Here is a 71874-nt window from a genome sequence, read left to right as displayed (position 1 = left end):
TGTCTCCTCTCTATTCCCTGCTCTCTCGCCCAATACCTCACACCCCTCGCCACCAACAAAAGCTAATTAAGCATATTTTAAATACGGCCAAATGCCAAATCGCGGCCACCTGGAAATCTCTGTCACCCCCCACGACCCCTGCTACCATTAATGCTATATGGCAAACCTATAGATTGGAACGTATTACAGCGGTTCTCCGAGACACCCCTGATAATTTTAGCAATACGTGGTCACCCTGGACGTCACACTTCGGTGCTGAACCTCCACTAACTACCATATAAGATAATGGGAACCATCACAATACCCTATCCAACTGAGAATAATCTGACGCACTGCCCATGCGACTGGGACCGCCCGACCATTCCTCCCTTCCCAATCCTCCCTCCCTTCTTTTCTCTTCCCCCTCCTTGCCTCTTTTCTCTTCTACTTCTAATCTTAAACTTACTCTTTGTTTTTCTTTTATAAGCTATAATGCTTCATTAAGAGATATTCCTTCGCCCTTAGCTACGGTACACACCAAATGTATTACACTATCTATTGACAGCTTTCTATACATTGGCATGCGTGCCTGTTTGATTCTTTACTCACTCGATATTGTACATAGATAGATACTCTGCCACTGCTATTTGACAGTTGAATGCGATATGTACCAATATGTGATACCTGTAATGTATATCTTATGAATATCTTGTTAAAAGTTCAAAATTCAATAAAAACTTTTTCTCAAAAAAAAAAAAAAAAAAAAAGACAACAAATATATATATAATGTAATCAATTCACTTTCTGGAATTGTATAAAAACAATTTTCTTTTTTTAAACCATTATGCTATAACATGTAATTTAGTGACATGATGAGACTGAACCCACAATTACCCTGTACTGTACATTACCCGGCGTCTCTCTATGACAGTGTACCACGTGTGACTGATTCCTATGTTGTACATTACCCAGCTTCTGTGTATGACAGTGTACCACGTGTGACTGATTCATATGTTGTACATTACCCGGCTTCTGTCTATGACAGTGTACCACGTGTGACTGATTCATATGTTGTACATTACCCGGCTTCTGTGTATGACAGTGTACCACGTGTGACTGATTCCTATGTTGTACATTACCCGGCGTCTCTCTATGACAGTGTACCACGTGTGACTGATTCATATGTTGTACATTACCCGGCTTCTGTGTATGACAGTGTACCACGTGTGACTGATTCCTATGTTGTACATTACCCGGCGTCTCTCTATGACAGTGTACCACGTGTGACTGATTCATATGTTGTACATTACCCGGCGTCTCTCTATGACAGTGTACCACGTGTGACTGATTCCTATGTTGTACATTACCCGGCTTCTGTGTATGACAGTGTACCACGTGTGACTGATTCATATGTTGTACATTACCCAGCTTCTGTGTATGACAGTGTACCACGTGTGACTGATTCATATGTTGTACATTACCCGGCGTCTCTCTATGACAGTGTACCACGTGTGACTGATTCCTATGTTGTACATTACCCAGCTTCTGTGTATGACAGTGTACCACGTGTGACTGATTCCTATGTTGTACATTACCCGGCTTCTGTGTATGACAGTGTACCACGTGTGACTGATTCCTATGTTGTACATTACCCGGCTTCTGTGTATGACAGTGTACCACGTGTGACTGATTCATATGTTGTACATTACCCGGCTTCTGTGTATGACAGTGTACCACGTGTGACTGATTCATATGTTGTACATTACCCAGCTTCTGTGTATGACAGTGTACCACGTGTGACTGATTCATATGTTGTACATTACCCGGCTTCTGTGTATGACAGTGTACCACGTGTGACTGATTCCTATGTTGTACATTACCCGGCTTCTGTGTATGACAGTGTACCACGTGTGACTGATTCATATGTTGTACATTACCCAGCTTCTGTGTATGACAGTGTACCACGTGTGACTGATTCATATGTTGTACATTACCCGGCTTCTGTGTATGACAGTGTACCACGTGTGACTGATTCATATGTTGTACATTACCCGGCGTCTCTCTATGACAGTGTACCACGTGTGACTGATTCATATGTTGTACATTATAAATAACTTTTACCTCGCTAATGTAACTCACTAAGAACAATATTGTGGCCCAGATTTATCAAGAATTGGAGAGAGAGAGAGTGCACGGAGATATAGGCCCTCATTCCGAGTTAATCGTTCGCTAGCTGGCCCTCATTCCGAGTTGTTCGCTCGCAAGTGGATTTTAGCAGAGTTACACACGCTAAGCCGCCGCCTACTGGGAGTGAATCTTAGCATCTTAAAATTGCGAACGATGTATTCGCAATATTGCGATTACACACCTCGTAGCAGTTTCTGAGTAGCTCCAGACTTACTCGGCATCTGCGATCAGTTCAGTGCTTGTCGTTCCTGGTTTGACGTCACAAGCACACCCAGCGTTCGGCCAGCCACTCCTCCGTTTCTCCGGCCACTCCTGCGTTTTTTCCGGAAACGGTAGCGTTTTCATCCACACGCCCATAAAACGCCGTGTTTCCGCCCAGTAACACCCATTTCCTGTCAATCACATTACGATCGCCAGAACTATGAAAAAGCCGTGAGTAAAAATCCTAACTGCATAGCAAATTTACTTGGCGCAGTCGCAGTGCGGACATTGCGCATTAAGCGGAAAATCGCTGCGATGCGAAGATTTTTACCGAGCGAACAACTCGGAATGAGGGCCGCTGTTTTTAGCAGCCGTGCAAACGCATAGTCGCCGCGCACGGGGGAGTGTATTTTCACTTTGCAAGTGTGCGAACGCCTGTGCAGCCGAGCTCTGCAAAAACAGTTTGTGCAGTTTCTGCGTAGCTCTGGACTTACTCAGCCGCTGCGATCACTTCAGCCTTTTTGGTCCCGGAATTGACGTCACACACCCGCCCTCCAAACACCCGGACATGCCTGCATTTTCCCTACCACTCCCAGAAAACGGTCAGTTGCCACCCATAGACACCCTCTTCCTATCAATCTTCTTGCAATCAGCTGTGCGTATGGATTCTTCATTAAATCCATCGCTCAGCAACGATCCGCATTGTGCCCGTACAACGCGCCTACGCATTGCGGTGCATACGCATGCGCAGTAGAGACCTGATCGCAGCACAGCGAAGATCGGCAGCGAGCGATCAACTCGGAATGACCCCCACAGTACCAACCAATCAGCTCCTGTCATTTTTCAAATCCAGCCTGTAACATGGCAGTTAGGAGCTGATTGGCTGGTATTTTATCACTGTGCCATTTATCTCTGTCCACGGCTTGATAAATCTGGGCCTGTATACTGTTTGCTAACATATAGCTGCTGAAGATGAAGTCAGGAGTGCTGCGATCAGACCGGAGATGGCGCAGCTGCAGTGACATGTGGGGGCCGTGGCTTTCTGCCTCAATAATTTAGTTCATTTACTTATTATAATTTTTTTTTATCTTTAAAATGTTATGTTGTTAATTTATGTTTTCAGTAAACTGCTTAGATAAATAGGTGTTGGTGTATATCTATCTGTTGTATGTAGTAAAACATTAACGTGAATGGAACAATAAAACCATCAAAATAAGAATTTACTTACCGATAATTCTATTTCTCGTAGTCCGTAGTGGATGCTGGGGACTCCGTAAGGACCATGGGGAATAGCGGCTCCGCAGGAGACTGGGCACAAAAGTAAAGCTTTAGAACTACCTGGTGTGCACTGGCTCCTCCCCCTATGACCCTCCTCCAAGCCTCAGTTAGGATACTGTGCCCGGACGAGCGTACACAATAAGGAAGGATTTTGAATCCCGGGTAAGACTCATACCAGCCACACCAATCACACCGTACAACTTGTGATATGAAACCCAGTTAACAGTATGATAACAACTGAGCCTCTGAAAAGATGGCTCAACAATAACCCGATTTTTGTAACAATAACTATGTACCAGTATTGCAGACAATCCGCACTTGGGATGGGCGCCCAGCATCCACTACGGACTACGAGAAATAGAATTATCGGTAAGTAAATTCTTATTTTCTCTAACGTCCTAAGTGGATGCTGGGGACTCCGTAAGGACCATGGGGATTATACCAAAGCTCCCAAACGGGCGGGAGAGTGCGGATGACTCTGCAGCACCAAATGAGAGAACTCCAGGTCCTCCTCAGCCAGGGTATCAAATTTGTAGAATTTTACAAACGTATTTGCTCCTGACCAAGTAGCTGCTCGGCAAAGTTGTAAAGCCGAGACCCCTCGGGCAGCCGCCCAAGATGAGCCCACCTTCCTTGTGGAGTGGGCATTTACAGATTTTTGGCTGTGGCAGGCCTGCCACAGAATGTGCAAGCTGAATTGTACTACAAATCCAACGAGCAATAGTCTGCTTAGAAGCAGGAGCACCCAGCTTGTTGGGTGCATACAGGATAAACAGCGAGTCAGATTTTCTGACTCCAGCCGTCCTGGAAACATATATTTTCAGGGCCCTGACAACGTCTAGCAACTTGGAGTCCTCCAAATCCCTAGTAGCCGCAGGCACCACAATAGGTTGGTTCAGGTGAAACGCTGAAACCACCTTAGGGAGAAACTGAGGACGAGTCCTCAATTCCGCCCTGTCCGAATGGAAAATCAGATAAGGGCTTTTACAGGATAAAGCCGCCAATTCTGACACGCGCCTGGCCCAGGCCAGGGCCAACAGCATGACCACTTTCCATGTGAGATATTTTAACTCCACAGATTTAAGTGGTTCAAACCAATGTGACTTTTGGAACCCAAAAACTACATTGAGATCCCAAAGTGCCACTGGAGGCACAAAAGGAGGCTGTATATGCAGTACCCCTTTTACAAACGTCTGAACTTCAGGGACTGAAGCTAGTTCTTTTTGGGAGAAAATTGACAGGGCCGAAATTTGAACCTTAATGGACCCCAATTTCAGGCCCATAGACACTCCTGTTTGCAGGAAATGTAGGAATCGACCCAGTTGAATTTCCTCCGTCGGGCCTTACTGGCCTCGCACCACGCAACATATTTTCGCCAAATGCGGTGATAATGTTTTGCGGTTACATCCTTCCTGGCTTTGATCAGGATAGGGATGACTTCATCCGGAATGCCTTTTTTCCTTCAGGATCCGGCGTTCAACCGCCATGCCGTCAAACGCAGCCGCGGTAAGTCTTGGAACAGACAGGGTCCTTGCTGGAGCAGGTCCCTTCTTAGAGGTAGAGGCCACGGATCCTCCGTGAGCATCTCTTGAAGTTCCGGTTACCAAGTCCTTCTTGGCCAATCCGGAGCCACGAATATAGTGCTTACTCCTCTCCATCTTATCAATCTCAGTACCTTGGGTATGAGAGGCAGAGGAGGGAACACATACACTGACTGGTACACCCACGGTGTTACCAGAGCGTCTACAGCTATTGCCTGAGGGTCCCTTGACCTGGCGCAATACCTGTCGAGTTTTTCCCAACGGTTTATAATCATGTGGAAGACTTCTGGGTGAAGTCTCCACTCTCCCGGGTGGAGGTCGTGTCTGCTGAGGAAGTCTGCTTCCCAGTTGTCCACTCCCGGAATGAATACTGCTGACAGTGCTATCACATGATTTTCCGCCCAGCGAAGAATCCTTGCAGCTTCTGCCATTGCCCTCCTGCTTCTTGTGCCACCCTGTCTGTTTACGTGGGTGACTGCCGTGATGGTGTCCGACTGGATCAACACCGGCTGACCTTGAAGCAGAGGTCTTGCTAAGCTTAGAGCATTGTAAATGGCCCTTAGCTTCAGGATATTTATGTGAAGTGATGTCTCCAGGCTTGACCATAAGCCCTGGAAATTCCTTCCCTGTGTGACTGCTCCCCAGCCTCGCAGGCTGGCATCCGTGGTCACCAGGACCCAGTCCTGAATGCCGAATCTGCGGCCCTCTAGAAGATGAGCACTCTGCAACCACCACAGGAGGGACACCCTTGTCCTTGGTGACAGGGTTATCCGCTGATGCATCTGAAGATGCGACCCGGACCATTTGTCCAGCAGGTCCCACTGGAAAGTTCTTGCGTGGAATCTGCCGAATGGGATTGCTTCGTAGGAAGCCACCATTTTACCCAGAACCCTTGTGCATTGATGCACTGAGAGTTGGCTCGGTTTTAGGAGGTTCCTGACTAGCTCGGATAACTCCCTGGCTTTCTCCTCCGGGAGAAACACCTTTTTCTGGACTGTGTCCAGGATCATCCCTAGGAACAGAAGACGAGTCGTCGGAACCAGCTGCGATTTTGGAATATTGAGAATCCAATCGTGCTGCCGCAACACTACCTGAGATAGTGCTACACCGACCTCCAACTGTTCCCTGGATCTTACCCTTATCAGGGAATCGTCCAAGTAAGGGATAACTAAAATTCCCTTCCTTCGAAGGAATATCATCATTTCGGCCATTACCTTGGTAAAGACCCGGGGTGCCGTGGACCATCCATACGGCAGCGTCTGAACTGATAGTGACAGTTCTGTACCATAAACCTGAGGTACCCTTGGTGAGAAGGGTAAATTGGGACATGAAGGTAAGCATCCTTGATGTCCCGAGACATCATGTAGTCCCCTTCTTCCAGGTTCGCAATCACTGCTCTGAGTGACTCAATCTTGAATTTGAACCTCTGTATGTAAGTGTTCAAAGATTTTAGATTTAGAATCGGTCTCACCGAGCCGTCCGGCTTCGGTACCACAACAGTGTGGAATAATACCCCGTTCCCTGTTGCAGGAGGGGTACCTTGATTATCACCTGCTGGGAATACAGCTTGTGAATGGCTTCCAAAACTGTCTCCCTGTCAGAAGGAGACATCGGTAAAGCCGACTTTAGGAAACGGCGAGGGGAAGACGTCTCGAATTCCAATTTGTACCCCTGAGATATCACCTGAAGGATCCAGGGGTCTACTTGCGAGTGAGCCCACTGCGCGCTGAAATTCATTGAGACGGGCCCCCCACCGTGCCTGATTCTGCTTGTAAAGCCCCAGCGTCATACTGAGGGCTTGGCAGAGGCGGGAGAGGGTTTCTGTTCCTGGGAACTGGCTGATTTCTGCAGCCTTTTTCCTCTCCCTCTGTCACGGGGCAGAAATGAGGAACCTTTTGCCCGCTTGTCCACGAAAAGACTGCGCCTGATAATACGGCGTCTTCTCATGTTGAGAGGCGACCTGGGGTACAAACGTGGCCACCAGGTCTGAAAGACCGACCCCAAATAACTCCTCCCCTTAATAAGGCAATACTTCCAAATGCCGTTTGGAATCCGCATCACCTGACCACTGTCGTGTCCATAACCCTCTACTGGTAGAAATGGACAACGCACTTAGACTTGATGCCAGTCGGCAAATATTCCGCTGTGCATCACGCATATATAGAAATGCATCTTTCAAATGCTCTATAGGCAATAATATACTGTCCCTATCTAGGGTATCAATATTTTCAGTCAGGGAATCCGACCACGCCAACCCAGCACTGCACATCCAGGCTGAGGCGATTGCTGGTCGCAGTATAACACCAGTATGTGTGTAAATACATTTTAGGATACCCTCCTGCTTTCTATCAGCAGGATCCTTAAGGGCGGCCATCTCAGGAGAGGGTAGAGCCCTTGTTCTTACAAGCGTGTGAGCGCTTTATCCACCCTAGGGGGTGTTTCCCAACGCACCCTAACCTCTGGCGGGAAAGGATATAATGCCAATAACATTTTAGAAATTATCAGTTGTTATCGGGGGAAACCCACGCATCATCACACACCTCATTTAATTTCTCAGATTCAGGAAAACTACAGGTAGTTTTTCCTCACCGAACATAAAACCCCTTTTTGGTGGTACTCGTATTATCAGAAATGTGTAAAACATTTTTCATTGCCTCAATCATGTAACGTGTGGCCCTACTGGAAGTCACATTTGTCTCTTCACCGTCGACACTGGAGTCAGTATCCGTGTCGGCGTCTATATCTGCCATCTGAGGTAACGGGCGCTTTAGAGCCCCTGACGGCCTATGAGACGTCTGGACAGGCACAAGCTGAGTAGCCGGCTGTCTCATGTCAACCACTGTCTTTTATACAGAGCTGACACTGTCACGTAATTCCTTCCAACAGTTCATCCACTCAGGTGTCGACCCCCTAGGGGGTGACATCACTATTACAGGCAATCTGCTCCGTCTCCACATCATTTTTCTCCTCATACATGTCGACACAAACGTACCGACACACAGCACACACACAGGGAATGCTCTGATAGAGGACAGGACCCCACTAGCCCTTTGGGGAGACAGAGGGAGAGTTTGCCAGCACACACCAGAGCGCTATATATATACAGGGATAACCTTATATAAGTGTTTTCCCCCTTATAGCTGCTGTATTGTTAATACTGCGCCTAATTAGTGCCCCCCTCTCTTTTTTAACCCTTTCTGTAGTGTAGTGACTGCAGGGGAGAGCCAGGGAGCTTCCCTCCAACGGAGCTGTGAGGGAAAATGGCGCCAGTGTGCTGAGGAGATAGGCTCCGCCCCTTTTTCACGGACTTTTCTCCCGTTTTTTTATGGATTCTGGCAGGGGTTAAAATTCATCCATATAGCCCTGGGGGCTATATGTGATGTATTTTCGCCAGCCAAGGTGTTTTTATTGCTGCTCAGGGCGCCCCCCCCCCTAGCGCCCTGCACCCTCAGTGACCGAAGTGTGAAGTGTGCTGAGGAGCAAAGGCGCACAGCTGCAGTGCTGTGCGCTACCTTGGTGAAGACTGATGTCTTCTGCCGCCGATTTTCCGGACCTCTTCTGTCTTCTGGCTCTGTAAGGGGGCCGGCGGCGCGGCTCTGGGACCCATCCATGGCTGGGCCTGTGATCGTCCCTCTGGAGCTAATGTCCAGTAGCCAAGAAGCCCAATCCACTCTGCACGCAGGTGAGTTCGCTTCTTCTCCCCTTAGTCCCTCGATGCAGTGAGCCTGTTGCCAGCAGGTCTCACTGAAAATAAAAAACCTAAAACTAAACTTTTCACTAAGCAGCTCAGGAGAGCCACCTAGTGTGCACCCTTCTCGTTCGGGCACAAAAATCTAACTGAGGCTTGGAGGAGGGTCATAGGGGGAGGAGCCAGTGCACACCAGGTAGTTCTAAAGCTTTACTTTTGTGCCCAGTCTCCTGCGGAGCCGCTATTCCCCATGGTCCTTACGGAGTCCCCAGCATCCACTTAGGACGTTAGAGAAACTAATCTGTGGTGTGTGACGGCTTCAGCATTAGGTTATAATGACGTAGTGACAGTGGGATAAGCAGGTAGTCACTGGGTTAGTAATAGAGGGAAATACACATGTAAATGGTACCCAGCCTGGGAGTACTCCTCGGTTTTGTAGGTTGGACGGCTGTTTTATGAGCATTTGCTTTTCCCAAACGCAATTTTGTAATGAATCCCAAATGTTGGATATGCGTTCTGCAATAGTGATCCAAGCTAAATGAAGCCTAATGATCCATTGTGCTGTCATATTCAGCACATCATTCTCTATTCACTGATGTTTTATATACCTCTGTACATAATGATGGTGTTAATTGCTGCGCACTTTATTTTCTCTTACGTCCTAGAGTATGCTGGGGACTCCGTAAGGACCATGGGGATAGTCGGGCTCCGCAGGAGACATGGGCACTACAAAGAACTTTAGAATGGGTGTGCACTGGCTCCTCCCTCTATGCCCCTCCTCCAGACCTCAGTTAGATCCTGTGCCCAGAGGAGACTGGGTGCATTAGGGAGCTCTACTGAGTTTCTCTGAAAATAATTTTGTTAGGTTTTTTATTTTCAGGGATCACTGCTGGCAACAGGCTCCCTGCATCGTGGGACTGAGGAGAGAGAAGCAGACCTACTTAACTGATAGGCTCTGCTTCTTAGGCTACTGGACACCATTAGCTCCAGAGGGTCGGAACACAGGTGTCGTCCTCGCTGTTTGTCCCGGAGCCGCGCCGCCGTCCTCCTCACAGAGCCGGAAGATAGAAGCCGGGTGAGTATAAGAAGAAAGAAGACTTCACAGGCGGCAGAAGACTTCAGATCTTCACTGAGGTACCGTGCAGCGGTAATGCTGCGCGCCACTGCTCACACACACACACACACACACACACGGCACAGCAAGGGTGCAGGGCGCAGGGGGGGCGCCCTGTGTAGCAATAATTACCTCAAAAATAACACTGGCACAGGTATCAGATACTGCAGGGGCAGTATATTAAAAAAAACCCGCCAGTATAAAAAAAATTGAGCGGGACCGAAGCCCGCCGTCGAGGGGGCGGGGCTTGATCCTCCAGCACTAACCAGCGCCATTTTCTCCACAGCATGCTGCAGAGAAGCTGCTCCCGGACTCTCCCCTGCTGAACCAAGTAGCAGAGGGCAAAAACGAGGGGGGGGGGGGCACATTTATTTGGCGCAAAAGAGTGTATAATATATCTATATAAAGAGCGCTGTACAGACTGGGACTTTGTTTCCAGTGTCCAGTGGCGCTGGGTGTGTGCTGGCATACTCTCTCTCTGTCTCTCCAAAGGGCCTTATTGGGGGGCTGTCCCCATATTCGTATATCCCAGTGTGTGTGGGGGTGTCGGTACGTGTGTGTCAGCATGTCTGAAGCGGAAGGCTCGTCTAGGGAGGAGGTAGAGCAGATGATTGTGGTGTCTCCGTCGGCACCGCTGACACCTGATTGGTTGGATATGTGGAATGTTTTAAATGCAAATGTGACCTTATTACATAAGAGATTGGACAAGGCAGAGTCCAGAGAAAAAGCAGGGAGTCAATCCATGGCTTTAACTGTGTCACAGGGCCCTTAGGGTCCCATAAACGTCCCTTTTCCCAGATAGCAGACACTGATTCCGACACGGATTCCGACTCCAGTGTCGACTATGATGATGCAAGGTTACACCCAAGGGTGGCCAAAAGTATTCATTATATGATTATTGCAATAAAAGATGTTTTGCATATCACAGATGACCCCTCTGTCCCTGACACGAGGGTGCACATGTTTAAGGAAAAGAGACCTGAGGTGACCTTTCCCCCATCTCATGAGCTGAACGCTTTATTTGAAAAAGCTTGGGAAACTCCAGACAAGAAACTGCAGATTCCCAAGAGAATTATTATGGCGTATCCTTTCCCGGCACAGGACAGGTTACGGTGGGAATCCTCACCCACGGTGGACAAGGCTTTGACGCGCTTGTCCAAAAAGGTGCCCCTACCGTCTCCAGACACGGCAGCCGTCAAGGATCCTGCTGATCGCAGACAGGAAACTACCTTAAAATCAATTTACACACATACGGGTGCCCTGCTCAGACCGGCAGTAGCGTCGGCATGAGTGGGTAGCGCAATTGCAGCGTGGGCAGATAACTTGTCATCTGACATTGACACCCTAGATAAGGATAGCATTTTGTTGACCTTGGGTCACATTAAAGACGCAGCGTTATATATAAGAGGCTGCGAGAGATATTGGGCTGTTGGGTTCAAGAGCAAATGCCATGGCAATTTCGGCTAGAAGGTCCCTGTGGACCCGCCAATGGACAGGTGATTCCGATTTATAGAGGCATATGGAGACTTTACCTTACAAGGGTGAGGTTTATTTGGGGAGGGCCTCGCGGACCTGGTTTCCACAGCTACCGTGGGTAAGTCTTCTTTTTTGCCTTACGTTCCCCCAAAGCAAAAGAAAACACCTCAATATCAGATGCAGTCCTTTCGGTCGCATAAGTTCAGAAAGGGTCGGGGCTCTTCCTTCCTCGCTAGAGGTAGAGGGAAAAAAACGCCTGCTACGGCTAGTTCCCAGGAACAAAAGTCCTCCCCGGCCTCTACAAAATCCACCGCATGACGCTGGGGCTCCACTGAGGGAGTCCGCACCGGTGGGGGCACGTCTTCGACTCTTCAGCCAGGTCTGGGTTCAGTCGGATTTGGATCCTTGGGCAGTCTAAATTGTATCCCAAGGCTACAAACTGGAGTTCGAAGAGGTGCCTCCTCGACGATTTTTCAGATCGGCCTTGCCATCTTCTCCCCCAGAGAGGGAAATAGTTTCAGCTGCCATACAAAAGCTGTGTCAACAGCAAGTGATTATCAAGGTTCCCCTAATGCAGAGGTTCTCAATCTCGGTCCTCGGGGGCACACACAGTGCATGTTTTGCAGGTCTCCTCACAGAATCGCAAGTGAAATAATTAGCTCCACCTGTGGACCTTTTAAAATGTGTCAGTGAGTAATTAATACACCTGTGCACCTGCTGGGTTACCTGCAAAACATGCACTGTGTGTGCCCCCGAGGACCGAGTTTGAGAACCTCTGCCCTAATGCATATGGTGTCGCTAGACATAAAGGATGCATACCTTCACGTCCCCATTTATCCGCCTCATCAGGCGTACCTGAGATTCGCTGTACAGGATTGTCATTACTAGTTTCAGACGTTGCCGTTTGGGCTTTCCACGGCCCCGAGAATTTTCACGAAGGTAATGGCGGAAATGTTGGAGCTCCTGCGCAAGCAAGGAGTCACAATTATCCCATACTTGGACGATCTCCTGATAAAGGCAAGATCAAGAGATCAGTTACTGAAAAGCGTGTCTCTCTCCCTGAGAGTGCTACAGCAACACGGCTGGATTCTAAATCTTCCAAAGTCGCAGTTGGTTCCGACAACTCGGCTGTCAATTTTGGGCATGGTTCTGGACACGGAAAAAAAGAGGGTTTTTCTCCCAACGGAAAAAGCCCAGGAACTCCAGAACATGGTCAAGGACCTGCTAAAACCAAAAAGAGTGTCAATTCATCAATGCACTCGAGTATTGGGAAAGATGGTGGCGGCCTACGAGGCCATTCCGTTCGGCACGTTCCATGCGAGAACTTTTCAGTGGGACCTTCTGGACAAGTGGTCAGGGTCCCATCTACACATGCATCAGAGAATAAGCCTGTCCCCCAGGGCCAGGGTATCTCTCCTGTGGTGGCTTCAGAGTGCTCACCTTCTAGAGGGTCGCAGGTTCGGCATTCAAGATTGGGTTCTGGTGACCACGGACGCGAGCCTCCGAGGATGGGGAGCAGTTACTTAAGGAAGAAATTTTCAGGGAATATGGTCAAGCCAGGAGGCTTGTCTACACATCAACGTGCTGGAATTAAGGGCCATATACAACGGCCTACAACAAGCGGAGAATCTTCTTCGCAACCTACCCGTTCTGATTCAGTCAGACAATGTCACAGCCGTGGCGCATGTAAATCGCTAAGGCGGAATAAGGAGCAGAGCAGCAATGGCAGAAGCCACCAGGATTCTTCGCTGGGCGGAAAATCATGTAAGCGCTCTGTCAGCAGTCTTCATTCCGGGAGTGGACAACTGGGAAGCAGACTTCCTCAGCAGACACGATCTCCATCCAGGAGAGTGGGGACTTCATCAAGAAGTCTTTGCAGAGGTAACAAGTCGTTGGGGACTTCCTCAAATAGACATGATGGTGTCACGCCTCAACAAAAAGCTTCGGACGTATTGTTCCAGGTCGAGGGACCCTCAGGCGGTGGCGGTAGACGCCCTAGTGACAACGTGGGTGTTTCAGTCGGTCTATGTGTTCCCTCCACTTCCGCTCATCTCAAAGATATTGAGAATCATAAGAAGAACAAGAGTGCAGACAATACTCATTGTTCCAGATTGGCCTCGAAGGGCCTGGTATTCAGATCTTCAGGAAATAATCACAGAAGATCCGTGGCCTCTTCCTCTCAGGGAGGACCTGTTACAACAGTGGCCCTGTGTGTTCCAAGACTTACCGCGGTTAGGTTTGACGGCATGGCGGTTGAACACCAAATCCTAGCTAGGAAAGGTATTCCGGGGGAAGTCATCCCTACTCTAATCAAAGCTAGGAAGGAGGTAACGGCGAAACATTATCACCGTATCTGGAGGAAATATGTATCTTGGTGTGAAGCCAAGAATGCTCCTACGGAAGATTTTCAGCTGGGTCGTTTTCTCCATTTTCTACAGACAGGAGTGGATATGGGCCTAAAGTTAGGCTCCATTAAGGTTCAGATTTCGGCCTTATCAATATTCTTTCAGAAGGAATTGGCTTCTCTCCCAGAAGGGAGTGCTGCACATCCAGCCTCCTTTTGTGCCCCCAGTGGCACCATGGGACCTTAACGTGGTGTTAAGGTTCCTTAAGTCACACTGGTTTGAACCTCTTCAAACGGTTGAATTAAAATTTCTCACTTGGAAAGTGGTCATGTTATTGGCCTTGGCATCTGCGAGGCGGGTGTCCGAATTGGCGGCTTTGTCTCACAAGAGCCCTTATCTGATTTTCCATGTGGATCGGGCAGAGTTGAGAACTCGTCCTCAATTTCTACCTAAGGTGGTTTCGTCGTTTCATATGAACCAACCTATTGTGGTGCCTGTGGCTACGGGTGACTTGGAGGATTCCAAGTCCCTTGATGTAGTCAGGGCCTTAAAAATTTATATAGCCAGAACGGCTCAGGTTAGGAAAACAGAGGCACTGTTTGTCCTGTATGCAGCCAACAAGGTTGGCGCTCCTGCTTCTAAGCAGACTATTGCTCGCTGGATCTGTAACACGATTCAGCAGGCTCATTCTACGGCTGGATTGCCGTTACCAAATTTGGTAAAGGCCCATTCCACTAGGAAGGTGGGCTCTTCTTGGGCGGCTGCCCGAGGCGTCTCGGCATTACAGCTTTGCCGAGCAGCTACTTGGTCGGGTTCAAACACTTTTGCAAAATTCTACAAGTTTGATACCCTGGCTGAGGAGGACCTCATGTTTGCTCAATCGGTGCTGCAGAGTCATCCGCACTCTCCCGCCCGGTCTGGAACTTTGGTATAAACCCCATGGTCCTTACGGAGTCCCCAGCATCCTCTAGGACGTAAGAGAAAATAAGAATTTACTTACCGGTAATTCTATTTCTCGTAGTCCGTAGTGGATGCTGGGAACTCCGTAAGGACCATGGGGAATAGCGGGCTCCGAAGGAGGCTGGGCACTCTAGAAAGATTTATGACTACCTGGTGTGCACTGGCTCCTCCCACTATGACCCTCCTCCAAGCCTCAGTTAGGACACTGTGCCCGGACGAGCAGACATAATAAGGAAGGATTTAGAATCCCGGGTAAGACTCTTACCAGCCACACCAATCACACCGTACAACTCGTGATACTATATCCAGTTTGACAGTATGAAAACAACTGAGCCTCTCAACAGATGGCTCAACAATAACCCTTTAGTTAACAATAACTATTTACAAGTATTGCAGACAATCCGCACTTGGGATGGGCGCCCAGCATCCACTACGGACTACGAGAAATAGAATTACCGGTGAGTAAATTCTTATTTTCTCTAACGTCCTAGTGGATGCTGGGAACTCCGTAAGGACCATGGGGATTATACCAAAGCTCCCAAACGACGGGAGAGTGCGGATGACTCTGTAGCACCGAATGAGAGAACTCCAGGTCCTCCTCAGCCAGGGTATCAAATTTGTAGAATTTTGCAAACGTGTTTGCCCCTGACCAAGTAGCTGCTCGGCAAAGTTGTAAAGCCGAGACCCCTCGGGCAGCCGCCCAAGATGAGCCCACCTTCCTTGTGGAATGGGCATTTACAGATTTTGGCTGTGGTATGCCTGCCACAGAATGTGCAAGCTGAATTGTACTACAAATCCAGCGAGCAATAGACTGCTTAGAAGCAGGAGCACCCAGCTTGTTGGGTGCATACAGGATAAACAGCGAGTCAGATTTTCTGACTCCAGCCGTCCTGGAAACATATATTTTCAGGGCCCTGACAACGTCTAGCAACTTGGAGTCCTCCAATTCACTAGTAGCCGCCGGCACCACAATAGGCTGGTTCAGGTGAAACGCTGACACCACCTTAGGGAGAAATTGGGGACGAGTCCTCAACTCTGCCCTATCCATATGGAAAATCAGATAAGGGCTTTTACATGATAAAGCCGCCAATTCTGACACTCGCCTGGCTGAAGCCAAGGCTAATAACATGACCACTTTCCACGTGAGATATTTCAGATCCACGGTTTTTAGTGGCTCAAACCAATGTGATTTTAAGAAACTCAACATCACGTTGAGATCCCAAGGTGCCACTGGAGGCACAAACGGGGGCTGAATATGCAGCACTCCTTTTACAAAAGTCTGAACTTCAGGTACTGAAGCTAGTTCTTTTTGAAAGAAAATCGACAGAGCCGAGATCTGTACTTTAATGGAGCCTAGTTTTAGGCCCATATCCACTCCTGCTTGCAGGAAATGCAGAAATCGACCTAGTTGAAATTCCTCTGTTGGGGCCTTATTGGCCTCGCACCATGCAACATATTTTCGCCATATGCGGTGATAATGCGTTGCCGTAACATCTTTCCTGGCCTTAATAAGCGTAGGAATGACTTCTTCCGGAATACCCTTTTCCTTTAGGATCCGGTGTTCAACCGCCATGCCGTCAAACGCAGCCGCGGTAAGTCTTGGAACAGACAGGGCCCCTGCTGTATCAGGTCCTGTCTGAGCGGTAGAGGCCACAGGTCCTCTGAGAGCATCTCTTGAAGTTCCGGGTACCACGCTCGTCTTGGCCAATCTGGAACCACGAGAATTGTGTTTACTCCTCGCTTTCTTATTATTCTCAATACCTTTGGAATGAGAGGCAGAGGAGGGAACACATAAACCGACTGGTACACCCACGGTGTCACTAGAGCGTCCACAGCTATCGCCTGAGGGTCCCTTGACCTGGCGCAATATCTTTTTAACTTTTTGTTGAGACGGGACGCCATCATGTCCACCTGTGGTTTTTCCCAACGGTTTACCAGCATCTGGAAGACTTCTGGGTGAAGTCCCCACTCCCCCGGGTGGATGTCGTGTCTGCTGAGGAAGTCTGCTTCCCAGTTGTCCACTCCCGGAATGAACACTGCTGACAGTGCTAGTACATGATTCTCCGCCCATCGGAGAATTTTTGTGGCTTCTGCCATCGCCATCCTGCTTCTTGTGCCGCCCTGTCGATTTACATGGGCGACTGCCGTGATGTTGTCTGACTGGATCAGCACCGGCTGGTGTAGGAGCAGGGCTTTTGCTCGACTTAGGGCATTGTAGATGGCCCTTAGTTCCAGAATATTTATGTGAAGGGAAGTCTCCTGACTCGACCATAGTCCTTGGAAGTTTCTTCCCTGTATGACTGCCCCCCAGCCTCGAAGGCTGGCATCCGTGGTCACCAGGACCGAGTCCTGTATTCCGAACCTGCGGCCCTCTAGAAGATGGGCACTCTGCAGCCACCACAGTAGAGACACCCTGGTTCTTGGAGACAGGGTTATTAAGCGATGCATCTGAAGATGCGATCCGGACCACTGGTCCAACAGGTCCCACTGAAAGATTCTGGCATGGAACCTGCCGAAGGGAATTGCTTCGTAAGAAGCTACCATCTTTCCCAGGACCCGTGTGCAGCGATGCACTGATACCTGTTTTGGTTTCAGGAGGTCTCTGACTAGAGATGACAACTCCCTGGCTTTCTCCTCCGGGAGAAACACTTTCTTCTGGACTGTATCCAGAATCATACCCAGGAACAGTAGCCGTGTCGTCGGAACCAGCTGTGACTTTGGGATATTCAGAATCCAGCCGTGCTGGTGCAGCACCTCCTGAGATAGTGCTACTCCCACCAACAACTGTTCCTTGGACCTCGCTTTTATTAGGAGATCGTCCAAGTACGGGATAATTAAAACTCCCTTTCTTCGAAGGAGTATCATCATTTCCGCCATAACCTTGGTAAATACCCTCGGTGCCGTGGACAGTCCAAACGGCAGCGTCTGGAATTGGTAATGGCAATCCTGTACCACAAATCTGAGGTACTCCTGGTGAGGATGGTAAATGGGGACATGCAAGTAAGCATCCTTGATGTCCAGGGATACCATGTAATCCCCCTCGTCCAGGCTTGCAATAACCGCCCTGAGCGATTCCATCTTGAACTTGAATTTCTTTATGTACGTGTTCAAGGATTTCAAATTTAGAATGGGTCTCACCGAACCGTCCGGTTTCGGTACCACAAATAGTGTGGAATAATAACCCCGGCCTTGTTGAAGTAGGGGTACCTTGATTATCACCTGCTGGGAATACAGCTTGTGAATTGCCGCTAGCACCGCCTCCCTGTCTGAGGGAGCAATCGGCAAGGCAGATTTTAGGAACCGGTGGGGTGGGGACGCCTCGAATTCCAGCTTGTACCCCTGAGATACTATTTGCAGGATCCAGGGATCCACCTGTGAGCGAACCCACTGATCGCTGAAATTTTTGAGGCGACCCCCCACCGTACCTGGCTCCGCCTGTGGAGCCCCACCGTCATGCGGCGGACTTGGAAGAAGAAGCGGGGGAGGACTTTTGCTCCTGGAAACCTGCTGTTTGTTGCAGCCTTTTTCCCCTACCTCTGCCTCTGGACAGAAAGGACCCGCCTTTTCCACGCCTGTTTTTCTGGGTCCGAAAGGACTGAACCTGATAAAACGGCGCCTTCTTAGGCTGTGAGGGGACATGGGGTAAACATGCTGACTTCCCAGACGTTGCTGTGGAAACTAGGTCCGAGAGACCATCCCCAAATAATTCCTCACCCTTATATGGTAACACTTCCATGTGCTTTTTTGAATCTGCATCTCCTGTCCACTGGCGAGTCCATAAGCCTCTCCTAGCAGAAATGGACAATGCACTTACTTTAGATGCCAGTCGGCAGATTTCCCTTTGTGCATCTCTCATATATAAGACTGAGTCTTTTATATGGTCTATGGTTAACAGGATCGTGTCTCTGTCTAATGTGTCAATATTTTCTGACTTTATCTGACCACGCAGCGGCAGCACTGCACATCCAAGCTGACGCAATAGCTGGCCTAAGTATAATGCCTGTGTGTGTATATACAGACTTCAGGATCGCCTCCTGCTTTCTATCAGCAGGTTCCTTGAGGGCGGCCGTATCCGGAGACGGTAGTGCCACCTTTTTAGACAAACGTGTGAGCGCTTTATCCACCCTAGGAGGTGTTTCCCAACGTGACCTATCCTCTGGCGGGAAAGGGAACGCCATTAGTACCTTCTTAGGAATTACCAATTTTTCATCAGGGAAAGCCCACGCTTCTTCACACACTTCATTTAATTCATCTGATGGGGGAAAAACTACGGGTAGTTTTTTCTCCCCAAACATAATACCCTTTTTAGTGGTACCTGTATTTATATCAGAAATGTGTAACACCTCTTTCATTGCCTCAATCATGCAGTGAATGGCCTTAGTGGGCATCAGGTTAGACTCATCATCGTCGACACTGGTGTCAGTATCAGTGTCGACATCTGGGTCTGCTTGAGGTAGCGGGCGTTTTAGAGCCCCTGACGACCCATGCGACGCCTGGGCAGGCACGAGCTGAGAAGTCGGCTGTCCCACATTTGGCATGTCGTCGATTTTCTTATATAAGGAGTCTATACGTGCACTCATTACTTTCCATAAGCCCATCCACTCAGGTGTCTGCCCCGCAGGGGGTGACATCCCTTCTAAAGGCATCTGCTCCGCCTCCACATCATTATCCTCATCAAACATGTCGACACAGCCGTACCGACACACCGCACACACTCAAGGAATGCTCCGAATGAGGACAGGACCCACAAAAGCCCTTTGGGGGGACAGAGTGAGAGTATGCCAGCACACACCAGAGCGCTATATAATGCAGGGACTAACTGAGTTATGTCCCCTATAGCTGCTTTTTATATTATATATATATATTGCGCCTAAATTTAGTGCCCCCCCTCTCTGTTTTTACCCTGTTCTGTAGTGTAGACTGCAGGGGAGAGCCAGGGAGCTTCCTTCCAGTGGATCTGTGAAGGAGAAATGGCGCCAGTGTGTCTGAGGGAGATAGCTCCGCCCCTTTTCCGCGGCCTATTCTCCCGCTTTTTTCTGGATTCTGGCAGGGGTATTTACCACATATATAGCCTCTGGGGCTATATATTGTGGTATTTTTGCCAGCCAAGGTGTTTTTATTGCTGCTCAGGGCGCCCCCCCCAAGCGCCCTGCACCCTCAGTGACCGGAGTGTGAAGTGTGCATGAAGAGCAATGGCGCACAGCTGCAGTGCTGTGCGCTACCTTGGTGAAGACTGATGTCTTCTGCCGCCGTTTTTCCGGACCTCTTCTTGCTTCTGGCTCTGTAAGGGGGACGGCGGCGCGGCTCCGGGACCAATCACCAAGGACTGGGCCTGCGGTCGATCCCTCTGGAGCTAATGGTGTCCAGTAGCCTAAGAAGCCCAATCCGGCTGCAAGCAGGCGAGTTCGCTTCTTCTCCCCTTAGTCCCTCGCTGCAGTGAGCCTGTTGCCAGCAGGTCTCACTGAAAATAAAAAACCTAAACTATACTTTCTTTCTAAGGGCTCAGGAGAACCCCTAGTGTGCATCCAACCTCGGCCGGGCACGAAATCTAACTGAGGCTTGGAGGAGGGTCATAGTGGGAGGAGCCAGTGCACACCAGGTAGTCATAAATCTTTCTAGAGTGCCCAGCCTCCTTCGGAGCCCGCTATTCCCCATGGACCTTACGGAGTTCCCAGCATCCACTAGGACGTTAGAGAAAATAAGATTTTAAACCTACCGGTAAATCTTTTTCTCCTAGTCCGTAGAGGATGCTGGGCGCCCGTCCCAGTGCGGACTAAATCTGCAAGACTTGTATATAGTTATTGCTTACATAAGGGTTATGTTACAGTTTTGATCAGTCTCGGGCTGATGCTGTTTTGTTCATGCTGTTAACTGGTTGCGTATATTCCATGTTATACGGTGTGGATGGTGTGGGCTGGTATGAATCTTGCCCTTAGATTAACAAAAATCCTTTCCTCGTACAGTCCGTCTCCTCTGGGCACAGTTCTTTAACTGAGGTCTGGAGGAGGGGCATAGAGGGAGGAGCCAGTGCACACCCATCTAAAGTCTTAGAGTGCCCATGTCTCCTGCGGAGCCCGTCTATACCCCATGGTCCTTACGGAGTCCCCAGCATCCTCTACGGACTAGGAGAAAAAGATTTACCGGTAGGTTTAAAATCTTATTTTATGCATTTATTTATTAACAGGTTCTTATATAGAGCAGCAAATTCCGCTGCGCTTTACAATTTGATACAACAGTGGCCCTCATTCCGAGTTGTTCGCTCGTTAGATTTTTTTGCAACGGAGCGATTAGTCGCAAACTGCGCATGCGCAATGTTCGCAGTGCACCTGCGCCAAGTAAATTAGCACAAAAGTTAGGTATTTTACTCACGGCGTAACGAAGAAATTTCTTCGTTCTGGTGATCGTAGTGTGATTGACAGGAAGTGGGTGTTTCCGGGCGGAAACTGGCCGTTTTATGGGTGTGTGCGAAAAAATGCTGGCGTTTCTGGGAAAAACGCGGGAGTGGCTGGAGAAACGGGGGAGTGTCTGGGCGAATGCTGGGTGTGTTTGTGACGTCAAACCAGGAACGAAACTGACTGAACTGATCGCAGTGTAGGAGTAAGTCTGGAGCTACTCAGAAACTGCAAAGAAATTTCTATTCGCAATTCTGCTAATCTTTCGTTCGCAATTCTGCTAAACTAAGATTCACTCCCAGAGTGCGGCGTCCTAGCGTGTGCAAAGCTGCTAAAATCTGCTAGCGCGCGAACAACTCGGAATGAGGGCCAGTGATAGAACAAGACTGGGTGATAACATTGTCAAAGTCAGAAAAATATCACGCTACACATTGCCATATATGCACCTCATGCGTGTGCCCGCTGGGCGCATGAGCTCTCCCGTGCGTGCGTATAATCGCGGTCGCGTGCACTCGCGGACGCGCGGTATGCGCATTTACGGTAGAGTTTGTGTGCGTCTAGCGGGCGACTCAATCGTAACATATTTTAGTCATATAATGTATTTTGTAGATTATGGTCCCTTTGATAGAATCTGAAAGTTTAGTTAATATAGCATGTTCGGGGACAGAGAGATCCCTCTTTGTTTGATACAAAGGGTCAGACAGGGGTTACACAGTGGTGTTTAGTATCCATCGGAAGAGAATATAATTAGCAATATTCCGGTGTTGGTTTGAAGCGGATTACTCGCTCGTGCGTATAGTTATGGACATAAGAAGTTTATGGACATTTACTATATTTGCACTTTATTACCCATGCGGCGGGAAACCCAGTTTCCCTCCCACCTGAGCAGTTTGAAATAGTCACAGCCCACCTGTATGAACCAACCTATGACCTTTTGTTATAATGCAGAGACGAATTCCTGTGTCCAATGAACAATAAGAATGTAGGGACCATTGTACTGTACTGTGTGTAAGTGTATATAAAGACAAGCCGATCTGGGCCAGCTCTCTACTCTCTTCAACGGTTCTCATTGCTGATAATCGGGAGCTGGATATCCAGAAAGGCGCTTGCGATTGTTTCCCCTGGTGCGTAAGTTCTCTGCAACCATATTGTCTCTTATTTAATGTTATAAGCCATTCTCTCTCTCCTTCCCCTCCTTTAAATGTAACTGTATCTGTAGTGTATTTTATGTGTAGTTATCCGGTTAGGTATTTTATGTTATCTTGGTAGTGTATAACTTGTATTGTATTATTCTTTTGCGATTGAACGTTCATTCATTTCCTTAAAAGGCGTTAGACCCTTAGACCGGTATTTGAGTGTTTATTATATTGCTAAGGGGTTCTCTGAGCGTCACATACGCTCATACAGCTTTTAAACTAACAAGGTTACACTGTGTTGCATTTACACCTTATCACTGCACAAGGGTTTACAGTATAAGTACATTGTTTATGGTATAGTTATAAAGGTTTAACACTGTGAGCGTCTGCGCCGCTCGTGATCTCCTCGTGGTCTCGAGCGTCCGCTACGCTGATAGCGTAGCATTACGGTAGTCGCTCACCTATAGTGTGCCCGATACCAACAGCGTATTCTCGCGAGCGTTTGTGTCGCTCGAGCGGCTCGCTCCCGATACAGCGTCTGCTACGCTAAGGGCGTACCCTTACGGTACCTGTGCGCCAATTGCGTAACTGTGGTCTTTAACCTTTTAGCGTGTTTTATACAAGGTATAGAATAGGCATTGTCAATTGGGGACTCGCCCGCTCTTCACATATCTGCACTAGGTAATTCCAGCAGACATTATCGGTTAGCAAAAGGCGGGAGGTAATATTCCTCGTAGTGCTGACCAGATAAGCGTCTGCTTCGCTTAGTAAAGAGTGCTGAAGGAATCCGGAACCAAAAGGTAGGAACAGTACGTTATTGTCTTTTAAAACCTGTTTAGTTTCTGTTTTGCGAACGTAAGCAATAAGCATACACATCTGTATTTCTTGTTTAGTATTATTTGTCCGTATTTCATTCTCCTGATTGCCACACATTAGTGATAACGTGTTGAGACATTTGTTGTTATTAATAGTTAAAAGTAATATTTAAGGGAATAATTGTAAAAGGCACGCACACAATCTCGCCTAGAATACAAGGGAGATTTGAGTGGTGGTCAGTGAAGGATTACTGTTAAAGATCATTCACATTGATAAACGTGTAGTGTGTAACTGTGGACGTACTTGGTCTGTGTACACGTGTCCTTACAAGGGCAGGGCGTACGCAGCAAGGGTCGACGCACGGAGCGTGTATTACGCAACGGAGCGTACGGATACGCTTACATGATACAAACCGCACGATAGTATTGTTTAGTAAGCGATAAGGAAATAACGCGAAAAATAACACAAATCTATCTCAAATCCAAAAGTTTAAAAGTTAAAAGAAAAAGACTTTCTCTGTTGCAATTCTTCTGGGTTAGGCTAATACCGAATGAAAGGATTTCTGCGCAGAAATAAAAATTAAAGTGTACATGTGGTAAGAGTGTGTGTATATATAAGATTTCTCCTTTATTACGGAAGTGGGAACCATAGGCCAGTAGAAAGAGATACACCAGCGAGAGTGATATCGTGGGGTGGCTTGGGAGGCGTCCCTTGTTAGACTCGACACATTAATGAGCAGTAGAGTCTGCTGTACATAACAGACCAGGAGGTCACAGACCAGGAGGTCACAGACCAGGAGGTCACAGACCAGGAGGTCACAGAACAAGAGGTTCAGGTACAGCAGACTAGAAGTAGAGAGCACAACCGAAGAGGGTTGGTGCGAAACCCATATAGGCCAACAAAGCTCATCGCTGAAGGAATTCGCAGCAGAAATTTTCGATTCCACTGATCGTTCCGCACATAAGATTAGTTGCTTGTGTGCAGATACGATTGTACCGCATGTGATTGTGTGCATTAGCGTGTCTTAAATTCAAAAGAACGCTACTTGCACATTGTTAACGTGATTTGTGTAATTTTTTTTATTTTAAGGGAAGTAGCCTGATCACTCGGGGACATTCCAGCGACTGACACTTGCTGGGGAGGGTAAGACACTCCCACACGCCCGAGCAAGTAGACGTACTTAGGGGCCCTAGGTTGGGTACGGAACCTCTGGGAACTTTGGTCGCCGTATTGGCCAGCGTGGGCGGAGTTAAGTGGGCGGACCTCGAGGCAAAACCCCCACCTCAGCCTTACCCCGGACATTTTGGTTTTCTGTGAGGGTTGCCAGAGACCCTGATTGGAAGTCAGAGGTAGTGAAAGCAACGCCTGCAGAGATGGGGGCCACTTGTTCAGGTAAGGGGCGATCAACCCAGGTTCAGGTTGATTTGAAACCGATCAATCAGGTCGGCAAGGTAATGTGTGAGAAATCAGACCAAGATGGTCATCACACAGAAATAATATGCAATGAATGGGAAAGGATGACTGTGCATGACGGGGAAAAGTTTCCCCGGGTAGGTAGTTTTAACCCAGAAGTATTACAGAATTTAAGTAGAAGAGTGTGCCTGATTAAATCTCCAAAAAGGCGTATTAGACATTATGATGATTTAAAATTGTGGCAACAGGAAAGTGAAATGCAAAGAAATTTAACTTACATATCTGACTCTCATCGTGGGAAGAGAGACATGGCAATGGAGAGGATTATGGTTGCAGAGAATGGCACAATGGTGTACGATAAAAATGCACTTAGCAACTGTATTATAGATGATAAGAATAATTGTAATAAACGTAACAATGATAATTGCAATACTGTTCAATGTACAACTGTTAACCTGTGCAAGTCGCACCCCATGTTGAACTTCCCTCAGGATTACCAGCAAGAAAGTGAGCCCAGAACGATGTTGGCACCTTTTCCAGCAGCCATCACACAAGACATCCAGGTGGACGCGACCAAATCGGTAAAGGCAGTAATCAAACCCCCTAACGGAGGGTCAGGTGAGGTCGTGTCCACAGGTACGTACGGTGTTATATATCACGCACAGACAAATGTACCTCATATTGTAGAACCAACACAAGGTGATGTAATTGAATTTAGTCCTGTCAGGGTGATCACAGTCCCCAATGGGAAGACTGACGATCAGGGAATCATACCCGTCAAGGACAGTGCAATGCGCCGTCCCTGGTCCCGGACAGAATTGAGATCAATCATGTCTGAATTCCCTGATCCCAGGGAAGATCTAGTTACATGTCAGAGATTTATTAAAGAACTAGGAAACTCCACAAAACCCACCAACAAAGAGTGGCGGACAGTGCTGAGGGCATGTTTGCCCTCCAGTGTTGACCCTGCGAAATTTATTGCTGATTGTAAATTAGACACAGAGGTACCTTGTACGGAGGAACACAATCAGGAATGTATTAAGCAGATCAACCGACAGTTATATTTCCCAGCCATTGTCAAGTGGAACAAAATCTTCTCCATAAGACAAAACGAAGGGGAAAGTACTTCTAATTATTTCCACCGGGCATTGCAGGACATGACTAGGTATACAGGTATAGAAAACATCGAAACAAGTGCACCGCACAGAGAAGTGGTAGTATCTGTGCTAATGGATGGTTTAAAGGAAGTGTTGAGAGCAAGGATACAGACCACCAATCCATACTGGAGAGATAAATCAGTAACTGCATTAAGGGACTCTGCTGTTGGGCATGAGCAAAGCATCATCAAGCACAGGGAAACAAAGAAGCCTCAGATCCCTGTGGGTAAGCCAAAGGTGAAAAGGTGTTACAATTGCTTAAGGGAAGGTCATGTTGCACGAGATTGTAGGTCTAAAAACACAGACAAGGTATATACACCCCCTAGACAACGACATGACCATAATAGTCAAAGAACCAGGGAAACACAGGAAGAGCGGTTGATGGCGATGGGCATCCAGGTATTAGAGGAGACATCAAATCGACCGAAACCTCAGGCCACTGGCACATGGAGGAAGCCAAGGGTTTGTTATCGTTGTAAAAGAGAAGGGCATTATGCCAGCAACTGCAACAGCCCACATAAAGTCAGACCCCCTAGACAAGAACATGAGCAGAGTTACGACACTTGGAAGTATAATCAGGTATCACGCATGTCAAATTTTGGTCCACACATATAATTTATGATTGGGAAAATTGATCATTAGGACTGATGGTAAGCCTGAGGTAACGGTTAATAAATTGGGAGGTCATTCCCTGAAGACACAGGAATGACCGGGTAAAATTTGTAATGTATCTGTGAAATGTTTTCTTTTTCCCCATCTCTGACGGTCATCAGCAGGACTCAAACATTGCATAGCTACTTGGTCTTTGCAGAAGTCTACCAAACCCCAGCATGACCTACCCGCATCAATGTATCCTGGCCAGATACAAAGGGTGGAGTATGGAGGTGCTGGTGGGAGGGACTGAGCAAGGATACCATTGGACATGTAGATATGACAGCCTGATGATGAACGGCAGATCTGACAATGTTTTAAAATGTTTGAAAAATGTTTTTTTTCCTGTTGTTGTTTATTGTTGGTTTATAAAATATATATGTATATGAATTGTTCTCTCTCTCTTTTGTTTTTTTTTTGTTTTCTCTCTTCTCACTCATGTTTTCATGTTTTAAAGATGGTATGTCACACATCAGTTAGACAAATGGTGATGCAAGATTTTTGCTCCTTACAGAAAGAGCGCTGGTTTGGAAGAAGTATTGTATCACCGGAGTGTTCGGTTGGAAGACTGAGAGACAGCACCTTTGAGATGACAGCAGAACAAGAAGAACAACAAGACTAGAGAACTAATTATCGTAACAAGTTTCTCTCCCCCTCAAACTGTTTTTCTGTACCCCCATTACAAATTTCTCCTTTTCTCCTCCTGTAAGATGGACTTGCCCCAAGAGACTGTGATATGGATTTTCCTGTTGACCATGATGTTGACCAGAGCAGTCTGTTTCGGTGAGAGTACCAGTGAGGTCGAGAAAGGATCCAGAAGGGTTTCTGATGACTAAGACGGAGGTGTAAATTTCCAATAGCAACACAATCACCGAGCAAAGGCGAGTACCGGAAACGATCTAACAGCCATGTTATTTGTAAACATTGTGAAGGAATGTTAACTGAAAAGAACTGTATCTGTAGACTCTGTGATAACTTAGTTGAGGATGGGTGCATCAAGAAATGTCAGTCCAGTTTTAACATTAACATGGACCGGCATCCATTGGGTGACTATCACTCATTAGTGGGTAAGGTGTTAAACCAAACAGACTGTTGGGTATGCTCTCAAGTACCTCAAGGCCATAGCAAATCAGGATTAGTGCCCTTCCCTTTAACTATAGGGGAGGTACTTGAGCTAAGTGGTGGGAGGCCGGTGGACAGGAGGTTTAATATCTCCAGTCCTCCTAGTTTGAAGCTCCACCAATATCATGTGGATAGATCCCTAGTATGTTTTAACATTTCCAATCCCCGAAAGCCGGGAAATTGGGAAGTGTCATGGAATAACCAAACCATGACCTTTTCATATAGAGCAGATAGAATGCCTACAGATACAGAACTTATACGCCACATAGCCGGTAGTGGAAAATATTTCCGATTTAGGTATACCCTAGGAAGTAGGATCATGAGAGTTGGAGAAGTATCACCAGGATACTGTGCACATATCGTACAAACTGATACGTGTACTAAACAGATGGGAGAATTAGGGTTAGGAGATTTCATATGGAAAATGTGTAATATGGTAATGTCCTACTCCGTCCCATATGTTCTCCCCGATGATGCATATTTCATATGCGGGAGGAAGGCGTATAAGTGGCTTGCCCCAAACTCAGAAGGGTTATGTTACATTGGAAAAGTACTGCCTGAGGTAATGACCGTATCCCACACTAAAATGAAGGATATTCACCGCAGTGCCCAAGCTCCTTATACTCACACTCATTACGAACACATTGTTAAACGGCACCTAATAGAAAGAACAGAGTAGCCGGCCTCTGACCTGATCCATGAATCCACCGGGATTCAATTCCTAATCGCGTTAGATATCACTAGTACCGCCAGAGGAGTGATAAATTATAAATATATATCTGCGCTTGCAAATTTATTAGACAATATCACTGAAATGTATGATGACACATTCAGGTATACCGGAAGGGAGCTCCAAGCTTATAAAACAGAACTGGTTCAGCATAGGATGATTCTCAATTATCTCACAGCTGTGACAGGCGGGTATTGTGTTACCCTAGCGACTCAGTATGGAATAAAGTGCTGCACATATATTACAAACAGCACCGAGGACCCGGCCGAGGTCATAGACCAAAAGATGGATGACATTTTGCAATTAAAATGGGAGTTCCGAAGGAAACACAATCTCACCCTTGCCGCTGTGGGTAATGAGCTGACCAGTTGGGTGTCATGGTTGAACCCACGAAATTGGTTCTCTGGTTTAGGAGAATGGACTCAAGGAATTATCATGGATGTAGGGAAATTTCTTTTGTGTATTCTGGGTGTCATCATAGTGGTCGGTCTGATATTTAGATGCGTTCGGGTTTTAACAAAGTGTAAACGTAGCGCCCGAGTGATGAGTTTAAGAAGTGAAGATACTGTAATAACAACGACTGATTTGGTTTATGACCCAACGATAGAGACAATGTTGTGATGAAAATGTGATTCCACGGTCCGTTTCTTTCACCCGTTTCTCCTTTGTTTTTCCTCCAAGGTACAAAGACATCCGCTTGGAAGAAGAATTTGACAACCTTTTACACAGACAACTGATGGACTATGCCATAGACCCCCCATATCCCTAGTACCTTTAATTTTACGCTAGCCCAACACTTTTTGTAAGTCTATGGACATTGAGAAAGCTTTTGCTCGCACTTTGGCAAAAGCTCAAGGAGACTACAGTCAACATGTACATCGAGACAAGACACAAGACAAGACCTCAATCGGCAAATGTATATTAAACTCACATAGTTTATCACTGCATTTACCATAATTGTTCTTTATCTTCATCTCTACAACCTTCAGGTAATAACACACATAGTCGATAGGGAATATAGGCACAGATATCAGCACTCACATATTCCCCCATCCATGTATCATCAACTAAAATGTGCTCCCCCATTTTGTTGCAACCAAAAGCCGAAAAGAGCTCGGTAAAGTTTGACAGCCCATCCACAGACCCGTACCACGGGATAAGAAGGAATTCAAATGTATACTTTGCAATACCTCGAAGCTTGATTTAAAACACTTACGGCACGATGATACATGACTCCCCAAACATGGATTCATACACACATGCTTCTGCTATCTCACTAGGTCATACCCTTTTCCTACCTTCTCCTCTTCTCCCCTACCCAATCATAGAAATGTATTATACATGACATATATTTTTCTCTTTTTGAACTGTTTTAGGAAGTGGCAGTTATTGGTGACTGCCAAAGGGTGGACTGTCAAAGTCAGAAAAATATCACGCTACACACTGCCATATATGCACCTCATGCGTGTGCCCGCTGGGCGCATGAGCTCTCCCGTGCGTGCGTATACTCGCGGTCGCGTGCACTCGTGGACGCGCGGTATGCGCATTTACGGTAGAGTTTGTGTGCGTCTAGCGGGCGACTCAATCGTAACATATTTTAGTCATATAATGTATTTTGTAGATTATGGTCCCTTTGATAGAATCTGAAAGTTTAGTTAATATAGCATGTTCGGGGACAGAGAGATTCCTCTTTGTTTGATACGAAGGGTCAGACAGGGGTTACACAGTGGTGTTTAGTATCCATCGGAAGAGAATATAATTAGCAATATTCCGGTGTTGGTTTGAAGCGGATTACTCGCTCGTGCGTATAGTTATGGACATAAGAAGTTTATGGACATTTACTATATTTGCACTTTATTACCCATGCGGCGGGAAACCCAGTTTCCCTCCCACCTGAGCAGTTTGAAATAGTCACAGCCCACCTGTATGAACCAACCTATGACCTTTTGTTATAATGCAGAGACGAATTCCTGTGTCCAATGAACAATAAGAATGTAGGGACCATTGTACTGTACTGTGTGTAAGTGTATATAAAGACAAGCCGATCTGGGCCAGCTCTCTACTCTCTTCAACGGTTCTCATTGCTGATAATCGGGAGCTGGATATCCAGAAAGGCGCTTGCGATTGTTTCCCCTGGTGCGTAAGTTCTCTGCAACCATATTGTCTCTTATTTAATGTTATAAGCCATTCTCTCTCTCCTTCCCCCTTTAAATGTAATTGTATCTTTATTGTATTTTATGTGTAGTTATCCGGTTAGGTATTTTATGTTATCTTGGTAGTGTATAACTTGTATTGTATTGTATTATTCTTTTGCGATTGAACGTTCATTCATTTCCTTAAAAGGCGTTAGACCCTTAGACCAGTATTTGAGTGTTTATTATATTGCTAAGGGGTTCTCAGAGCGTCACATACGCTCATACAACTTTTAAACTAACAAGGTTACACTGTGTTGCATTTACACCTTATCACTGCACAAGGGTTTACAGTATAAGTACATTGTTTATGGTATAGTTATAAAGGTTAACACTGTGAGCGTCTGCGCCGCTCGTGATCTCCTCGTGGTCTCGAGCGTCCGCTACGCTGATAGCGTAGAATTACGGTAGTCGCTCACCTATAGTGTGCCCGATACCAACAGCGTATTCTCGCGAGCGTTTGTGTCGCTAGAGCGGCTCGCTCCCGATACAGCGTCCGCTACGCTAAGGGCGTACCCTTACGGTACCTGTGCGCCAATTGCGTAACTGTGGTCTTTAACCTTTTAGCGTGTTTTATACAAGGTATAGAATAGGCATTGTCAACATATAGACATAGAGGTAGGAAGGCCCTGCTCACCGGCTTACACTCTATAGGGAAATACGCATTGATACACAGGATAGGTGCTACCCATTGTATAATGGTCCTGCCAGATGCAATATTATTTTTGTAACATTGAAATTGCTCATTTTTCATTATTAACGCTGATCCCTGACAGAGGAAAATGTGCAGAACTGTAGGAATTCTCCCAACTCAGAGCCCAAGAATCTGACATTAGATGAAAATGTGATACACATTTACTGGCAAGCTGCTCAATCAGATTGTGATGTCACTCAGGTGTAAAAGGGAGGGGTCATTCTGAGTAAAGGCCCGTACACATTGGGCGATATATCGGACGTTCTCTTGAACAGCCGATATATCGCGGGTCCGTTGGCCAGTGTGTACGGCCGATACGTCTGTGAACTCCGTCGTTCACAGACGTATCGCGTCGGCCTCGCAGCACAGCCGACGGCCAATATATCTACCGATATATTGGCGCGTCGCTGTGTGTGTACGGCGGTCACATGCTGTGGTAGCCGGCGGTGATCGACAGCTGAACTGGGCGGACGTGTGTACACGCCCGCCCAGTTCATGACGTTAGTCCCCGACGGATCGGGCAGTGTGTATTCACAGCACACTGCCCGATCCGTCCATAGATATATCTGCCGATCAATTGATCTGCAGATATATCTATCAGATGCACACTTGCCTACTCTCCCGGAAGCTGCGGGAGGCTCCCATTTTTTGGGGTAGCCCCTCCGCACCCCCGAAAGAGTAGGCATGTCTCCCCGCATCCTGCTCGCACCCTAGTGATGTGGGCAGGATGAAGAGATACACTCCCGTATTCGCAAGTTTGTGGGGTGGGGAAGGGGTTAAAATGACACAAATGGCGTTATTTAGCCCCTTCCCGCAGACCCACAACATTTTCCCAATGTGGGGGCGGGGCTTAATTATGTCACAGTCCGCCCCTCAAAGTCTCCTGCAGCGTCTCCTCTCTGGGCTTCTCCCAAAGAGGAGATATTTAAATTAGGCAAATATGCCCTAATGCACACTGAGTGAGAAATAACACGACATAATGGGGGTGATTCCGAGTTGTTCGCTCGCTAGCTGCTTTTAGCAGCATTGCACACTCTAAGCCGCCGCCCTCTGGGAGTGTATCTTAGCTTAGCAGAATTGCGAACGAAAGATTAGCAGAATTGTGAATAGAAATTTCTTAGCAGTTTCTGAGTAGCTCCAGACTTACTCCTACACTGCGATCAGTTCAGTCAGTTTCGTTCCTGGTTTGACGTCACACAAACGCCCAGCGTTCGGCCAGCCACTCCCCCGTTCCTCCAGACACTCCCGCGTTTTTCCGCACACTCCCATAAAACGGCCAGTTTCCGCCCAGAAACACCCACTTCCTGTCAATTACACTACGATCAGCAGAACGATGAAAAAACTTTGTTAGGCCGTGAGTAAAATACCAAACTTTTGTGCTACTTTACTTGGCGCAGGCGCGCTGCGTACATTGCGCATGCACAGTTTGCGACTAATCGCTCCGTAGCGAAAAAAAATACCGAGCGAACAACTCGGAATCACCCCCATGAGCATATAATACAGAGATCTTGGTTGCGTATATCTGCAGATATAGGGTTAAGCCCCCGGGCTGAACGGAAAGGCGTCTCTCTGTCACTGGGGGTCCCTATCACTAGGTATGGATCTGAGGCGCGGGACCCCATCATGCCGGCACAGGTCGGCCACCCCAGTGCAGCACACAGGTGAAAATTAGTAGGGGTTAATAAGAAGCACATAAGTGCTATGTAAGTGAGAAGTGCGATTAAAATACAAAAATATATGAAGTGTGATAGGGAAAAACATAAGTGTTAATAAAGTGTTAGGGTGTGCCGACCTGAAGCCGCCCAGCCATACTGACACAGGGGGCACTGCACCCCAAACCCACCCTATAAATAATTACACATATGTCTGGGTCTGAATGCCCAGTGTAAGGCCACATGATAATGGCTCCTACAGCATCTGAGAGCCAGCTTACCTGGAGACACCCCTAGTTTCTCCAATGGCACTCTGGTGACAGCAATCCCTCCTAATGCTGACCCATCCATGCCTCTCTAACTACAATGCACATATATTGGCAAGCTGCTCAATCAGATTGTGATGTCACTCAGGTGTAAAAGGGAGGGGTAATTCTGTGTAAGAAAAAACAATGTGTTCCCTAATGCACACTGAGCGAGAAATAACACTACGTAATATCAGATTCTCACTCAGTGTGTATTAAGGATAGCAAAATGCTTTCTTCTTAATTAGATGGAAATGTGCCCTGACACTGGCGGTGCTAATACCCAGCTCAGGGCTGTTATGCCGCACACGTGGCATGGAGAGATCCGAGTATTGGGGCATCAGGCTGCAGACACTATGGGGGGGTCTCGCTCATATAAGCATTGCCCTCTTACATGTGGAGCTTAAACACGTCTGAAGGTGGCGGCTTATAAATATACCGTAGACAAGGAGGAACCGTCCTTTCACCTATTCCATGGTGCACAAGGACACGGTGTGGTGACCCACGTTTCCCAGTCCTCAGTAACTGCTGGAGGCGCCTCCTTGCCCAGGCAGCCTCAGTGTCATTGCTGCAGCACTCATATACCATCACTCCCCTGCAACAGACTGCGGTGTAACTCTGCTCCACCCCAGCTACCGATCTTCTCTGCGCCACCCCAGCGACCGCTCCTCTCTGCGCCACCCCAGCGACCGCTCCTCTCTGCGCCACCCCAGCGACCGCTCCTCTCTGCGCCACCCCAGCGACCGCTCCTCTCTGCTCCACCGCAGTTACCGCTCCTCTCTGCTCCACCCCAGCTACCGCTCCTCTCTGCTCCACCCCAGCGACCGCTCCTCTCTGCTCCACCCCAGCTACCGCTCCTCTCTGCTCCACCCCAGCTACCGCTCCTCTCTGCTCCACCCCAGCTACCGCTCCTTTCTGCTCCACCCCAGCTACCGCTCCTCTCTGCTCCACCCCAGCTACCGCTCCTCTCTGCTCCACCCCAGCTACCGCTCCTCTCTGCTCCACCCCAGCTACCGCTCCTTTCTGCTCCACCCCAGCTACCGCTCCTCTCTGCTCCACCCCAGCTACCGCTCCTCTCTGCTCCACCGCAGTTACCGCTCCTCTCTGCTCCACCCCAGCGACCGCTCCTCTCTGCTCCACCCCAGCTACCGCTCCTCTCTGCTCCACCGCAGTTACCGCTCCTCTCTGCTCCACCCCAGCGACCGCTCCTCTCTGCTCCACCCCAGCGACCGCTCCTCTCTGCTCCACCCCAGCTACCGCTCCTCTCTGCTCCACCCCAGCTACCGCTTCTCTCTGCTCCACCCCAGCTACCGCTCCTCTCTGCGCCACCCCAGCTACCGCTCCTCTCTGCGCCACCCCAGCAACCGCTCCTCTCTGCGCCACCCCAGCTACCGCTCCTCTATGCTCCACCCCAGCGACCGCTCCTCTCGGCTCCACCCCAGCGACCGCTCCTCTCGGCTCCACCCCAGTTACCGCTCCTCTCTGCGCCACCCCAGCGACCACTCCTCTCAGCTCCACCCCAGTTACCGCTCCTCTCTTATCCGCCCCAGCGACCGCTCCTCTCTGCTCCACCCCAGCTACCGCTCCTCTCTGCGCCACCCCAGCTACCGCTCCTCTCTGCTCCACCCCAGCTACCGCTCCTCTCAGCTCCACCCCAGTTACCGCTCCTCTCTTATCCGCCCCAGCGACCGCTCCTCTCTTATCCGCCCCAGCTACTGCTCCTCTCTGTGCCGCCACAGCTATCGCTACTCTCTGCAATAACGTAGTTACCGCTGTACTCTGCGCCAATACAGGCTATTTACAGGGCTGTATATATATATACAGTATATACATATATATTATATATATACACGTGATGAGCGAGGTTCGGTTTTACTCGGTTTTACTCGGTTTTACTCGGTTCTCAAAACGGCATCTTATTGGCTATCCAAAACACGTGACATCCGTGAGCCAATAAGATGCCGTTTTGAGAACCGAGTAAAACCGAGTAAAACCGAATCCGCTCATCACTAATATACAGTCATGGACAAATGTCTTGAGAATGACATAATTATTGGTTTCCACAACGTTTGCTGCTTCAGTGTAGTCAGACCTTTTTGTTAGATGTTACTATGGTATACTGGTCCGGAGAAGGAAAGGTGGTATGCAGTAAATCATCCTGAGACCATTCATGTGTGGGGTGGCCTCTCAGCAGTGGGAGTGGGCTCACTCACAATTTTGTCTAAGGACACAGCCATGAATAAAGAATGTTACCATCACATCCTCCAAGAGCAACTTCTCCCAACCATCCAAGAACAGCTTGGTGAGGAACAGTCCTTTCTCCTGCATGATGGACCACCTTGCCATGAGGCAAAAGTGATAATTAAGTGGCTCGGGGAACAAACCATCGAAATTTTGGGTCCATGGCCAGGAAACTCCTCAGACCTTAATCCCATTGAGAACTTGTGGTCAATCCTCAAAAGGCGGGTGGACAAATAGAAACCCACAAATTCTGACACACTCCAAGCATTGATTTGGCGAGAATGAGCGGCCATCAGTCAGTACTTGGCCCCAAAGCTGATTTACAGCAGCCAGGGCGAACTGCAGAGGTCTTGGAAAAGAAGGGTCAACACTGCAAATACTGACTCTTTGCATAAACTAAAGGGGTACACACGGAGCAATGTTCAGCTAATATCTACGCAATCTGACTAGATTGCTTAGACGTTAGAAACACAACGCTCCGTATGTAGGGGTGCCGGCGACAGCGATGTGCGGTCCTGCGCGTCGCTATCGCCGGTGCTAGATTGGCCTGCATGCAGACACAATCTAGCAGGTGGCTCATTCCACCTCTGGGTGATATGAGCGGCCCACCGTCCCCCCCTCGCTCAGCACACATCTCTGGGGAAATCTCCCCGTCAGTACGGCCCTTTAATGTCACTAGAAGCCTTTGACACTTATGGAATGCTGTAATTATACCTCAGTATATAATAGTAACGTCTGACAGAGAGACACACCGACACAGCAAAACCAATACCTGTGTCACTCTCACTACTGGCCACGACTGTATATCTGTATATCAGTGCGGAATACGTGTGCGCTATATAAATAACTGTATATACAGTACACAGACACTATACGGAGGGGGTGTAAATATATATATATATATATATATGTACAGTATGTGTGTGCTGTACTCACCAGAGCCTCTGCTTCCTGCCCTCACTGATCCTCTCCCTGCTGTCTCTCTCTCCCTGTACGCTGCTGTCTCTCTCTCCCTGTACTCTGCTGTCTCTCTCTCCCTGTACTATGTGCTCTCTCTGCTGTCTCTCTCCCTGTGCTCTGTCTCTCTCTCCCTGTACTATGTGCTCTCTCTGCTGTCTCTCTCCCTGTGCTCTGTCTCTCTCTCCCTGTGCTCTGTCTCTCTCTCCCTGTACTATGTGCTCTCTGCTGTCTCTCTCTCCCTGTACTCTGCTATCTCTCTCCCTGTACGCTGCTGTCTCTCTCTCCCTGTGCTCTCCTGTCTCTCTCCCTGTACTATGTGGTCTCTCTGCTGTCTCTCTCTCCCTGTGCTGTCTCTCTCCCTGTACGCTGCTGTCTCTCTCCCTGTACTATGTGGTCTCTCTGCTGTCTCTCTCTCCCTGTGCTGTCTCTCTCCCTGTACGCTGCTCTCTCTCTCTCCCTGTGCTCTCCTGTCTCTCTCCCTGTACTATGTGGTCTCTCTCCTGTCTCTCCCCCTTCTGACTTGCTCCCTCTCCTGCACTCACCTGTCTCCCAGACTTTGTCCTGTGGATAGTATACAGGAAATTCCCCTTCTATGTCCCTCACTCCCCGACGCTCCCTCCTCTTACTTCCTGCTGCTGTGTCACTGACTCCACCTAACGCTCTCACTGCTCCCAGCCCTAGGCCTGCTCACACCCCAATCTCCAGCCTGCGCCCTGCTCACACCCCAATCTCCCGGCCTGCTCCCTGCTCACACCCCAGTCTCTAGCCTGCTCACACCCCAATCTCCTGGCCTGCTCACACCCCAATCTCCCGGCCTGCTCCCTGCTCACACCCCAGTCTCCAGCCTGCGCCCTGCTCACACCCCAATCTCCCGGCCTGCTCCCTGCTCACACCCCAGTCTCCAGCCTGCTCACACCCCAGTCTCCAGCCTGCGCCCTGCTCACACCCCAATCTCCCGGCCTGCTCCCTGCTCACACCCCAGTCTCCAGCCTGCTCACACCCCAGTCTCCAGCCTGCGCCCTGCTCACACCCCAATCTCCAGCCTGCTCACACCCCAGTCTCCAGCCTGCGCCCTGCTCACACCCCAATCTCCCGGCCTGCTCCCTGCTCACACCCCAGTCTCTAGCCTGCTCACACCCCAATCTCCTGGCCTGCTCACACCCCAATCTCCCGGCCTGCTCCCTGCTCACACCCCAGTCTCCAGCCTGCTCACACCCCAATCTCCAGCCTGCTCACACCCCAGTCTCCAGCCTGCTCACACCCCAGTCTCCAGCCTGCTCACACCCCAGTCTCCAGCCTGCTCACACCCCAATCTCCTGGCCTGCTCACACCCCAATATCCCAGCCTGCTCACACCCCAGTCTCCAGCCTGCTCACACCCCAGTCTCCAGCCTGCTCACACCCCAATCTCCCAGCCTGCTCCCTGCTCACACCCCAGTCTCCAGCCTGCGCCCTGCTCACACCCCAATCTCCCGGCCTGCTCCCTGCTCACACCCCAGTCTCCAGCCTGCGCCCTGCTCACACCCCAATCTCCCGGCCTGCTCCCTGCTCACACCCCAGTCTCCAGCCTGCTCACACCCCAGTCTCCAGCCTGCTCACACCCCAGTCTCCAGCCTGCTCACACCCCAATCTCCCAGCCTGCTCACACCCCAATCTCCGGCCTGCTCACACCCCAATCTCCTGGCCTGCTCACACCCCAATCTCCCGGCCCGCTCACACCCCAATCTCCCTGCTCACACCCCAATCTCCCGGCCTGCTCCCTGCTCCCAGCCCCATCTCCCGGCCTGCGCCCTGCTCACACCCCAATCTCCCGGCCTGCTCACACCCCAATCTCCCGGCCTGTTCACACAACAATCTCCCGGCCTGCTCACACCCCAATCTCCGGCCTGCTCACACCCCAATCTCCGGCCTGCTCCCTGCTCACACCCCAATCTCCCGGCCTGCTCACACCCCAATCTCCGGCCTGCTCACACCCCAATCTATCGGCCTGCTCACTGCTCACACCCCAATCTCTGGCCTGCACACACCCCAATCTCCCAAACTGCGCCCTGCCCCATCTCCCGGCCTGCGCCCTGCTCACACCCCAATCTCTGGCCTGCACACACCCCAATCTCCCGAACTGCGCCCTGCCCCATGTCCCGGCCTGCACCCTGCTCACACCCCAATCTCCCAGCCTGCGCCCTGCTCACACCCCAATCTCCCAGCCTGCGCCCTGCTCACACCCCATCTCCCGGCCTGCTCCCTGCTCACACCCCAATCCCCGGCCTGCTCCCCGCCCCATCTACCGGCCTGCTCCCTGCTCACACCCCAATCTCCCAGCCTGCGCCCTGCTCACACCCCAATCTCCCAGCCTGCGCCCTGCTCACACCCCAATCTCCCAGCCTGCGCCCTGGTCACACCCCATCTCCCGGCCTGCGCCCTGCTCACACCCCAATCTCCGGCCTGCGCCCTGCTCACACCCCAATCTCCCAGCCTGCGCCCTGCTCACACCCCAATCTCCCAGCCTGCGCCCTGCTCACACCCCAATCTCCCAGCCTGCGCCCTGCTCACACCCCATCTCCCGGCCTGCGCCCTGCTCACACCCCAATCTCCGGCCTGCTCCCTGCCCCATCTCCCAGCCTGCTCACACCCCAATCTCACGGCCTGCTCCCACCCCATCTCCCGGCCTGCTCACACCCCAATCTCCCAGCCTGCGCCCTGCTCACACCCCAATCTCCCAGCCTGCGCCCTGCTCACACCCCAATCTCCCGGCCTGCGTCCTGCTCACACCCCAATCTCCGGCCTGCTCCCTGCCCCATCTCCCAGCCTGCTCACACCCCAATCTCACGGCCTGCTCCCACCCCATCTCCCGGCCTGCTCACACCCCAATCTCCCGGCCTGCTCCCACCCCATCTCCCGGCCTGCTCACACCCCAATCTCCCGGCCTGCTCACACCCCATCTCCCGGCCTGCGCCCTTCTCACACAACAATCTCCGGGCCTGCTCCCTGCTCACACCCCAATCTCCCGGCCTGCGCCCTGCTCACACCCCAATCTCTGGCCTGCTCACACCCCAATCTCCCGGCCTGCTCCCACCCCATCTCCCGGCCTGCTCACACCCCAATCTCCCGGCCTGCGCCCTTCTCACACCCCAATCTCCCGGCCTGCTCCCACCCCATCTCCCGGCCTGCGCCCTTCTCACACCCCAATCTCCGGGCCTGCTCCCTGCTCACACCCCAATCTCCCGGCCTGCGCCCTGCTCACACCCCATCTCCCAGCCTGCGCCCTGCTCACACCCCTATCTCCCAGCCTGCACCCTGCTCACACCCCAATCTCCGGCCTGCTCACATCCCAATCTCCCAGCCTGCTCACACCCCATCTCCCGGCCTGCGCCCTGCTCACACCCCATCTCCCGGCCTGCTCCTAGCCCCATCTCCCGGCCTGCTCCCTGCCCCATCTCCCAGCCTGCGCCCTGCTCACACCCCATCTCCCGGCCTGCTCCCCGCCCCATCTACCGGCCTGCGCCCTGCTCACACCCCAATCTCCCAGCCTGCGCCCTTCTCACACCCCAATCTCCGGGCCTGCTCCCTGCTCACACCCCAATCTCCCGGCCTGCGCCCTGCTCACACCCCATCTCCCAGCCTGCGCCCTGCTCACACCCCACTCTCACGCCCTGTGCCCTGCTCACACCCCAATCTCCCAGCCTGCACCCTGCTCACACCCCAATCTCCGGCCTGCTCACACCCCAATCTCCAGCCTGCTCACACCCCATCTCCCGGCCTGCTCCTAGCCCCATCTCCCGGCCTGCTCCTAGCCCCATCTCCCGGCCTGCTCCTAGCCCCATCTCCCGGCCTGCTCCCTGCCCCATCTCCCAGCCTGCGCCCTGCTCACACCCCATCTCCCGGCCTGCTCCCCGCCCCATCTACCGGCCTGCGCCCTGCTCACACCCCAATCTCCCAGCCTGCGCCCTGCTCACACCCCATTCTCCCAGCCTGCGCCCTGCTCACACCCCAATCCCCGGCCTGCTCCCCGCCCCATCTCACGGCCTGCGCCCTGCTCACACCCCAATCTCCGGCCTGCTCCCAGCCCCATCTCCCGGCCTGCTCCCCGCCCCATCTCCCGGCTGCTCCCCGCCCCATCTCCCGGCCTGCGCCCTGCTCACACCCCAATCTCCCAGCCTGCGCCCTGCTCACACCCCAATCTCCCAGCCTGCGCCCTGCTCACACCCCAATCTCCCAGCCTGCGCCCTGCTCACACCCAAATCTCCGGCCTGCTCCCTGCATCATCTCCCAGCCCCGTCTCCCGGCCTGCTCCCAGCCCCATCTCCCGGCCTGCTCCCCGCCCCATCTCCCGGCCTGCTCCCAGCCCCATCTCCCGGCCTGCTCCCAGCCCCATCTCCCGGCCTGCTCCCAGCCCCATCTCCCGGCCTGCTCCCAGCCCCATCTCCCGGCCTGCGCCCAGCCCCATCTCCCGGCCTGCGCCCAGCCCCATCTCCCGGCCTGCGCCCAGCCCCATCTCCCGGCCTGCGCCCAGCCCCATCTCCCGGCCTGCGCCCAGCCCCATCTCCCGCTTTGCTCCCAGCCCCATCTCCCGGCCTGCTCCCAGCCCCATCTCCCGGCCTGCTCCCAGCCCCATCTCCCGGCCTGCTCCCAGACCCATCTCCTGCCCTGCTCCCAGCCCCATCTACCGGCCTGCGCCCAGCCCCATCTCCCGGCCTGCGCCCTGCTCCATCTCCCGCTCTGCTCCCAGACCCATCTCCCGGCCTGCGCCCTGCTCCCAGCCCCATCTCCCGGCCTGCGCCCTGCTCACACCCAAATCTCCGGCCTGCGCCCTGCTCACACCCAAATCTCCGGCCTGCTCCCTGCATCATCTCCCAGCCCCGTCTCCTGGCCTGCTCCCAGCCCCATCTCCCGGCCTGCTCCCCGCCCCATCTCCCGGCCTGCTCCCCGCCCCATCTCCCGGCCTGCTCCCAGCCCCATCTCCCGGCCTGCTCCCCGCCCCATCTCCCGGCCTGCTCCCCGCCCCATCTCCCGGCCTGCTCCCCGCCCCATCTCCCGGCCTGCTTCCAGCCCCATCTCCCGGCCTGCTCCCAGCCCCATCTCCAGGCCTGCTCCCAGCCCCATCTCCCGGCCTGCTCCCCGCCCCATCTCCAGGCCTGCTCCCAGCCCCATCTCCCGGCCTGCTTCCAGCCCATCTCCCGGCCTGCTTCCAGCCCCATCTCCCGGCCTGCTCCCAGCCCCATCTCCCGGCCTGCTCACAGCCCCATCTCCCGGCCTGCGCCCTGCTCACACCCAAATCTCCGGCCTGCTCCCTGCATCATCTCCCAGCCCCGTCTCCTGGCCTGCTCCCAGCCCCATCTCCCGGCCTGCTCCCCGCCCCATCTCCAGGCCTGCTCCCCGCCCCATCTCCCGGCCTGCTCCCCGCCCCATCTCCCGGCCTGCTCCCAGCCCCATCTCCCGGCCTGCGCCCAGCCCCATCTCCCGGCCTGCGCCCAGACCCATCTCCCGCTCTGCTCCCGGCCTGCTCCCAGCCCCATCTCCCGGCCTGCTCCCAGCCCCATCTCCCGGCCTGCTCCCAGCCCCATCTCCTGCCCTGCTCCCAGCCCCATCTCCTGCCCTGCTCCCAGCCCCATCTCCTGCCCTGCTCCCAGCCCCATCTACCGGCCTGCGCCCAGCCCCATCTACCGGCCTGCGCCCTGCTCCATCTCCCGCTCTGCTCCCAGCCCCATCTCCCGGCCTGCGCCCTGCTCCCAGCCCCATCTCCCGGCCTGCGCCCTGCTCACACCCAAATCTCCGGCCTGCTCCCTGCATCATCTCCCAGCCCCGTCTCCCGGCCTGCTCCCAGCCCCGTCTCCCGGCCTGCTCCCAGCCCCGTCTCCAGGCCTGCTCCCAGCCCCGTCTCCCGGCCTGCTCCCCGCCCCGTCTCCCGGCCTGCTCCCCGCCCCCCGGCCTGCTCCCAGCCCCTTCTCCCGGCCTGCTCCCAGCCCCATCTCCCGGCCTGCTCCCCGCCCCATCTCCCGGCCTGCTCCCCGCCCCATCTCCCGGCCTGCTCCCCGCCCCATCTCCCGGCCTGCTCCCAGCCCCATCTCCCGGCCTGCTCCCAGCCCCATCTCCAGGCCTGCTCCCAGCCCCATCTCCAGGCCTGCTCCCAGCCCCATCTCCCGGCCTGCTCCCAGCCCCATCTCCCGGCCTGCTCCCCGCCCCATCTCCCGGCCTGCTCCCCACCCCATCTCCCGGCCTGCTCCCCACCCCATCTCCCGGCCTGCTCCCAGCCCCATCTCCCGGCCTGCTCCCAGCCCCATCTCCCGGCCTGCTCCCAGCCCCATCTCCAGGCCTGCTCCCAGCCCCATCTCCAGGCCTGCTCCCAGCCCCATCTCCCGGCCTGCTCCCAGCCCCATCTCCCGACCTGCGCCCAGCCCCATCTCCCGACCTGCGCCCTGCTCCATCTCCCGCTCTGCTCCCGGCCTAGTCACCTGGAATGATTCTCTCCTAATTGGATTACATTTATCTTACAGTTATATGTATATGAGTGTTTGTTAATTTTGGCTCTAGCTGCTGTAGCAGGCCTGGCCAACCTGTGGATGTGCAGCTGCTGTGACACTACAAATCCCAGCTGGCATGTGCTATAGGGACAGAATATCAGGTAGTAAAGGTGATCACCAGAGCCCGCTGCAAGGTGGGAAGGTCCCGGCTGTTTTGCTGGCCGGGCGGTCTTCTCCTATAGAGGGTTACTGATGAGGAGGATAAACACAATAATGCAAGATGATAAATGCAAATGAATGAGTGCAATGACTTACCTGCATAACGGAAGCTAAACTACCTACCACTTATACTAACTAGACACTCAAACCCCTTTCACACTGACAGAAATAACCTGGGATATTGCCTGTGAACGCGCAGCAACCCCCGGCTTTTGCGCAGCGTGAAAGGGGCCAGGGGAAATATCCCGGGGCGAGCAATCTGTGTTTAAAGCAGGGATAAACACGGGTCGGATCCGGGTCGCTGTGCGGTGAGAACGGGTAGCTGGGTTGCTGCGACCCGCTACTCACACTATAGGAGCAGGCGAGGCCTGGAGATCATCTGATGTCTTTAGCAGACCATCAGGAACCACGGGTAGTAACCAGTCAGGAATGTGACGTGTCGGCAAATCGCAGATCAGCCGCATACACGAGGAGTAATAAACCAGCAAGGTCAGAGGTCAGCCGGACTTATACACTGACACCAATCAGGGGATACCAGAAATGATGAGTGATAGCGTCCTGGATCTGTGGCACCCACCAGGTGACACCAGGTAACTAGATACAGAACTGCCATTCATCCTGAGTCTATTCAGCTCACCTGAAACCCATATCACCCTGACCTGCCAGAGGGGTGTGTGACAGTACCCCCTCCCGCTTTAAATGTGGGCACCACACGCCATTGCCCAGCTTACCCGGAAACTTCTTGAGGCTGCTTATTCCTGGTAGGGTCCCAGGATCTCTCCTCAAGACCAAACTTGTCCACTAAATACTGAATGCTTCCTCTGCCCCTTCTTAAATCCAGAATCTCCCTGATCTCATACTCCTCTTGATCCCACCTCCAGGAGGACTCCAAGGAGCAGAAGGCAAGATTCAATTCAAGACACGTCTTAAGAAGTGATACATGGGAACTATAGGCAATCCTGAGAGAAGCAATACATGGGAACTATAGGGAATCCTAAGAGAAGCAATACATGGGAACTATAGGGAATCCTGAGAGAAGCAATACATGGGAACTATAGGGAATCCTGAGAGAAGCAATACATGGGATCTATAGGGAATCCTAAGAGAAGCAATACATGGGAACTATAGGGAATCCTAAGAGAAGCAATACATGGGAACTATAGGGAATCCTAAGAGTAGCAATACATGGGAACTATAGGGAATCCTGAGAGAAGCAATACATGGGAACTATAGGGAATCCTGAGAGTAGCAATACATGGGAACTATAGGGAATCCTGAGAGAAGCAATACATGGGAACTATAGGGAATCCTGAGAGAAGCAATACATGGGAACTATAGGGAATTGTTATGATTCCCGTACTCCAGACCAGAAGAGATCTTATGACAGAGGTCTGAGTACTGGGAATATATGCTGGTTGTGGGAGCAGGAGAGCCTAGTAACCCCTGGCGCCCTAACTCCGTTGTCTCGCCCGTGTTATCAGAAATCCCCTGCGAGACTATGGTTGCTTGAGCCCATGGCAGCCGCGTTCGAAGGGCGGATTATGTCTGCCCAACCCCGATGCCCCCTCAGGTCTTAATGGGAGACAAAGGGAAATCCGAGACAGGGTGATAACAAGGGGCCCTCTGACTAAGCAACCAGGCCAGGGGTTACAAGCTAACTAACTAAATCAAAAGGTATGTGCGGACTAGCCGCCAGGGAAAAGGACAACCAAAGATCCACTGATCCGTTACTCCTATCCAGCACCGCTGGATACCAGAGTGGATCAGGGAGAGCGGAATCCTCCGCAAAAGCTCCAGGACCCAAATATACTAAATAATAAACAGTAAGCGGACAAGCCGCAACACACGGCTGCGCCGTGACTCACGAACACCACAGGATGTTAAAGGTGCTCAGTCAGACTCCAGGAAAAGATGACAAATCTCTGAGTACAGGACCACTGAGGACAGGAACAACCGGCTTGAGCAGGACTGGATACTTTCTGCAACTGACATAGGCAAACAGGAAGCTGCCGACACCGACTTTCAGAACTGGAGGACAGGCAGAATCCACTGGAACTCAGGGTAGGACACGGGATCAGACACAGGGACTGACACAGGAATCCACACAGGGACTGACACAGGAATCCACACAGGGACTGACAAGAACCAGCTCAAACTTAAAGCAGACTGCAAACCAAGGAATATCACCAGCGTCTGTGAACTGCAATCAGCCAGCATATAACAGAGAGGCCTAATTAATAATCCAGAGCAGCTGGCCTATTGCATGATTCCAACTGACAAGATGCAATTAGCAGCCAGGTGAGGCTGAACACATGGAACAAGCTGCAATTACACAGACTAACCAGCGGCAGCAGACAAGAGCATACTAAAACAGAGCAATGGGAAATCCTGGCATGCAAGACAACTAAATAAACATAAAATAGGAATGAACCACTACCTGTGGTTCATAACAGTATCCCCTCCTTAAGGGTGAGCTCCGAGCACCCCATGACACCCACGGGGAACATAAACAAAAGTATAACATGAAATACAGAACAAAACTGCAAAACAGGAATGAGCCACAGCCGTGGCTCATAACAGTACCCCCCCCTTGAGGAGGGGTCAAAAGACCCCAAAATTCAGACTATCCAGAACAAGGGATACAAAAAAACAAACAAAAAAAACCTGACACATTGGTCTAACAGACACGAAAACAGAAACAAGCTGCAACCACAGCTTGTAACAGTGCCCTCCCCTTGATGGTGGCCACTGGACACAAGACAAGGGAAAAAAAATCCTTTTTTTTTTTTTATCAAGGCAAGAGTCAAAAATTATTTCTCTCTCTTCTTCTTCAACTTTTTCCCCTGTGCCTGCTTGAAGACACCAGGAAAGGAAGACATCTCTGGCTCAAAACAATCTTCAAAAAACATAGGTCGAGCAGTCAGACGATTCTTCTCTTTCCTACTAGAATGCCCAGGCACATAAGAAATCTCATCAGTTTCAGAATCTGAAAACAGACCATAGATTGGTTCCATTCCCCCAGATACTGAAACTTTAGGAGGAGAATTCCTGTGGGGTGAAGATAGGAAAGCACATCCAGCAGCTATGGTAAAAGGCTGTGATTTTTGTGCTGACTGGCTGGAGTGCTTCACTGTGACCAGGTCATTATAGACCTTCCTCGAGGCTGCGTCTTTCTGAACCCCACCTGGGGCAGTGACTTTCTGAACCCCACCCGGGGCAGTGACTTTCTGAACCCCACCCGGGGCAGTGACTTTCTGAACCCCACCCGGGGCAGTGACTTTCTGAACCCCACCCGGGGCAGTGACTTTCTGAACCCCACCCGGGGCAGTGGCCTTCGGGAACCCCGCTGGGGCAGTGGCCTTCGAGAACCCCGCTGGGGCAGTGGCCTTCGAGAACCCCGCTGGGGCAGTGGCCTTCGAGAACCCCGCTGGGGCAGTGGCCTCCGGGAACCCCGCTGGGGCAGTGGCCTCCGGGAACCCCGCTGGGGCAGTGGCCTCCGGGAACCCCGCTGGGGTCAGCACCTCGGATTCTTTTACTGGGACCGGGCCGTTGGCCTCCCTGACTGGGATCGGGCCATCGGCCTCCCTCTCTGAGTCGATAATAATCGAAAGTTCTCCCGGGACTATGACTTCCGGGACTTTTGCTGAAGCAATAACGTTCAGATCCTCCACTAATGCTATGCTTCTTAAGTTCTTTCCTGGGGAAGCGACTTCTAGACCCTTCTTTGGGGCTGCGTCTCTCGAGACCCCACTTGGGGATATTACTTCAAAGATCCCTTCTGGGGTTTTGCTTCTCGAGTTCCCTTCAAGAACTATGGTTTTAGATACCCTTTCTGAGGTTGCGCTCCTCAAGTCCCTACCTGGGGTAACAGCTTCTGAGACCCCATCTGGTATGGAAACCTGAGCTACAATATTTGATGTCCCTCTATAAGCTTGGGCATCGGGTACCGCTCCAGCACTCTGGGCATCGGGTACCGCTCCAGCACTCTGGGCATCGGGTACCGCTCCAGCACTCTGGGCATCGGGTACCGCTCCAGCACTCTGGGCATCGGGTACCGCTCCAGCACTCTGGGCATCGGGTACCGCTCCAGCACCCTGGGCATCGGGTACCGCTCCAGCACCCTGGGCTACGGGCACCACTCCAGGACCCTGGGCTACGGGCACCACTCCAGGACCCTGGGCTACGGGCACCACTCCAGGACCCTGGGCTACGGGCACCACTCCAGGACCCTGGGCTACGGGCACCACTCCAGGACCCTGGGCTACGGGCACCACTCCAGGACCCTGGGCTACGGGCACCACTCCAGGACCCTGGGCTACGGGCACCACTCCAGGGACTTGCAACTCCGCTTCCACAGGAACCTCAAGAGAGGAGAGAAACATTCTCTTTTGATTCCTGAATCTATAATGGGGCTCCCTTGCCCAAGGACCCCAATTATAGGACAGAGAGCTTTTTTGTGTGGGTTGTGTGACAAGTACCTCTGCCACAGTAGAGACAGGAGTAGGTCTTGTATCATGACTCAACTTGGCCAGAGGGCAAGACTCGTCACCACACTTTGGCTTGCGCAACTCACAGGTCTGCAGATAATGGCCTAAACCCCCACAATATAGGCATAAGTTTAAGTTTCTGCGACGCAGACGCTCCTCTTCTGAGAGCCTGGGCCGCAGAAAACTTTTAAACTTTTTCTCTTCAATTAAACCAGAGGATTCTCTTGTCACCATACTGTGAACAAGAGTCTCTTTAGAGATAGATGTACTCTCAACGACTTCTGGCAAAATAAGCAAGATTTTAGTCAGAAGGTTTTGCAGTTGCTTTAGGGATTGCTGCAAAACTTCAAGTCGCTCTGGTCTCAAAGCACTGAATACAGAGTTCAGGGCTGCGAGAGATGCCTGCAGGGCTTGCATAGTTGACATAGGAGGATTTAAAACTAGACAAGACAAGACAAGGCAAGACAAGGCAAGGCAAGGCAAGACAAGACAAGACAAGGCAAGGCAAGGCAAGACTAAATTTTGCTAAACAAAACAAGACTTTTTTTTTTTTTTTTTTAAACACCGGACTGGATTCTAAACACCGGACTGGATTCTAAACACCGGATTGGATTCTAAACACCGGACTGGATTGGATTCTAAACACCGGACTGGATTCTGCACACTGAATTCTAGACAGGACTGGATTCAAGACAAAACACTGGACTGGGCCAAAAAAGAAAAAAAAAGTTTTATTTCTTTTTTGTGGTAGGGCTGGTGATAATGTTATGATTCCCGTACTCCAGACCAGAAGAGATCTTATGACAGAGGTCTGAGTACTGGGAATATATGCTGGTTGTGGGAGCAGGAGAGCCTAGTAACCCCTGGCGCCCTAACTCCGTTGTCTCGCCCGTGTTATCAGAAATCCCCTGCGAGACTATGGTTGCTTGAGCCCATGGCAGCCGCGTTCGAAGGGCGGATTATGTCTGCCCAACCCCGATGCCCCCTCAGGTCTTAATGGGAGACAAAGGGAAATCCGAGACAGGGTGATAACAAGGGGCCCTCTGACTAAGCAACCAGGCCAGGGGTTACAAGCTAACTAACTAAATCAAAAGGTATGTGCGGACTAGCCGCCAGGGAAAAGGACAACCAAAGATCCACTGATCCGTTACTCCTATCCAGCACCGCTGGATACCAGAGTGGATCAGGGAGAGCGGAATCCTCCGCAAAAGCTCCAGGACCCAAATATACTAAATAATAAACAGTAAGCGGACAAGCCGCAACACACGGCTGCGCCGTGACTCACGAACACCACAGGATGTTAAAGGTGCTCAGTCAGACTCCAGGAAAAGATGACAAATCTCTGAGTACAGGACCACTGAGGACAGGAACAACCGGCTTGAGCAGGACTGGATACTTTCTGCAACTGACATAGGCAAACAGGAAGCTGCCGACACCGACTTTCAGAACTGGAGGACAGGCAGAATCCACTGGAACTCAGGGTAGGACACGGGATCAGACACAGGGACTGACACAGGAATCCACACAGGGACTGACACAGGAATCCACACAGGGACTGACAAGAACCAGCTCAAACTTAAAGCAGACTGCAAACCAAGGAATATCACCAGCGTCTGTGAACTGCAATCAGCCAGCATATAACAGAGAGGCCTAATTAATAATCCAGAGCAGCTGGCCTATTGCATGATTCCAACTGACAAGATGCAATTAGCAGCCAGGTGAGGCTGAACACATGGAACAAGCTGCAATTACACAGACTAACCAGCGGCAGCAGACAAGAGCATACTAAAACAGAGCAATGGGAAATCCTGGCATGCAAGACAACTAAATAAACATAAAATAGGAATGAACCACTACCTGTGGTTCATAACAGTATCCCCTCCTTAAGGGTGAGCTCCGAGCACCCCATGACACCCACGGGGAACATAAACAAAAGTATAACATGAAATACAGAACAAAACTGCAAAACAGGAATGAGCCACAGCCGTGGCTCATAACAGGAATCCTGATAGAAGCAATACATGGGAACTATAGGCAATCCTGAGAGAAGCAATACATGGGAACTATAGGGAATCCTAAGAGAAGCAATACATGGGAACTATAGGGAATCCTAAGAGTAGCAATACATGGGAACTATAGGGAATCCTGAGAGAAGCAATACATGGGAACTATAGGGAATCCTGAGAGTAGCAATACATGGGAACTATAGGGAATCCTGAGAGAAGCAATACATGGGAACTATAGGGAATCCTGAGAGAAGCAATACATGGGAACTATAGGGAATCCTGATAGAAGCAATACATGGGAACTATAGGGAATCCTAAGAGTAGCAATACATGGGAACTATAGGGAATCCTGAGAGAAGCAATACATGGGAACTATAGGGAATCCTGAGAGAAGCAATACATGGGAACTATAGGGAATCCTGAGAGAAGCAATACATGGGATCTATAGGGAATCCTAAGAGAAGCAATACATGGGAACTATAGGGAATCCTAAGAGAAGCAATACATGGGAACTATAGGGAATCCTAAGAGTAGCAATACATGGGAACTATAGGGAATCCTGAGAGAAGCAATACATGGGAACTATAGGGAATCCTGAGAGTAGCAATACATGGGAACTATAGGGAATCCTGAGAGAAGCAATACATGGGAACTATAGGGAATCCTGAGAGAAGCAATACATGGGAACTATAGGGAATCCTGATAGAAGCAATACATGGGAACTATAGGCAATCCTGAGAGAAGCAATACATGGGAACTATAGGGAATCCTAAGAGAAGCAATACATGGGAACTATAGGGAATCCTAAGAGTAGCAATACATGGGAACTATAGGGAATCCTGAGAGAAGCAATACATGGGAACTATAGGGAATCCTGAGAGTAGCAATACATGGGAACTATAGGGAATCCTGAGAGAAGCAATACATGGGAACTATAGGGAATCCTGAGAGAAGCAATACATGGGAACTATAGGGAATCCTGATAGAAGCAATACATGGGAACTATAGGGAATCCTAAGAGTAGCAATACATGGGAACTATAGGGAATCCTGAGAGAAGCAATACATGGGAACTATAGGGAATCCTGAGAGAAGCAATACATGGGAACTATAGGGAATCCTGAGAGAAGCAATACATGGGAACTATAGGGAATCCTGAGAGAAACAATACATGGGAACTATAGGGAATCCTAAGAGTAGCAATACATGGGAACTATAGGGAATCCTGAGAGAAGCAATACATGGGAACTATAGGGAATCCTGAGAGAAGCAATACATGGGAACTATAGGGAATCCTGAGAGAAGCAATACATGGGTACTATAGGGAATCCTAAGAGACGCAATACATGGGAACTATAGGGAATCCTAAGAGTAGCAATACATGGGAACTATAGGGAATCCTAAGAGTAGCAATACATGGGAACTATAGGGAATCCTGAGAGAAGCAATACATGGGAACTATAGGGAATCCTGAGAGAAGCAATACATGGGAACTATAGGGAATCCTGAGAGAAGCAATACATGGGAACTATAGGGAATCCTGAGAGAAGCAATACATGGGAACTATAGGGAATCCTGAGAGAAGCAATACATGGGAACTATAGGGAATCCTGAGAGAAGCAATACATGGGAACTATAAGGAATCCTAAGAGAAGCAATACATGGGAACTATGGGGAATCCTGAGAGAAGCAATACATGGGAACTATAGGGAATCCTAAGAGTAGCAATACATGGGAACTATAGGGAATCCTAAGAGTAGCAATACATGGGAACTATAGGGAATCCTAAGAGTAGCAATACATGGGAACTATAGGGAATCCTGAGAGAAGCAATACATGGGAACTATAGGGAATCCTGAGAAAAGCAATACATGGGAACTATAGGGAATCCTGAGAGAAGCAATACATGGGAACTATAGGGAATCCTGAGAAAAGCAATACATGGGAACTATAGGGAATCCTGAGAGAAGCAATACATGGGGACTATAGGGAATCCTGAGAGAAGCAATACATGGGAACTATAGGGAATCCTGAGAGAAGCAATACATGGGAACTATAGGGAATCCTGAGAGAAGCAATACATGGGAACTATAGGGAATCCTGAGAGTAGCAATACATGGGAACTATAGGGAATCCTGAGAGAAGCAATACATGGGAACTATAGGGAATCCTGAGAGTAGCAATACATGGGAACTATAGGGCATCCTGAGAGTAGCAATACATGGGAACTATAGGGAATCCTGAGAGAAGCAATACATGGGAACTATAGGGAATCCTGAGAGTAGGCGGTAACTTCAGTATGTAAGAGACAGGACTGATCTGACTGATGGTGGGGTATGGGCCGATGTACCAGGGGGCACACTTCCTAGACGGCACCCCCCGCCTGATGCTCTTCCTTCTCTCCAGAGACACAAGCGAATGGCCTTCATTTACTTATCAGCCTGTACTTGTATCTGCGCGATGTTCCAACTAAGACCTTCCTCACCCGTGTCCAAGTGCTGGACCAAACCATCTTCCATATAGCCAGAGGAGCTGTAAGAGAGGAGGGAGCCCGTGTGCAGTCTCCGAATGGGCCCCCTCCTCTCTGGCCATGCAGTGGACTCTACTGCACAAGTCTCCAGGAACACTTACCCTCCAACATCTTACACAGAAAAATCGGTACAAATCCGAAAAAGGGGGCGTGGCTGTGGGTAAAGGGGGTGTGACCACGCCCCTTTTCCTATACTTTCAATGGAAGTTTGGAGAGCCAAAAATCGGTACAGACCATAAAAAAAAGGTACTGTACCTATTAAAAAGGTACAGTTTGAGGGTATGGGAACATGGCGCCGTGTTCCCGGGGACATCTCCATTGCGCATGTGCGAATCACCGGAAACCAACCAAGGCGCCCATTTTCCGAGTGATATTTGCCGCTCTGCAGCTAGCGCCGGGCCGACGAGAGAGAAGAGTATATTTAAATGGGTGCAAGGTGTGCGGTGTGGGCCCCTGCAATACTGCCTGGCGTACCATGGGCGGAATAGACGCTGTCCGCATGCGCACGCCATCTATCCACCGCTGCTCTGGGGGGGATCTCCCAACTGCCCCCACCGCGGGACACTGCGACCCACGGGTGGGACAGACCGTGAAAATGGGGACAGTCAGGAGGTATGCCCGTGTATGACACGTGACCGCGGGTGACACGCTCAGTGACGCGGGGGTATGATATTAGCACCCAGAATCGCATTGCGGAATGTAATTACCCAGGGCGGATGCACGGTAGCACAGTGGCAGGTACTGCGACATGCTCAGAGCTGCCATTGCTGGGGAGCGAGGTAACCTGGCAGCATTACGCCCCCCCCCCCAATAGGAACTCTGCGGAGAAGTGCCAGTACCACACAAGGCGGGTGACTTACACACTGGAAGGCGGGGGGGGGGGAGTAGAATGCTGCGCCAGTGAATAAGTCCCACATATACCGTCACGTGTCACACGGGCCTCATACCGAACCACAGCACACGCGGAGGGATACACTTCACCACCACGTGTCCGGCCGCAGTCCTCCCAGCGATCATAGAGCACAGTCCGCCACGTGATGGCAGGGCCGACTCGCTCGCCTCGTCTATCCACCCCCACTTCCTGCGCTCGGTGGTCACGAGCCGCTGCAGGCCCCGCGATTGGCCGCGGCTACCGACGCTCAGCGGGGCGCGGCCGCGTGATTGGCTAAGGCGGCGAGGGGCGGGGCGGACGGACGTGTGGCCAGGAGGCGCCGCGTGCTGAGCTCAGTCTGTTTCTGGTCGTCGCCCAGAGGAGGCGGAGGTGGTCGCCATGGTGAGGGCCGGGGCTGGTGGGGGGGATATACCAGGGGTCCGGAGGGAGATCCAGTCACCCGTATACTGACCCTTTGTTTCCCCCCAGGTGCTGCTGCACGTGCTGTTCGAGCATGCGGCCGGGTACGCGCTGTTCGCGGTGCGGGAGGTGGAGGAGGTCGGCATGCTGCTTCCCCAGGTACCGGTGTCCTGTGTGTGCTCCGTGCCGGGCGTGCGATGATGTCTAATGATCTGTCAATCCCCTGAGCCGTGTGATGACCCCCTGACTGCTGAGCACGCCCGGTCCCTGTATATGTGTATATAATGTAGGAGTGTCTATATAGGTGTATAATGCAGATATAAAATGTGTATGTAGGTGTCTAATGCAGAGAGAGAGAGATATATATGTGTATATATTGTGTGCAGTGTGACTGGCTTTGCTGTTTCAGCTTTTTGCCCCTCAGTTCCCCCACGTCCTCGCCTTGTAACAGCGGCAGGATGCCCCCACAGAAGCGCCATGCACAGGCCGTGTGTCGGTGTAACCCGCTCTCCCCGTCCTGCCAGGGTCCCACTGTGGGCTCCACATGTGCTGGTATCTGGCAACAAGCTGAAATGGCAAAGCATAGCATACTGGTTGTGCTGCCGCAGGAGCTTCTATCTGTACAGCCTCATTTCCACTCCTGTACTGTCTGACTACGGCCCCAATTCAGACCACATCGCAGCAGCAAACTTTATATCTAATGGGTACAACCCTGCGCAGTGCAGGTGGGGCAGATGTAAAACCATGCGCAGGTGGGGCAGATGTAAAACCCTGCGCAGTGCAGGTGGGGCAGATGTAAAACCATGCGCAGGTGGGGCAGATGTAAAACCCTGCGCAGTGCAGGTGGGGCAGATGTAAAACCCTGCGCAGTGCAGGTGGGGCAGATGTAAAACCATGCGCCGCGTTAGATTTGGGTGTGGTGTGCAAACTGAAATCTAAATTGCAGTGTAAAAATAAAGCAGCCAGTATTTACCCTGCACAGAAACAATATAACCCACCCAAATCTAACTCTCTGCACATGTTACATATGCCCCACCTGCAGTGCACATGGTTTTGCCCATTAGAGAGATCCTACGGTCAGGTGTGAATTTGGCCCTGCGGTTCTGGGTGGCTGTCTTCTGTCTGTGCGCTGAAGTCCCCTCGCAGCAGCCACTTACGGTAGCGCTGACATCGCAGGTCTTCCTTCCCACCTCTATGGGGTGTACAGTGTGTGGTTCCGGAATGGCGCATCATGTCCGCCATAGTACGAGTGCTCTATTCGCTTGGGGTGTTATAACATACTTGCAATGATTTACACTGCAGCCTGACGCTGTAATTCCATGTCCCGCCTGCAGGTGGAGGAGTCGCTGCTGAATATCGGGAAGTTCAGCAGCATTGTGAAGCTGGCGGCGTTCTTGCCCTTTAAGTCCGCCCAGAGCGCCCTGGAGAATGTGAACGCCATATCTGAAGGTAACGTCAGGTGTTTAGTGTTACACGCGGGGCGTGCAGTGATGTCAAATGATCTGTCAATCCCCTGAGCGGTGTGATGACACCCTGATTACTGAGCACGCCCTGCGTACCCTCAGCCGCTGCCTATGCAGGGGTGCTACCGTATACCGTGCTGGATCCCTTCCTGTGTCCTCTCTGGGGGGTAATATGAGGTAGATCTCCATATATATGCCATGCAGTGATTGGGGCTTTGTACTATGGCCCCTGGACCATGTATGGGGTAGAGATACTGGGCACCCACTGAATTCCCCCGTGTTGGTGGGCAGCTTACGGAGGACACGGAGCACCGATGTTTGGTGCAACCTGGTCTGTAAGTTTTGCAGTAGATAACTTCAGAGTTCAGAGACCTCTAGGGCCTGGATGCGCCCTCTGCCCTGTGACCTCTAGAATAATGTACAGTAATGCGGGTGTCCCCTGTAGCAGACTCATTACGTGTGGGACTGGCTACTGTGGTTTTCAGGACCCCCTAGAACTTGTAGTTTTCCCTTTTGGGTGTGCTTTGAACACGAGGTGTAACTTTATTTTCATCCACAGGTGTCCTCCATGAGGACCTGAAGCTGCTCCTGGAAACAAACATGCCGGCCAAGCGGAAGAAGGCTCTGCTAGGAGTGAGTGACAGTAAGATCGGAGCAGCCATACAGGAGGAGCTGAAGATCACATGTCAGACGGGTGGTGTGGTGGCCGAGCTCACGAGAGGTGGGTTACTGGTATCGGTCCAGACCTGGGGTATGGGAGGTCCTGTTACTGGTGGTCTGGTCACATGAATGGGCAGTAACGTAGTCTCTCTCTGTGCAGGGATCCGGTTATACTTCCACGCCCTGGTGAAAGGACTCACTGCTCAGTCGGCCTCCAAAGCACAGCTCGGTTTGGGCCACAGCTACTCCAGAGCCAAAGTAAAGTTCAACGTCAACCGCGTGGACAACATGATCATCCAGTCCATCAGCTTACTGGACCAGCTGGACAAGGACATAAATACCTTCTCCATGAGGGTGAGGTGAGAACCACTCCTTTGGTGATTGTAGCGAGGCTGGACATCATAGTCCCTGAGGCATCTCATACCCAGACCACTGGCCGGCCAGGTTCTCATCCTCCCAATGCTTACCACAGACAATGTTGTCCTTCCCGCTGTCTGTATAGAAAGAGGAGGTAGAGTAGTAATATCTCCGTCTACACCACAGCTCCACGGTGTGCAGGGGCTGTATTGTTATCGGGGGTACAGACCCTCACCAGGGTAGCTGCCAGTTGTACTAATAACGTTCTTCTCTCCCTTTCCAGAGAGTGGTACGGGTATCACTTCCCAGAGCTTATAAAGATTGTGGCGGATAATTACACGTACTGCCGCATGGCCAAGTATATCGGAAACCGCAAGGAACTGTCTGAGGAGAAGCTGGAAGAGATGGAGGAGATAGTCATGGACAGTGCCAAGGCCCAGGCAGTCCTGGACGCCTCTCGGTCATCGATGGGTATGTACCCTCTTCAGTCCATAAGAGGATCCCAGTCAGCGCATCTGGGTTAGGTTACTGCTAGTGCAGACTCTCCTCACCGGCTGATATGTTCCTCCTGCAGGAATGGACATCTCACCCATAGACCTCATCAACATAGAGAGCTTTTCCTGCCGTGTCATCTCGCTATCGGAGTATCGGAAGGGTCTGCAGGAATATCTCCGCTCAAAGATGAGCCAGGTGGCCCCCAGCTTGTCTGCCCTGATTGGAGAAGTGGTACGTGTGTCCCTCTGTCTGTTGTAAATGGAGAGAATCTGTAAGATGTTTCGCCCTCTGCGATTACACCATTATGTGGCCCCTCACAGACATGATGTATCAGAATCTGTCAATCCTCTGAGACTGCTGCGGAAAATCTTCCACTGCTGATCTGTGCCGTCACTAACGCTACGCGGCCCATCCAGCTTCCCTGTGCCCTGATCACTGTCCTTACATCCACAGGTGGGCGCCCGTCTGATCTCCCACGCTGGAAGCCTGACCAACCTCGCCAAGTACCCTGCCTCCACCGTCCAGATCTTGGGGGCAGAGAAAGCCCTATTCAGGTACAGCTGCCGGGCGGTTGTGGTGATGGCAGGTGACTGGGTGCTGGAGTATGACGCATTGGCGCGTGGCATCTGCCAGCTGCTGAGTGATTGCTGCCACACCAGTGTCTGAACAACCCTCCATTAATTACTGTCATTGTGCCTGAGGCTTTGCTCTGAGCAGCTGAGCAGGTCAGATTTCCCGATGTCCGCATGTCATTTCATGTAGCAATGGTGTGTGGCTGGGGCAGTACTAGGGGGGAGGCTTCAGTTAGGGATTGGCTAGTGCGTTGGTGAGACGGGTCATATAAGGGAAGGATCAAGTCGGTAATAGGCTGGAGAGGGAAGGGGGTGGGTCAGTGATGGTGAGGGGTCAGTGAGGGGGTGGGTTAGTGATGGGCAGGAGGTGAGGGGGTGGGTCAGTGATGGTGAGGGGGTGGGTCAGTGATGGGCAGGAGGTGAGGGGGTGGGTCAGTGACGGTGGGGGGGTCAGTGAGGGGGTGGGTTAGTGATGGGCAGGAGGTGAGGGGGTGGATCAGTGATTGGTGAGGGGGTGGGTCAGTGATGGGCAGGAGGTGAGGGGGTGGGTCGGTGATGGGCAGGAGGTGAGGGGGTGGGTTAGTGATGGGCAGGAGGTGAGGGGGTGGGTTAGTGATGGGCAGGAGGTGAGGGGGTGGGTCAGTGATGGTGAGGGGGTGGGTCAGTGATGGGCAGGAGGTGAGGGGGTGGGTCGGTGATGGGCAGGAGGTGAGGGGGTGGGTTAGTGATGGGCAGGAGGTGAGGGGATTGGTTAGTGATGGGCAGGAGGTGAGGGGATTGGTTAGTGATGGGCAGGAGGTGAGGGGGTGGGTTAGTGATGGGCAGGAGGTGAGGGGGTGGGTCAGTGATGGGCAGGGGGTGGGTCAGTGATGGGCAGGGGGTGGGTCAGTGATGGGCAGGGTTAGTGAGGGGGAAGGGGGTGGGTCAGTGATGGGCAGGAGGTGAGGGGTGGGTCGGTGATGGGCAGGAGGTGAGGGGGGTGGGTCGGTAATGGGCAGGAGGTGAGGGGGGTGGGTCAGTGATGGGCAGGGTTAGGGAAGGGGGTGGGTCGGTGATGGGCAGGAGGTGAGGGGGGTGGGTCGTTGATGGGCAGGAGGTGAGGGGGTTGGGTCGGTGATAGGCAGGAGGTGAGGGGGGTGGGTCAGTGATGGGCAGGGTTAGTGAGGGGGAAGGGGGTGGGTCGGTGATGGGCAGGAGGTGAGGGGGGTGGGTCGGTGATGGGCAGGAGGTGGGGGGTGGGTCGGTGATGGGCAGGAGGTGAGGGGGTGGGTCGGTAATGGGCAGGAGGTGAGGGGGGTGGGTCGGTGATGGGCAGGGTTAGTGAGGGGGAAGGGTGGGTCGGTGATGGGCAGGAGGTGAGGGGGGTGGGTCGGTGATGGGCAGGAGGTGAGGGGGGTGGGTCGGTGATGGGCAGGAGGTGAGGGGGGTGGGTCGGTGATGGGCAGGGTTAGTGAGGGGGAAGGGGGTGGGTCGGTGATGGGCAGGAGGTGAGGGGGTGGGGTCGGTGATGGGCAGGAGGTGTGGGGGTGGGTCGGTGATGGGCAGGAGGTGAGGGGGTGGATTAGTGATGGTGAGGGGGTGGGTTAGTGATGGGCAGGGGGTGGGTTAGTGATGGGCAGGGGGTGGGTCAGTGATGGGCAGGAGGTGAGGGGGGTGGGTCGGTGATGGGCAGGAGGTGAGGGGGGTGGGTCGGTGATGGGCAGGAGGTGAGGGGGGTGGGTCAGTGATGGGCAGGGTTAGTGAGGGGGAAGGGGGTGGGTCGGTGATGGGCAGGAGGTGAGGGGGGTGGGTCGGTGATGGGCAGGAGGTGAGGGGGTGGGGTCGGTGATGGGCAGGAGGTGTGGGGGTGGGTCGGTGATGGGCAGGAGGTGAGGGGGTGGATTAGTGATGGGCAGGGGGTGGGTTAGTGATGGGCAGGGGGTGGGTCAGTGATGGGCAGGGTTAGTGAGGGGGAAGGGGGTGGGTCGGTGATGGGCAGGAGGTGAGGGGGGTGGGTCGGTGATGGGCAGGAGGTGAGGGGGGGTGGGTCGGTGATGGGCAGGAGGTGAGGGGGGTGGGTCGGTGATGGGCAGGAGGTGAGGGGGGTGGGACGGTGATGGGCAGGAGGTGAGGGGGGTGGGTCGGTGATGGGCAGGAGGTGAGGGGGGTGGGTCGGTGATGGGCAGGAGGTGTGGGGGGTGGGTCGGTGATGGGCAGGAGGTGAGGGGGTGGGTCGGTGATGGTGAGGGGGTGGGTTAGTGATGGGCAGTGGGTGAGGGGGCTGGGTAGTGATGGGCTGGGCAGGGGGTAGGTCGGTGATGGGCAGGGGTGAGGGAGCTGTCCGGTGCTGGGCAGGGGGTAGGTCGGTGATGGGCGGGGTGAGGGGGTGGGTTAGTGATGGGCAGGAGGTGAGGGGGTGGGTTAGTGATGGGCAGGAGGTGAGGGGGTGGGTTAGTGATGGGCAGGAGGTGAGAGGGCGGGTTAGTGATGGGCAGGAGGTGAGAGGGTGGGTCAGTGATGGTGAGGGGGTGGGTTAGTGATGGTGAGGGGGCGGGGCAGTGATGGGCTGGGCAGGGGGTAGGTCGGTGATGGGTGGGATGAGGGGGCAGGCCGGTGCTGGGTAGGTCGGGGCTGGGCAGGGGGCGGGACAGTGATGGGTTGGGTCAGGGGGCGGGCCAGTGACAGGCAGGGAGTGAGGGTGCTAGAAAGTAAGGGTAAATTCAGTGGTGCCATATAAAGGAGGGTGATTATGACGGGTGTTCTCTGGCAGGGTGGTTTATCCTGAGAGCGCTCACATCATATTACCCATAGTGAATAATCCCTGTGGCTGATGTCACAAGTCTCTCCTGCTGCTGCTTTACAGGGCGCTGAAGACCAAGGGAAACACCCCGAAATACGGCCTGATCTTCCACTCCACGTTCATCGGGCGAGCTGCTGCAAAGAACAAGGGGCGAATCTCCCGCTACCTGGCCAACAAGTGCAGCATCGCGTCCCGCATAGACTGTTTCTCAGGTGAGACGCGGGGGCTGTCACGGGGCAGATATTCGGTGCAGGACGCTTCTAGCCACGTGTTGCTTGCATGTAGCTGGATGGAATCGCCTTTGTCACCCTTAATGGTCCCATCCAGACCATGACCAGGTCCCCTGTGCTGCACAACGTGTGGACCTCCGGCTTTGCAATGATGGTAAACATTTTTCGTCAACAGTATATCACCCCACGTGTATGTTGACAACCTCTTTCTGAGCAAAGCTGGGGTTCTGTGGGGGTTTCCTAGCCTAGTTTGCAGGGTCTTGTTATAGACCTGTCTGATATCTACTTGCATGGTCCAGGATTATTAATGCTGCTCATTGTTTCAGAAATCCCAACCAGTGTGTATGGAGACAAGCTGCGGGAGCAGGTGGAGGAGAGACTCTCCTTCTATGAGACCGGGGAGGCTCCTCGCAAAAACATAGACGTGATGAAGGAAGCGCAGCAGGAGGTCAGTATGGCTGTACGGCGGGGCATGTAGTGTCGTTCAGCCGGAGTGGTTGGAAGTGATGCAACGTTTCCACCTGACAATACCCACTGGAGGCGCAAACTGATTTAATGAGTCTGATCCAACGAGGGCTCCGACCACAGGACGTTGGGGTAACGTGGGACCACCTTTTACCTGCTATCTACTTCTGTTTCAGGCTTCAGAGGTGACGGCGGAAATAAAGAGGAAGCTGGAGAAGAGAGAACGGAAGAAGAGGAAACGAGAGAAGAGGAGATTGGAGGCAATAAAAGTGGAGGAGGACGATGAGCCATCACCAAAGAAAAGCCGAGATGAGGTGAGTCAGACGCTGGCTGAATGTGTGGGGTCCATGGTGTGATTAACAAGTTCATCCATGGTTTATGGTGACATGCTCTGGAGCTGACGTTCCTCTTTCCTCAGGAGGAAAAGCCAAGCAAGAAGAAAAAACGTAAGTCTGAGGGCGACATCTCCGAGAACGGTATAGAGGAAGAGGAACAACAGACTCCATCCAAGAAGAAAAAGAAGAAATCTGCCGCTGAAGAGCCTCCAGTAACAGAAACCAAGAAAAAGAAGAAGAAATTGTAATCGCGGCAGCAGGAAGACTAGAACTGAGCGGGGGCTGTGGCCTCCATATGTAAAGACTGATCACACTGGAGGACAGCGGCCATGTTTCTCCGCATTTCAGAAGTGTCTTAGAACTTCAGTATATTTCTGTACAGACTAAGCCCTGGTGGCTCCTGGGTATGGAGCTCCAGTCTATTCCTATTGTACATTCACTTGAATTGTTCATATTTGTATAAAATGTCCCAGAATGCCTTTCTGTACATATACTTGCAGATTAAAGGGACGCAAACTAAACCTTTCCTGTATTGAGCACGGTAATATACGCACAGGGTTTAATGGCCAGCAGCTACCAGTCACTGGTCCTCTCATAGGTGGCAGGTCAGTACGAGTTGTATAAGTGTGTGGGGTGTGTACAGGAGTGCTCGGGAGATGATATTGGGGTGCGTCGGTGGACTGTTGGTAACAGAACCTGTCACATGTATTGTGTGATGGGGATGTGAGTGATGCGTATAGCTGCTCCACGACATCTGCATTCAATATTTGAAGCCTAAAATCTTTTGTAAACAAATAATGGGAGACTTCCTAAATGAGGGGCTTTGAAATGCACGGAGTATATACTATTGGGGGTTGTAAACATAGAAAACTTCATGGTGGTGGCCCACGCTAAGGGTGGCGTCCTAAGTAACATGATTACGTGTTCCGCTTTGTGTCTGACAGTCATGAGGATCACTTGTACACTCTGGGAAATTTTAATTTCATAGATAAAATAGAAGTGTGCCTTTTTTTTTTGTGCGGTAATTTCCTTTAAAGGGAAAACCCCTAATAGTCACTGTAGGGCCACACCGCTGCTGTTGGCTTTTATCTAGTACAGGCATGTCAAACTCGTGGCCCTCCGGCTGATGTGAAACCAACTCCCAGCATGCTTTGCCAGCATACCTTCCATTGATTAGCTGGTAAAGAATGCTGGGACTTGTAGTTTCACAACAGTTGGATGGCCATGAGTTTGACGTACATGCTGAATGTTTCTACTAGATAAGGCAAGACTGGTTCCCATACGTGATCCTCTAAGCACTGACAGACCAGGGTTCAAGGATATCCATGATGGAGCACATGGGACAGATAGTACCTTGGCAGACTTGGTTATACTGTCTGTACACAAGCATTTCTCTGTAAAACCTGGACAGTTTGGGACACCCTGATAGAAGACGTTCCTCGGGGTAAGTGGGGTGCACACCAGTAACAGGAGCTGTGACTATGGTGATTGCTAAAGGGTATATCTACTAAAGGTTGATTCTCATCAATGTAAAAATGTTTCCGGGGCTAAAACACTTCTGCTGTGGGGTACACTGGGCTCCACAAAGATTAATATTGGGGTGTAGAGTAGGATCTTGATCAGAGGCACCAACAGGCTCCAAGCTTTGACTGTTCCCAAGATGCACAGCTCCGCCTCCTCTATAACCCCGCCTCCCTGCACAGTTTGTAAGTTGGTGCCATGCAGTAGGCAGGCACATAAGCTATAATATGGGCTGCAGGAGCAGCCCCTTCCTTTATTTCTTTTTCATCCACTAGGGGTCACTGGAGTTCTCTTGGGTATATGGATGGTGCATTAGCAGGGATAGGCACATTTAAATATTTAATGTGTTACCCTCCTCCCACCACCATACTCTTCAGTACCTCAGTGGTTTTTATGTGCCTCATGTGATATGTACTTCCTGGCTGAAGTTCCAGGTTTTCTAATTTTTACTTTAATTTCTTTTTCATCCACTAGGGGTCACTGGAGTACTCTAGGGATATGGACGGTTCCACAGGAACTAGGCACTGAATAGTTAAACTTTGACTATACCTCCCCTCCATATCCCAGAGTACCTCAGTGTTTTTTCGGTGCTCACCGAGACTAGGCTTGTGGAACCTGATCCACAATTACTGAATTTTTTGATTATTTTTTTTGTGGAATCCCTTTCCCCCTTCCAAGAAGGTGAGGGTCTGGGATAGTGAAAGCTGCTGAAGCAGCTGTGGGTGTCGGACCTCTCTAGAAGAGCTCCCTCATTACCACTAGGGAGGCCAATCCCGGGCCATTTTTTCAATCCCGGGATTCGGGATTGAAAAATGCTCGATCCCGGGATTGTAGTAGGGATCAGTGTAAGGAGCAGGGAGAGTGGATTTGGAGGGCAGCAAGGGAGGGTGGGTGTAGGGAGGATGTAGGGAGCAGCACAGTAGAATGGATGCAAGGAGCAGTGAGGGAGGGTGTAGTAGGTAGCGATACTAAAGTATTACTATTAGGTGTGTAACAATTGTTATGGGCGCCAGTGAAAAAGTAAAAAAGGAACTAAAGAAATAGTATTTCTCTATCGTCCTAAGTGGATGCTGGGGTTCCTGAAAGGACCATGGGGAATAGCGGCTCCGCAGGAGACAGGGCACAAAAAAGTAAAGCTTTTACCAGATCAGGTGGTGTGCACTGGCTCCTCCCCCTATGACCCTCCTCCAGACTCCAGTTAGATTTTGTGCCCGAACGAGAAGGGTGCAATCTAGGTGGCTCTCCTAAAGAGCTGCTTAGAGAAAGTTTAGCTTAGGTTTTTTACTTTACAGTGAGTCCTGCTGGCAACAGGATCACTGCAACGAGGGACTTAGGGGAGAAGTAGTGAACTCACCTGCGTGCAGAGTGGATTTGCTGCTTGGCTACTGGACACTAGCTCCAGAGGGACGATCACAGGTACAGCCTGGATGGTCACCGGAGCCGCGCCGCCGGCCCCCTTGCAGACGCTGAAGAGAGAAGAGGTCCAAAATCGGCGGCTGAAGACTCCTGAGTCTTCATAAAGGTAGCGCACAGCACTGCAGCTGTGCGCCATTTTCCTCTCAGCACACTTCACACAACAGTCACTGAGGGTGCAGAGCGCTGGGGGGGGCGCTCTGAGAGGCAAATAAAAACCTTATTAGAGGCAAAAAATACCTCACATATAGCCCACAGAGGCTATATGGAGATATTTAACCCCTGCCTAACTTCAAAAATAGCGGGAGACGAGCCCGCCGTAAAAGGGGCGGGGCCTATCTCCTCAGCACACAGCGCCATTTTCTCTCACAGAAAAGCTGGAGAGAAGGCTCCCAGGCTCTCCCCTGCACTGCACTACAGAAACAGGGTTAAAACAGAGAGGGGGGGCACTGATTTTGGCGATATTGTATATATATAAAAGATGCTATAAGGGAGAAACACTTATATAAGGTTGTCCCTATATAATTATAGCGTTTTTGGTGTGTGCTGGCAGACTCTCCCTCTGTCTCCCCAAAGGGCTAGTGGGTCCTGTCCTCTGTCAGAGCATTCCCGGTGTGTGTGCTGTGTGTCGGCACGTGTGTGTCGACATGTATGAGGACGATGTTGGTGAGGAGGCGGAGAAATTGCCTGTAATGGTGATGTCACTCTCTAGGGAGTCGACACCGGAATGGATGGCTTATTTAGAGAATTACGTGAGAATGTCAACACGCTGCAAGGTCGGTTGACGACATGAGACGGCCGACAATCTATTAGGACCGGTCCAGGCGTCTCAGAAACACCGTCAGGGGTTTTAAAAACGCCCATTTACCTCAGTGGGTCGACACAGACACAGACACGGACACTGAATACAGTGTCGACGGTGAATAAACAAACGTATTTCTCATTAGGGCCACACGTTAAGGGCAATGAAGGAGGTGTTACGTGTTTCTGATACTACAAGTACCACAAGAAAGGGTATTATGTGGGAGTGGAAAAAACTACCTGTAGTTTTTCCTGAATCAGATAAAATAAAATGAAGTGTGTGATGATGCGTAGGGTTACCCCGATAGCAAATATTGGCGTTATACCCTTTCCCGCCAGAAATTAGGGTACGTTGGGAAACACCCCTTAGGGTGATAAGGCGCTCACACGCTTATCAAGTGGCGTTACCGTCTCCAGATACGGCCGCCCTCAAGGAGCCAGCTGATAGGAAGCTGGAAAAATATCCTAAAAAGTATATACACACATACGGTGGTTATACTGCGACCAGCGATCGCCATCAGCCTGGAGATGCAGTGCTGGGTTGGCTTGGTCGGATTCCCTGACTGAAAATATTTTATTCATGTAGAGCATTTAATAGGATGCATTCTATATATATGTATGTGAGATGCACAGAGGGATATTTGCTCTCTGGCATCAAGATAAGTGCGTTGTCCATATCTCCCAGAAGATGTCAGGGACACGACAGTGGTCAGGTGATACAGATCCCATACGGCAGATGGAAGTATTGCTGTATAAAGGGAAGGAGTTATTTGGGGGTCGGTCCATCGGACCTGGGGACCACAGCAACAGCTGGGAAATCCAACCTTTTTTACCCCAAGTTACATCTCAGCTAAAAAAGACACCGTCTTTTCAGCCTCAATCTTTCCTTTCCCATGAGGGCATGCAGGCAAAAGGCCAGTCATATCTGCCCAGACATAGAGGTAAGGGAAGTAGACTGCAGCAGGCAGCCCTTTCCCAGGAAAAGAAGCCCTCCACCGCGTCTGCCAAGTCCTCAGCATGACGCTGGGGCCGTGCAAGCGGACTCAAGGTGGGGGGGTAGTCTCAAGAGTCTCAGGGCGCAGTGGGATCACTCGCAAGTTGACCCCTAGATCGTACGAGTATTATCCCAGGGGTAAAGATTGGAGAGTCGAGACATCTTCTCCTCGCAGGTTCCTGAAGTCTGCTTTACCAACGGCTCCCTCCGACAGGGAGGCAGCATTGGAAACAATTCACAAGCGGTATATCCAGCAGGTGATAATCAAAGTACCCCTCCTACGACAAGGAAAAGGGTATTATTTTTCCACACTATATTGTGGTACTGAAGCCAGACGGCTTGGTGACACATAGTCTAAATCTAAAATGTTTTGAACACTTACATAAAAGGTTCAAATCGAGATAAAGTCACTCAGAGCAGTGATAGCGAACCGGAAAAAAGGGGACTATATGGTGTCCCTGGACATCAAGGATTACCTCCATGTCCAAATTTTGTCCTTCTCATCAAGGGTACCTCTGGTTCGTGGTACAGAACTGTCAATATCAGTTTCAGACGATGCCGTTTGAATTATCCACGGCACCCCGGGCCTTTTTACCAAGGTAATGGCCGAAAAGATGTTTCTTCAAAGAAAAAAGGCATCTAAATTATCCCTTACTTGCACGACCTAAAAAGGGCAAGTTCCAGAGAACAGTTGGAGGTCGGAAGAGCACTATCTAAAGTAGTTCTTCGACGGCACGACTGGATTCTAAATATTCCAAGAATCGCAGCTGTTTTCCGACGATACGTCTGCTGTTCCTAGGGATGATTCTGGACACGGTTCAGAAAAAGGTTTTTCTTCCCGAGGAAAAAGCCAAGGAGTTATCCGACCTGTCAGGAACCTCCTAAAACCAGGAAAGGTGTCTGTACATCAATGCACAAGAGTCCGGGGAAAAATGGTGGCTTTTTACGAAGCAATTCCATTCGGCAGATTCCATGCAAGAATTTTCCAAAGGGATCTGTTGGACAAATGGTCAGGGTCGCATCCTCAGATGCACCTGCGAATAACCCTGTCGCCAAGGACAAGGGTATATCTTCTGTGGTGGTTGCAAAAGGCTCATCTATTGGAGGGCCGCAGATTCGGCATACAGGATTTGATCCTGGTGACCACGGACGCCAGCCTGAGAGGTTGGGGAGCAGTCACACAAGGAAGAAACTTCCAGGGGGTATGGACGAACCTGGAAAAGTCTCGTCACATAAACATTCTGGTACTAAGAGCAATCTAAAATGCTCTAAGCCAGGCGGAACCACTCCTGCAAGGAAAACCGGTGTTGATTCAGTCGGACAACATCACGGCGGTCGCCCATGTAAACAGACAGGGCGGCACAAGAAGCAGGAGTGCAATGGCAGAAGCTGCCAAGATTCTTCGCTGGGCGGAGAATCACGTAATAGCACTGTCAGCAGTGTTCTTCCCGGGCGTGGACAACTGGGAAGCAGACTTCCTCAGCAGACACGATATTCACCCGGGAGAGGGGGGTCTTCATCCAGAAGTCTTCCACATGCTAATAAACTGTTGGGAAAGACCAATGGTAGACATGATGGCGTCTCGCCTCAACAAGAAACTGGACAAGTATTGCGCCAGGTCAAGAGATCCACAGGCAATAGCTGTGGACGCACTGGTAACACCTTGGGTGTACAAATCAGTATATGTGTTTCCTCCTCTGCCTCTCATACCAAAGGTATTGAAGATTATACGGTGAGGAGGAGTAAGAACAATACTAGTGGCTCCGGATTGGCCAAGAAGGACTTGGTACCCGGAACTTCAAGAGTTGGTCACGGACGACCCGTGCCCTCTACTTCTGAGAAGGGACCTGCTACAACAGGGTCCCTGTCTCTTTCAAGACTTACCGCGGCTGCGTTTGACGGCATGGCGGTTGAACGCCAGATCCTAAAAGGGAAAGGCATTCCAGAAGAAGTCATTCCTACCTTGATTAAGGCAAGGAAGGAAGTCACCGCGAAACATTATCACCGCATTTGGCGAAAATATGTCGCGTGGTGCGAGGATCGGAGTGTTCCGACGGAGGAATTTCAACTGGGTCGTTTCCTACATTTCCTACAATCAGGATTGTCTATGGGTCTCAACTTGAGATCTATTAAGGTTCAAATTTCGGCCCTGTCAATATTCTTCCAAAAAGAATTGGCCTCAGTTCCTGAGGTACAGACTTTTGTTAAAGGAGTACTGCATATACAGCCTCCTGTGGTGCCTCCGGTGGCACCGTGGGATCTAAATGTAGTTTTAGATTTCCTCAAATCCCATTGGTTTGAACCATTGAAAAAGGTGGATTTTAAATATCTCACATGGAAAGTGACTATGTTACTGGCCCTGGCTTCCGCCAGGAGAGTATCTAAATTGGCGGCTTTATCTTATAAAAGCCCTTATCTAATCTTCCATTCGGATAGGGCAGAACTGAGGACTCGTCCGCATTTTCTCCCTAAGGTGGTATCAGCGTTTCACCTGAACCAACCTATTGTGGTGCCTGCGGCCACTGGCGACTTGGAGGACTCCAAGTTGTTGGACGTTGTCAGAGCCTTAAAAATATACATTTCAAGGACGGCTGAAGTCAGAAAATCTGACTCGCTGTTGATACTATATGCACCCAACAAGTTGGGTGCCCCTGCTTCTAAGCAGACGATTGCTCGTTGGATTTGTAACACAATTCAACTTGCTCATTCTGTGGCAGGCCTGCCACAGCCTAAATCTGTTAAGGCCCATTCCACAAGGAAGGTGGGCTCATCTTGGGCGGCTGCCCGAGGGGTCTCGGCATTACAATTCTGTCGAGCAGCTACGTGGTCGGGGGAAAACACGTTTGTAAAATTCTACAAATTTGATACCCTGGCAAAAGAGGACCTGGAGTTCTCTCATTCGGTGCTGCAGAGTCATCCGCACTCTCCCGCCCGTTTGGGAGCTTTGGTATAATCCCCATGGTCCTTTCAGGAACCCCAGCATCCACTTAGGACGATAGAGAAAATAAGAATTTACTTACCGATAATTCTATTTCTCGGAGTCCGTAGTGGATGCTGGGCGCCCATCCCAAGTGCGGATTATCTGCAATACTGTACATAGTTATTGTTAACAAATTCGGGTTATATTGTTAAGGAGCCATCTTTAAGAGGCTCTTTCTGTTATCATACTGTTAACTGGGTTTAGATCACAAGTTGTACGGTGTGATTGGTGTGGCTGGTATGAGTCTTACCCGGGATTCAAATTGCCTCCCTTATTGTGTACGCTCGTCCGGGCACAGTACCTAACTGGAGTCTGGAGGAGGGTCATAGGGGGAGGAGCCAGTGCACACCACCTGATCTGGTAAAAGCTTTACTTTTTTGTGCCCTGTCTCCTGCGGAGCCGCTATTCCCCATGGTCCTTTCAGGAACCCCAGCATCCACTACGGACTCCGAGAAATAGAATTATCGGTAAGTAAATTCTTATTTTAAAATAAATAATAATAATAATGTCAGTGGCATCTGTGAAAAGAAAGGGTTTGTTCAATAAATGTTTACTTTACAGCCCTTTTAGTGTGATAAGTAAAACTGGTGTGCTGGAGTTTGATAATGGGACAGGTTACATGTCCCTATCTTACCCTAACTGGTACCTTTTCCTCCGCTTTCCATTAGTGCGGTGTCCTTGGGTGCATCTAGCTGCGATCGGCAGATGTCGATGACGTCACCCACTGGTCCCTTAAATCTGCTCAGTTCTGCGGCTGGCTGGGCAGTTGCCAGTCTCCTCTCACGCTGGCAGTAACCATGGACACAGTGACCACGCCGCGGCATTTCAAATGTAGCGCCGGCTGCCAGCCAGTCAGAACTGGCAGTCCGGCAGCCAATCAGGAGCCGCTACTGCTGTCCTGATTGGCTGCCGGTTCGCCAGCTTTGATTGGCTGGCGGCCGGCGCTACATTTGAAATGCCGCCGTCGTGGTCACTGTGTGTTCATGGCTGCCCAAGATGTAAGTAATACCTCGCTGACAGCCGGGCCGCATAGCCAGGCAGCGCTGTACTATAGTGCTGCCCGGCAAAACTGCGCATGCGCACCCTAATCCCGGGATTGGCCTCCCTAATTACCACGTGCAGGACTCCTGCAGTAAAAGGCTGACAGTGCTTACAGAGAAGCCCCGTCATTGCCCTCACCACAGGGTCCAGGTATGTTGAACGGGGCGGCCAGCTCACGCTGCCGCCCCGCTGTGTGGGATACTGTTTTCCTACCATGTCTGTAACAGTGTATTACATGGATCTACACTCGCTTACTATTTTTATCATAACTGTTTATAATGATATTATCCCAAAGACTGCAAATCTGAATCATGGCTGTGGTCAGCCAAATACTAGCTTTGTTCACTGTTGTAAAGTAAGATATGTTATACAATTGGTCAGCACATGGTGATTATAAAACAGTATCTGTGGAGCACTGCAAGCATTGTGATTTCAGGCTCACCTGCAGCAGCTTTGCTTAATTCACTTAGCCACACCACAATTGGATACGCCCGATCTCATCTGATCTTGGAAGCTAAGCAGTGTTGGGCCTGGTTAGCCACCTGGGAATACAAGGTGCTGTAGTTATTTTTAAATCTACAGCCACACCACACTGGATTCGGGACCCATTAACTAAGCTGCGGTTAAGCAGCATATTTCTCAGGTTTTTTAAGCCTGTGAGTGGTCCCATTTAGTTTCAGACTTCTAAGAATTATTATACCTCTGAATCGGGATATATCTGGATATATGTATATGGGTATATAATACCTGTACATATGTGTATGTATGCATATATGAAATATATATTTCTCTAACGTCCTAAGTGGATGCTGGGACTCCGTAAGGACCATGGGGAATAGCGGCTCCGCAGGAGACAGGGCACAAAATAAAAGCTTGAGATATCAGGTGGTGTGCACTGGCTCCTCCCCCTATGACCCTCCTCCAAGCCAGTTAGATTTTTGTGCCCGGCCGAGAAGGGTGCAAACTAGGTAGCTCTCCAGAGCTGCTTAGAATAAAAGTTTAGTTAGGTTTTTTTATTTTCAGTGAGTCCTGCTGGCAACAGGCTCACTGCATCGTGGGACTAAGGGGAGAAGAAGCGAACTCACCTGAGTGCAGAGTGGATTGGGCTTCTTAGGCTACTGGACGTTAGCTCCAGAGGGACGATCACAGGTTCAGCCTGGATGGGTCACCGGAGCCGCGCCGCCGTCCCCCTTACAGAGCCAGAAGAGACGAAGGTCCGGTGAAAGCGGCGGCAGAAGACATCCTGTCTTCAAGACTAAGGTAGCGCACAGCACCGCAGCTGTGCGCCATTGCTCTCAGCACACTTCACACTCCGGTCACTGAGGGTGCAGGGCGCTGGGGGGGAGCGCCCTGAGACGCAATATAACACACATATACCTTAGCTGGCAAAAGGAATACATCACATATAGCTCCAGGGCTATATGGATGTATTTTTTCCCCTGCCATTTTACACAAAAAAGCGGGAGTTAAGGACGTCGTGAAGGGGCGGGGCCTATCTCCTCAGCACACTGGCGCCATTATTCCCTCACAGCTCCGCTGGAAGGACGGCTCCCTGATTCTCCCCTGCAGTACTGCATCTGATTCAGGGTAAAAAAGAGAAGGGGGGGCATTTTGGCAGCAAATAACTAGACAGCAGCTATAAGGGATTAACACTTATATAAGGTTATCCCTGTATATATATAGCGCTGGGTGTGTGCTGGCAGACTCTCCCTCTGTCTCTCCAAAGGGCTAAGTGGGGTCCTGTCCTCTATCAGAGCATTCCCGGTGTGTGTGCTGTGTGTCGGTATGCGTGTGTCGACATGTATGAGGAGGAAAATGAGGTGGAGGCGGAGCAGTTGCCTGTGTTAGTGATGTCACCCCCTAGGGAGTCGACACCTGACTGGATGATTGTGTTTAAGCAATTAAGTGATAATGTCAGCAATTTACAAAAAACTGTTGACGACATGAGAAAGCCGGCAAATCAATTAGTGCCTGTTCAGGCGTCTCAGGGGCCCTAAAACGGCCGCTACCTCAGTGGGTCGACACGGATCCAGATACTGAATCTAGTGTCGACGGTGACGAGACAAACGTAATGTCCAGTAGGGCCACACGTTACATGATCATGGCAATGAAAGAGGCATTAAACCTTTCTGACACTACAAATACCTCAAAGAGGTTAGGGCACGGTGGGAAACACCCCCTAGGGTAGATAAGGCGCTCACACGTTTATCTAAACAAGTAGCGTTACCGTCCCCTGATACGGCCACCCTCAAAGAACCAGCTGATAGGAGGCTGGAAAATATCCTGAAAAGTATATACACACATACTGGTGTTATACTGCGACCAGCAATCGCATCAGCCTGGATGTGCAGTGCTGGAGTCGCATGGGCGGATTCCCTGACTGAGAATATTGATACCCTGGATAGGGACAATATTCTGTTAACTATAGAACATTTAAAGGATGCATTGCTATATATGCGTGATGCGCAGAGGGATATTTGTACCCTGGCATCAAGAGTAAGCGCAATGTCCATCTCTGCCAGAAGAGCATTATGGACCAGACAGTGGTC

At 51.0% G+C, this 71874-nt stretch overlaps 1 protein-coding gene and 3 non-coding genes across 4 annotated transcripts; all 4 read left to right on the top strand.

Moving 5' to 3' along the window:
• Positions 1 to 53096: 53096 nt before the first annotated feature.
• On the top strand, positions 53097 to 61096 carry LOC134931799 (nucleolar protein 56-like). The gene is made up of 12 exons (XM_063925502.1): positions 53097 to 53201; positions 53289 to 53378; positions 54554 to 54668; positions 55242 to 55403; positions 55503 to 55701; positions 55983 to 56170; positions 56274 to 56425; positions 56648 to 56748; positions 59609 to 59757; positions 60102 to 60223; positions 60417 to 60554; positions 60659 to 61096. Exons 1-12 carry the CDS (start codon positions 53199 to 53201, stop codon positions 60821 to 60823), a joined length of 1584 nt encoding a protein of 527 aa, XP_063781572.1. The 5' UTR covers positions 53097 to 53198; the 3' UTR covers positions 60824 to 61096.
• On the top strand, positions 55793 to 55928 carry LOC134932742 (small nucleolar RNA SNORA51). The gene has a single exon (XR_010179471.1). It is a non-coding gene; the product is annotated as a small nucleolar RNA SNORA51 (small nucleolar RNA).
• LOC134932693 (small nucleolar RNA SNORD56) lies at positions 59919 to 59992 on the top strand. The gene has a single exon (XR_010179453.1). It is a non-coding gene; the product is annotated as a small nucleolar RNA SNORD56 (small nucleolar RNA).
• Positions 60274 to 60343, top strand: LOC134932688 (small nucleolar RNA SNORD57). Its single transcript, XR_010179452.1, has one exon. It is a non-coding gene; the product is annotated as a small nucleolar RNA SNORD57 (small nucleolar RNA).
• Positions 61097 to 71874: the final 10778 nt, after the last annotated feature.

The sequence above is a fragment of the Pseudophryne corroboree genome, chromosome 1, assembly GCF_028390025.1.
Source record: "Pseudophryne corroboree isolate aPseCor3 chromosome 1, aPseCor3.hap2, whole genome shotgun sequence".
Lineage (NCBI taxonomy): Eukaryota > Metazoa > Chordata > Amphibia > Anura > Myobatrachidae > Pseudophryne > Pseudophryne corroboree.
The sequence above is the reverse complement of the archived record's forward strand: the minus strand, read 5'-3'. Positions and strand labels throughout refer to the sequence as shown.

What these genes read in the sequence shown, in the direction of transcription:
- LOC134931799 (XM_063925502.1), top strand. An exon ending in TCGGCATGCTGCTTCCCCAG is followed by an intron (nt 53,379 to 54,553) that starts GTACCGGTGTCC and finishes TCCCGCCTGCAG; the next exon opens with GTGGAGGAGTCGCTGCTGAA. An exon ending in CAAAGAAAAGCCGAGATGAG is followed by an intron (nt 60,555 to 60,658) that starts GTGAGTCAGACG and finishes CTCTTTCCTCAG; the next exon opens with GAGGAAAAGCCAAGCAAGAA.